This window comes from Polypterus senegalus, unplaced genomic scaffold, assembly GCF_016835505.1.
Source record: "Polypterus senegalus isolate Bchr_013 unplaced genomic scaffold, ASM1683550v1 scaffold_2789, whole genome shotgun sequence".
Classification (NCBI taxonomy): Eukaryota; Metazoa; Chordata; class Cladistia; order Polypteriformes; family Polypteridae; genus Polypterus; species Polypterus senegalus.
The window spans coordinates 101724-173812 of NW_024384274.1; the positions used below are offsets into that span (position 1 = coordinate 101724).

At 41.5% G+C, this 72089-nt stretch overlaps 1 protein-coding gene and 1 pseudogene across 1 annotated transcript; both read left to right on the top strand.

Annotated features, from left to right (window-relative positions):
• The first annotated feature begins 2195 nt into the window (after nucleotides 1–2195).
• On the top strand, nucleotides 2196–59161 carry LOC120521920. The gene is given in 6 exon segments (XM_039743191.1): nucleotides 2196–2394; nucleotides 2397–2433; nucleotides 2435–4160; nucleotides 5699–6082; nucleotides 34240–34536; nucleotides 58982–59161. Coding segments are annotated over 6 exon segments (2823 nt in total).
• Nucleotides 59162–61643: 2482 nt separating this feature from the next.
• LOC120521921 overlaps nucleotides 61644–72089 on the top strand; it is a 16985-nt pseudogene continuing 6539 nt past the window's right edge.

Sequence of the window (72089 nt, forward strand, 5' to 3'; positions counted from 1 at the left end):
ACAAGCTAAGTATATTCTGTCTTTTCTGTGACTTTGTGCGCCTATCGCCGAAAAGAAGGATATCGCCGTTATTATACATATTTAATTAAAGGGTTATTAAAACCGCCGCAATATAAAAGAACATATTTCCACGGAGCTAACACTCCCATCGGAAACATAAATGGCGCTGCGAGCAGGATTGTAGCGATATTTAATAACCAATATTAATATTCATAAATCATAATTTTATGATGCGAATCAATCTAAAACATATGCTTTGATTAATAGCGGAAGGCGGGCTTAGCCTTCCTGGGTGGTCACGCACAGTCTTGGACACCCGTGGCTGAGTTATTTAATAATTATACATCCCCAATTGCATGGCCTGAGTTAGAGGGAGCAGTGACTCCTTCGAATGTCCAACAGGCGGTAACAGCGCTCAGGCTGGAGCGACGGGGAAAAAAGGAACAGCAGGCAGCTGGTGAGATCGGCTGGATTTTATTAACTGCAGTACGTGAGTTGGATCATAAACTGCAGGAGGTGATCATCGAATGCGGAGAACTTAGACAAGAAATAGAAAACTTACAAGACAAACAACTGATAACTCGAGAATGCATGGAAAATGCAACGTCTCGGCGAGCAGTGGGAAGCTAAATGTACTACACTAGCTGTCCGTTTAGTGCAGGCTAAGCGCCGTAAAAAGGCAAAACACACCCGTTTCCTCTTTTAAAGTACGAGCCATAATGCAAGGCGATTGGAATCCAGAAAGCGTGGGATGGCAATATATATAACTCAGATAGTGATGGCGACATCTGGGAAGATGACGAAGGGGATGGAGAAGCGCTAACGGATAATAATGACACTCGTTCAATTATAGACGCGAGACCGGTCGTGCAAAATAAAGCAATAGGGCACCCTGGTGGACAGCACAGGGTAACACGAACCGTCGCGATTTTACACAATCAGAGTTTCTAGACCTCGGCAAACAATATAGACAGAAGCCAGGCGAGAACTTAATGCAGTGGATTTTACGTATGTGGGATGAAGGGGTGATAGTTGTCAATTGACAGATACAGAGATCAAACATAGAAAAGGTCCAGAGAAGAGTAGAAAAGGTCCAGAGAAGAGCGACTAGGCTGATTCCAGGTCTACAGGGGTTGAATTATGAGGAAAGATTAAAAGAGCTGGGCCTTTACAGTTTAAGCAAAAGAAGATTAAGAGGTGACATGATTGAAGTGTTTAAAATTATGAAGGAAATTAGTACAGTAGATCGATACTTGTATTTTAAAATGAGCTCATCAAGAACATGGAGACTCAGTTGGAAACTTGTTAAGGGTAAATTTCGCACAAACATTAGGAAGTTTTTCTTTACACAAAGAACGATAGACACTTGGAATAAGTTACCAAGTAGTGTGGTAGACAGTAAGACGTTAGGGACTTTCAAAACTCGACTTGATGTTTTCTTGGAGGAAGCAAGTGGATAGGACTGGCGAGCTTTGTTGTGCTGAATGGCCTGTTCTTGTCTAGATTGTTCTAATTCTAATTCTAACTAATTTAGGCTCTATCACCACGAATCGAAGTTAAGAAATGTTTTACGAGGGGGACAGCATCAAGCGGTTGTATCAATAGTGGAATGGGTTGTAAATGCCGTGAAACACGCATATCCAGATGCGAGAGACGCGGAAGATATTGATAGATCGTGGCGTACAGCTTCTGAAGCAATTCAGCAGCTGCGAGAAATGGGTGTGCAGGCAGCTATTTATAAAGTTGCACCAGGAGGTGCGTTTACTGGCCCAGATAATGAAGCCTTCACTGCTGGCATGCGAAACCGTTTAATAAAAAATGCACCGCATCATTTAAAAGGGGCTCTATTATCTATGCTCGCCGGAGTTAATCAACAGACAGTATGGGATGTGGCGCATTATTGGGCCAGTTAGATGAATTGGGAGCAACGGTATCGGCTGGGCAAAAACCAGTTAGAGCTATAGCAGGGCATACAATACAAAGAGTAAGCCGTTCAAAAATGGTGCGTGATCTGATAGAAGCAGGAATAAAGAAAATAGAAATCGATGGTAAACCAACAGGGGAAATTTTTCAGAAATGGCAAGCTATGCGAAAGTCTAAAAAAGACGAAGGCAGGATCCCTCCAACCGCACCGCCTAGTGAGGAGGAAACAAAATACTCCGAACATAAACCGAAACGCTTTTTTAACTTTCGGAATGAGTGGCGTACACCGCGTCCGACATATTGAGGAGACGGCAGGTCTCCTGCAGGCGGGGAGGTACGGCTCATTCATGCAGGAGACCGACGCCCGACGTCCGCTAACTATTTACTGGGGTAAAGGAAAAACCACATCAGGTTATGGCACTTATGGATACGGGGCAGAAGTTACTTTAATTCACGGGAATCCACATAACTATTCGGACCAATTGTTAATGTAAACGGATACGGAGGCAGATATCCAGGCGAAACTAATCACAGTACACTTAGCAATAGGAAAGTCACCCTCTTTTAAAGCTAAGGTGCTTGTCTCAGAATTGCCTGAATATATTCTGGGGATAGATATTCTTACAGGAAAGTCATTCCAAACAGAATGGGGAACATTTTCTTTTGGGATTCGTAATGTCATGTGTAGAATAGTAAAAGCAATAGTAAGAGGAAAGGCAAAATGGACCCCTTTAGAAATTCCAGTCCCTGACACACCTGTAAATTTAAAACAGTATCGTTTGCCAGGAGGTTTGCAAGAAATAGGAGAAACAGTGGAAGAGTTATTGCGGGTAGGAATTATTCGACCTGCAGTTAGCCCTTTCAATTCTCCAGTGTGGCCAGTCAGAAAACCGGATGGTTCATGGAGAATGACAATCGATTACAGAGGTCTAAATGCTAAAGCACCACAATTGACTGCTGCAGTTCCTGATATTGTGACCATCATAGAAGACATCATGGCTAATGCAGGAGAGTGGCATGCTGTCATAGACCTGGCTAATGCGTTTTTCTCTATTCCAATTGCAACCCAAAGTCAAGATCAGTTTGCATTTACATGGAAGGACAGACAGTACACCTTTCAAGTACTGCCACAGGGATACCTACACAGCCCTACTTTGTGCCATGGACTTGTAGCAAGAGATCTGGCTACCTGCTCAGATTTGGAAAAGGTACGATGTTTCCATTATGTGGATGATATAATGTTAACTGGGGATGAAGCATCAGTAACAAAGGCATTGCCAGTTTTAATATCCCACATGGAGAGCAGAGGATGGGCTATCAATAAAGACAAAATCCAAGGACCCGCCAGAGAAGTTAAATTCCTGGGCATGATGTGGTTTGGACCAGAAAAACGAGTGCCCCAAAAAGTAATAGACTCTTTGCAGAAATTAAAGGCACCAACTAACAAAAAAGAAGCTCAATCCTTTGTGGGTTTAATGGGCTTTTGGAGAGCATTTGTGCCACATTTGGGACTAATTTTAAGACCTATACATGATGTTGTCAAGAAAAAGGCACAGTTTGAATGGACAGAAAAACAACAAGCTGCTTTTGAGGCAGCTAAAGAAGCTTTAGTCCAACACCAAGGACTGGGACCTTTAAAAGCTAATTTGCCTTTTGAACTGGAAGCCACAGAACAGAATAATATTGCTACGTGGAGCCTTTGGCAAAAACATAATCAAAAACGTGTGCCCATCGGCTTCTGGAGTCGACAACTGACAGGCTCACAGACTAAATATACACCACTTGAAAAACAGCTTCTTACAGCATACTGGGCTCTTTTACACACTGAAAGACAGACAGGTCCTGCTCCGGTAAAGCTACGTACTAACTTGCCCATTGCTGGGTGGGTTAGAGATAATGGCCTGGGAGCGAGAGCAGGCGCTGCCCAAAATCAGACTTTATGCAAGTGGAAATGGTATTTACAAGCCAGAGCACACTTTGAAGGCAAAGACACGAGTGCCTTACAAGGGGCTATGGCCGGAGCTGTGATTTATGAGGATCCAGAGGACATACCACCTGTTGTGCCTGTAGTGGAGTCGCCCTTTAAAGAAGCACCAGCATACAGTCATTTGACACCAGCGCAACAGGAGAACAGCTGGTTCACAGACGGGTCAGCAACTATGGAAGGAGGAAAAAGGCTTTGGAGAGCAGTGGCTTATCAACCTCACACTGAGACCATCCTGAAGCAACAGGGGAAGGTAAATCAAGCCAATGGGCTGAACTTATTGCTGTCGCTATGGCATTAACAGAAAATCAAAGCTTCCCTGTTGTTGTTTATACTGATAGCTGGGCAGTTTTCAAGGACTAACAGTGTGGATCACAATGTGGAAAAGGGCTGCTTGGACTATTCATGGGAGAGAACTGGGGTGGCACAGAACTGTGGGAGCAGCTTTGGACAATGGGCACAAGAGGGAAACTCTCATTGGTCATGTAGATGCCCATGCCCTCTGATATCCCTGAAGGCTTTATAACCAACAAGCTGATCTAATAGCTGCTGTTCGAGAAATCAACCTGGAAAAAGCCTTGTAGCAAGTGAAGACCTGTGCACCTATGCTGAAGTAAATGTAATCGAGCCTTCCTTAATATCATTAGCAAGGTGGGCTCATGAAACATCAGGACACATGGGAACAGAAAACATATCAATGGTGTCATCAGCGATGTATTCCAGTCACTATTGATATTGTTAAACAAATAGTGAACAATTGCTCCACATGTACAGAAGTAAAACAATGGCCCCTACAGAAGAAGGCAACTGGTAAACTGAAGAGAGGAATGGGACCAGGACAAATTTGGCAGGTGGATTACATTGGGCCACTGCCACGAGAAAATAAACTATTATATGCTTTAACTGCAGTAGATACCTATTCTGGACTGTTACAAGCTTATCCATCAACAAGAGCTGACCAGAAAGCTACACTTAATGGACTGAGCCAGTTAATCCAAGCATATGGAGTGCCTGAAGAAATCCAAAGTGATCAGGAAGCCACTTTGCTGGAAGAGACGTACAAGAGTGGGCTCAAGGAGCTGGCATTCAATGGACTCTGCATATCCCTTATCACCCACAGGCTGCAGGACTTATTGAGAGAATGAATGGCCTGTTGAAAGAACAAGTTAAAAAACTAACTGGGCATAATCATCTTAAAGGCTGGACTAAAGTTTTAAAGCAAGCCTTATTTAATCTCAATAATCGTCCGTTGGCTGGGTCCACACCTTTATGAGACATCAAAATGTCGGAGGAGAGCCACCTGTGTGTGCCCTCCGCCTGACAACAATTAGTCCACTGGCAAACAATGAATTAACTCCCACAGGGTTATTGGTTAGGGCACCTAAATCACTTACAATCAAGTTAAACTCCTCAGAAAGACTCAGCTTGGGAATAACAGGTCAGTGGCCAAAGGAATGGGAGGTGAGAATAAATGTTGAAATGCTTGTAACAGATGCATGTTTAACAGGGACATTAGAGATCTGTGTAAATGAATGGTATTTAGCTTTAGAAAATCAAGGCAGTAAAGACATACACATAGCTGAAGGACAGGCCATATGTAAATTGCACATAGACAAAGTCACACCTGTTTCAGTCAGTATTGCGCAGTTTAAAGGAGAAATTGGAGGGAAGGTATGGGTTTTAACCCAGGGCAAAAGCCAGGGCAGGAGAAATAATAACTGCAGGACCAGGAGACACTAGAATGGTTCTTTTAACGGGCTCTCAGTCGCCCCTCTGCTTTCCCTTACACAGATTATCCTCACGTGTGGAATAATCGGGATAGATGGTTTCTGGACCGGATGGAGTCGATGCACCCCCTATAACAAAGTCTTTTGGGCTGCTGCTACGCCAGAAATGGAAAGGCATGTAACCTTGAACTTCACCCTTACCAAGAACTGTACCTGGCAGTTACGAGACAAGACATCTACGCCTCCATTTCACATGAAACTGGAATATCCTGACCTGTTACCTTTACCTGTGAGGACCTATGAAGACACTGAAATAACTGTGACTGTGCATAATAACGCATCTGTCTGGTTGGCTATGATGAACTGTAAACCTGATTCTAATGGACTATCATGTTGGACAATTGAAGGGGGGCAACAAATGACTGCAATATCAACACCCGAAAATGATGTAATATTATATGTGTTTAAACAGGAAGCAACAACAAATGTAAAGGTACCAGTAATGTTATGGGAAATTCATAAGACTAGAAGAGGGAATGGTTATCCTATTTGATGCAACATTACTGAGACAAATGAAAGGTTGTAAAAAGCTAGGATAGCTCATAAAATAATTACTGTAGCACTCAACATTAATGTTAGTGGGTTTGATATAAAACGTCACGAGTTTCCAAGAAAAGAACACATATTACCACGCAGTACAGGTGCAACATATAATTGTAGAAATATACAATCCCTATGGCCTCCTCATAAGGTAGAAATAAAACGAAGGCCAAAACGAGACATGTGGGGAGCTATAGGAACTGGATTAGGATAGGAGGTTTAGGTTTAGGATCTCTTAATACTACTGATATAGCAGCAATATATCACAAAATATCATCTATTGGTGTGAAACAAGCCAATAGTTTGCAAACTTTGGCTCATTGGGGGCCTGAGTTGGCAGACAGGCATATACAGGAGTTGCTATTATGGAAGGCTCACCATGGGTGGTTAAATGAGTCCTTATGGACTGGTTTACAAAGTCAATGGGCCATAGATGAAGAATCAGCTTGCTATTTAAAACAGATTATTGCTATACAGCAGTATTTAAATTTTAAGACAGATTGGGGATTAAAACCCCAACATTGGAAAAGAATTAAAATTACCAGCAGACTGGTGGTTGCAGCCTAAGTCCTTCATGTGCGAGGAATCAATATGCCAAGCTGTATTTCAGGTAGCAACCACTGCTGAAGAAGACAATGTTTGGTGTCCGTTTCATGTTTTACCTGTTTACTAGGAGGAACATGGTGGACACCCATAGTAGATAGACAATGGATAGATCTAAATAATAATACTGTTGAACCTGCCTTTTGTTATAACTGGCAAGAAGGGTTCGTATGTCAAAGGGTGGGTACATTGCCACACCCCTGTTTGCATCCTTTAGCTGGGACTGTTATTGGCGCCAAATAGCAGTAAACTCCACTGAAGTGTTTCAAACTGATACCACTTCTGCATGTGCAGTGACAGTAAATAACATCACTTGGAGTGATGGTACCTACTACGAGGGCCCAGGGTATCCTGTCGCACCAATGTGAGTAATATACGAGATGACTATTATGGAAGAACCTACATGTTAACTACATGGGAGGATATACATTGGGAAGCAGAAGCTAACCCATCTCCTGATTTACATTTGCCTATGAAATAGAACTACCTAAATATAAAGCGATTTTAGAGCATGCTAAACAATATGAACATCTTTTTAATGTAACGTTACAAAAAGCAAGGGACCTACTAGTAAGATTGAAAACAGATGAAACAAAAGTAATTACCTCTGCAGAAGAAATTGAAGAAATATCTACACATCACTGGTGGGACTTTTTCACTAAGTGGTCACCATCAAGTAATACTATGGTAAATGTACTTGTTCATCCAATTGTGCTGTTAATTATTATTATTATCATTTTACCATTACCAATATTTACTTACATTTGCGTATTAGACGGGTAAAGCAGGAGCTAGACCGACACTACACCCCACGACGTTACAAGCATTCTTGAGGAGCTGTTTACATTGTGAAGGGGGACTGAGTACCTTTTGCTTTGTGAATAAGATTCTCAGGGATTGTTTTGTCACAGATCCAGTGACAAAGGGTGGTCTGTTATACTAAGGTTGTTATAATATTAATAATTGTGTCACTGTACCTGTTATTCATTTCTTTCAATGTATTTTTCATTCATTTTTTCTGTGTAACATGCCATGCAGAGCTGAGCCAGCTTTAGCACAGGGTGTCACCTTTCAGAAGTGCTGCGCTGGCCAAAGCATGAGACAGACAGGAACAGCTGTGGTCACCCTAAAAGGCCTAGTGTTATATGATCTGATGGTCTGATTCTTAGCTCAGTTTGTCTACCTTGTTTGGCATGAGACCAGGAGGCTTTGGTCATGGGAATACAATATAAGGAACGCTGGAAACAGTCCAAGCTTTGAAGACCTGAGGGAGTGAAGCATCGACTCAATAACCGCCTCCGTTGTGACAGCAAAAAGCCATTTCTACATGACCAAGTCTCCGTGGGTCATAATGCAATGTGTCTGGTCTTTCCTGATCTATAGCAACGTAAGCCGCATTAAACAAGCTAAGTATATTCTGTCTTTTCTGTGACTTTGTGCCGCCTATCGCGAAAAGAGGGATATCGCCGTTATTATACATATTTAATTAAAGGGTTATTAAAACCGCCGCAATATAAAAGAACATATTTCCACGGAGCTAACACTCCCATCGGAAACAGCTAGTCAATGGAAATAAAGTAATCGCTTTATTTTATTCCAACAGTAACATTTCCATTGTTGCTTGCCATTTGATATTACGCGACAATGGTGTAAGAATATTACCTTTATTCACAGGGATGTCTGGTATTATCGATCCGCCAACTGCTTTATATGTCAGGACGGCATAGTTAAAAAGTTAATGGTGGCAGTGATGGATGATCCTCCTTCCCGTGATACTAGGAAGAAATTGGGTCGACATAAATAGCGGTGATACAGGCACTTTTTCTGCGATCACTAGGTCTAGTCACAGATGTGGATTCAGCACCCTCAACTTCCTCCACACCATGTACACAGCTGGCAGAGGAGCGGACTTCAGCCTCTGGTGATGACGAAGAAACTCCTGGGACGTTGCAACCCGAGATGTCATCAGCACATGCTCAAACAGCTCGGGACGAAAACCCCCTTGAGGTGGAATCTAATCCTCTCTCACGTCTACAGTTTCAATTCAGGCAGACGCCGGCATCATTTAAAAGGGAGCAATGGAATGACGACTCCCTTAAATTTGCAAAGAATGCAGTCATTCTAATAGACGCCAACGCACCTCACATCCAATACCACAGAGTCCTCACTTTGTGCTTAATAATGATCTGTTATACCAGGTGGCAGAGCATGAAGGACAGATGAGGTCGCTGTTGTAAGTACCACGGACTTACGCGACAGGTCTGTGAACTAGCACATACCCATCTGCTGGGAGCCCATTTGGGCCCGAAAATACACTTGAGAGAATTAAGCTCCGATTTTTGACCCAGAATTAACGAGGAGGTTCGCGCTTTTGTACATCCTGTCCGAATGTCAATTGAGGCAAATTCCTAGGGGACCGTGCTCCTCTAGTTCCCTTACCCTTAATAGATAACCCTTTTGAACGCATTGGGGTTGACCTGGTGGGACCCCTAGAGCCCTCAGCCAGAGGTCATAAATATATAATGGTCCTGGTAGATTATGCTACCCGGTTTCCAGAGACTGTTCCGCTGCGCTCAGCTACTTCAAAAGCTATCGCACGGAATAAGTTGGGGTATTTGCGTGTGTCGGAATCCTAAAGAAATCCTGACGGATCAAGAGACTTCTTTCACCTCGCAGACGTTCAGGAGACTGCCAAGCTACTTCAAATAAAACACTTAAAGACAGAGGTATATCATCTTCAAACCGGCGGTGTTGTGGAGAGGTTTAATCAAACTCTCAAACAGATGTTGCATAAAGTAGTCAATGAGGACGAAAGGAACTGGGATCAGCTCCTCCCCTTGTCCTTTTGCATATCGGAAGTCCCACAAGCCTCCACGGGTTCTCACCTTTTGAATTGCTATATGGACGACAAGCCCGGGGCATATTGGACATTTTAAAGGAAGAATGGGAGGAAGAGGCACTCCCCTCTACAAATATAGTAGAATATATCGCGAGTTACGCGATAGATTTGAAAAATTAGACCCATATTGAAAACGCATATGGAAAAGGCGCAAGCAGCTCAGGCCCGATGCTATAAACGGGTGCGTCTCTGCGGGAGTTCTGCCGGAGACTGTGTCATGGTTTTACTTCCTACCTCTCATTCCAAATTACTGGCTCATTGGCAAGGCCCTTATGAAATTAAGGAGAGGAAGGGGCTGGTCGACTATTTGGTGAAACAACCGAATCGTCGACCCAGTGAGCGGATTTATCATATTAATCTGCTGAAACCATGGAAGGACATGGATTCCGAGCCCTCCTCTGGACAGCTCCGCGCTCTCTTCGCTCATCAATTACACCTTAATTTCAGAGACAATTTGACACCCCAGTAACGCCAGGAGCTTGAAGCCGTTATCCTGTCTGTCCCTGAGGTAGTCAGTGAAAATCCAGGTCGGACCACCCTGTTTGCATATGACATTGTGACGAAACCTGGGGTTATAGTCCGAGAATGCCCATACAGAATTCCTGAGGCAAAAAAGGCTGAAGTGGAGTTGGAGATCAGACTAATGCTGGAACTAGGTATGATTGAGGAAAGTTATAGTCCCTGGTCCAGTCCTATCATTATGGTCAGTAAGCCTGATGGAAGTTAGAGGTTTTGCAATGACTTCCGTCGGCAACCAAGTCTCCCAATTTGACGCCTATCTGATGCCGTGAGTGGATGACCTCCTCGAGTGGCTAGGACATGCCAAATTTTTGACTACTTTAGATATGACTAAGGGGTACTGGCAGGTTCCTTTAACAGACTCGCTAAGGAAAAGACAACATTCAGCACCCCTAGCGGTCGATGGCAGTATCGTGTCCCTCCATTTGGATTACATGGGGCATCTGCGACCTTCCAATGTCTGGTGGATAAAGTGCTCCATCCTCATAATTCATATAGTGCTGCCTACTTGGATGACATTGTCATCTATTCCAACACCTGGGAGGAACACATACAGCAGGTTGGAGCTGTATTGCGGACACTGGCAAAAGCTTTTTCGTATCAACCCAAAAAGTGTTACTTTGGGTTGGTGAGGCCAAATATTTAGGCTATCAAGTGGGCCGAGGTATGCTGAGACCACAGTGTTCTAAAATAGATGCCATTGTGAATTGGCCCCGTCCGATAACCAAGAGGCAAGTTCAGGCCTTTCTCGGCTTAGGGGTTACTACCGCCGGTTTGTACCCCGGTTTTCCGAGAGCTACGCCCTTTACAAACCTCACAAAGAAGGGTCGACCTAATCACTTGGTATGGGATGAGATATCAGAGGCTGCATTCAGTGACTTGACACTGGCCCTTACGTCAGCTCCTATATTAAAGGCACCAGACTTTTCTTTACCTTTCATTCTCCAGACGGATTCTTCGGACACAGGTCTTGGAGCCGTGCTGAGCCAAAGCGTCGATGGAGTTGAACACCCCATTATGTACCTGAGCCGGAAACTATTGGATCAAGAAACTAGGCATGTGGCAGTGGAGCGGGAGGCTTTGGCTATTAAATGGTAGATTACTCAGCTGAGATATGACCTCTTGGGATGTGAATTAACTCTTGTGACGGACCATGCACCCTTACAGTGGATGGCCTTGCACAGGGAGTCCAATCCACGGGTCACGAGGTGGTTTTTGGATCTACAGCCATATAAGTATTCGGTCGTTTATCACCGGGTGTTCTGCAAGCCAATGCCGATGCCCTTTCTAGATGTCACAACTTCGAAGGTACGCCCGACCCAACGGGTCTGGGCTGAGGGCCATGTCACACACATGCGAATAGGGGGACGGTGTGTGGACCAAGTAAAGGCAATTCCACGCCAGATGAGGGGAGGGCGGGGTGCATTAAACCTTCTCCTGCTATCTCTACAGACCAGCCGGGAAAACCTATCTGAGTCAAGAACGTCACTTCTAGTTCCGGCACCCAGAAGAACATCATTCCGGTCTAGGGCCCAGGCTGATGTCAGAGAAACATCACTTCCGGTCACCCAACATAATTTATTGTCAACATACATCACTTCCTGTCTTACCACTTAAAACCGCCATCTTTTCCAACCTTCATCAGTTCTGTCTTGGACTCTGTACAATCAACTACACTGTTGAATGAAAAACAAACCTTTGCAGCCAGGAATATTTTACGGTGGCTGCACCAAACCTTTTACGTGTGTCAAGTCTCTTCCTTTTTACACTATATATACAGTATATATATATATATATATATATATATATATATATATATATATATATATATATATATGCTGTGGCTGGCGCCTGCCTAGGGTTTGTTTCCTGCCTTGCACCCTGTGTTGGCTGGGTTTGGTTCCAGCAGACCCCGTGACCCTGTGTTAGGATATAGCGGGTTGGATGATGGATGGATGGAGATATATATATATATATATATATATATATATATATATATATATATATATATATATATATATATATATATATATATATATATATATATATACTAACAATATACCAGCTTACGAGAGAGAGTAGTGTGTTAAAGAAGTAATGAAAAGAAAAGGATATATTTTGAAAATAACTTAACATGATTGTTAATGTAATTGTTTTGTGACTGTTGTGAGTGATGAGTGTTGCTGTCATATATATATATATATATATATATATATATATATATATATATATATATATATATATATATATATATATATATATATATATACATACACACACATATATAAACATATATATATTGTGAAACCTGGCCCGCACAGACAGACGGACAGCATATTTTGCTCCACACACTTTTATTTACACTAATATTATTTACAATACGTGCTCACGTGCACCCCAGTGTCTCCTCGACCGATTTCCCCAAAGTCCAGGCCCACAGTCTCTGTGCTTTTGTCCTGGCCGCCTCCTGTCCTCTCCAGCTCTGTCCACTTCCACCCGACATCCACCAATGACTGGAGGGAGGCGGCCCCTTAAATAATGCCCCGGATGAGCCCCAGGTGCTTCCTCCATCCTTGGCCACGCCCCAGCGTGGCGGAAGTGTCGGCTGCCTTCCTGGCCGCTCTCCGGGCGCCACACAATGTCTTCCCCCCGGCACTTCCTGGTGTGGCGGAAGTGTCGGGTTCCCGGATAATCAGGCACCGGGGCGCCGCCTGGCGGTGGCCACGGGTCCCTACAGGGCTGGGCTTCAAAGCCCTGTACCTGAGGCCCCGTGCCTAACCAGGACGGACGCCCCACTCTGTCTGGAGGAGGCACTGCGCCTCCTCCGGTCCTCCAAGCGCCCCGCCGGGCTCCTGCCCCGACCGGCAACGCGCGGGATAAACCGGCATCGGCGCCGCCTGGCGGTGACCACGGGCCCCTACAGGAAGGGCTTCCATGCCCTCAACCCGTGGCCCCAACAGAACCAGGACGGACGCCCCCTCGCGGTCTGGAGGAGGCACAAGCCCTCCTCACGCCCTCCTGGGCGCCCCGCCGGGCTCCACGCCCGGCCGGGGGCCACAGTGCCCCACCGCTAGCGAGGACACGCATGGGTCCGAACGGCACAACCCAACGGGCAGCACGTCCCCAGCGAGGGTCCTACTATGTCCCCAGGGTCCAACACGGCACCCTGGGACATCTCTTCGCACCCTCGCCGCGCAACGTCCCCTGTGGTCTGCGCCGCTCTCGCCCCCGCTGTTCCCCCCAGCGGGGTCACTGTAGGCCTCCCGGCGTGGAGCACCCGCGGAGCGGGCCGCTCCAGGCGGGCAGGTCCCCGCCGACGCCGGGCCTCAGCGCCGTCGGGCTTCGGGCCTGTAAAATAAAGAAAAAGAGGGCCAGAAGCACAGCCAGGACACTCATCCCGAGCGCTCCGTCGGTCTCCGTATCGACCGTGCTCTGCCCCCCTCCGACAACCCCCAACTTGCCTGCTGAAGTCCTCCGCCGCAGGTTCCATGCCCGCTCGCTCGTCCTGCACGCTCGCAGGCAGGCTCGCCCAGCCGCCCAGGGATCTCCTCTGCCCGCACAGCGGGCGCCCTTCTCCGGACGCCGCGCCCAGCGCGCGTCCTCTTCCTATCGGAGGAACCGGCATTCACCCTTCGGTTCCTCCTTCTTTCTTGGACGCTGACGGTCTGGGTCTGAGCACAGCAAAGCTCAAATCCAGCCCGTCTGCGCCCAGGCAGAGCGACGGAGACAGTTGCAGGCTTGGGCGCAGGGCGCTAGGACCCAGGGCACTCAGCAGCCCGATCCTACCGCCCCTGCATATTCGAGCTCCTCGCCTCGCTAGCTGTCTGCACCGCGCCTGCGGTCGGGAGGTTGCTTACTTGGAGCTGATCGGCCCGTAAACGGTCACAGCCATGTTCGCAAAGCTCCCCGCTTGCTTTACGGGGACGGTACTACTCACCCACCCCGCCGTGTTCTGCCGGCCTCGGTTCCAGCGCGCGCCGATCCTCCGTCTCACTCGGTGTCAGTCCCGACGCGACCGCCTTCTCCATCAGCTGCTCACACTGCGCGGCGAGAACACGTAGCAGCTCCTCTAAAGACGGCTTGGCGGGCCGAAGGGACTCCTCCGACGCACGCCGAGCCGCTGGTGGAAAGAGAGAGACAGACGTCGGTGGGCTTACCTGTCCATCAGCTCCACGCGACGCCTGCCTCCTCTGGGCCACTCCCTCTGGCCCAATCGGGTCTCGGTTTGGCACGAGACTGGCGCTCCTTGGGCCCGCTCTATCCAATCATCGGCGGCACGCAAGACACACCGCCAATCCCGTGCCTGTCAGCTGGCGGGACTTCCAGCCCGCGCCATCTTGTCTCCCCTGTTTTGGCTGCGGAGACGTGCCTCTTCGCCGCACCGCAGCTGCGGCTTCGACTTCGCTTCTCAGCGCCGTCGCCGCCGCTGCCGACAGCCCGCGGGCCCGGCGCGTTCCTGCCACAGACGCTGATCCGTTCGACCCTCCCTGCGGAGAACAAGGTACATCCAACCCGCAGGGCAGGGTACTCACCTCCCAATCCCGCCGTGCTGAGGCCCCTGCCTCGGTGTGGCCTTCATCGGGCCACGCCGGCCTGGCTGTCCGCTCCAACAACGCTGCTCGAGCCCGCTGCGCCCAGCGAGGTCCGCTCCTCCTCCGCACCGGGATGGCCTTTCTTCGTCCGGGCGGTTTCCGTAAACGCCCCGCTGCCGGCACGGCCGCTCCTGCGCCAGTGTGGGGTCCGTGCCGCGCCGGGCCGCTCACAGAAATATTTGATTTTGAAGCAGGTCCCCGCCTTGTACCAGACGGATCATCCGCACTACCACGCCACTGGGAAACCTGGCCCCGGCACAGACAGACGGACAGCATATTTTGCTCCACACACTTTTATTTACACTAATATTATTTACAATACGTGCTCACGTGCACCCCCAGTGTCTCCTCGCACCGATTTCCCCAAAGTCCAGGGCCCACAGTCTCTGTGCTTTTGTCCTGGCCGCCTCCTGTCCTCTCTCCAGCTCTGTCCACTTCCACCCGACATCCACCAATGACTGGAGGGAGGCGGCCTTAATAATGCCCGGATGAGCCCCAGGTGCTTCCTCCATCCTTGGCCACGCCCCAGCGTGGCGGAAGTGTCGGCTGCCTTCCTGGCCGCCTCCGGCGCCACACAATATCTTCCCCGCACTTCCTGGTGTGGCGGAAGTGTCGGGTTCCCGGATAATCAGGCACCGGGCGCCGCCTGGCGGTGGCCACGGGTCCCTACAGGGCTGGGCTTCAAAGCCCTGTACCTGAGGCCCCGTGCCTAACCAGGACGGACGCCCCCACTCTGTCTGGAGGAGGCACTCGCCTCCTCCGTCCTCCAAAGCGCCCCGGCCGGGCTCCTGCCCCGACCGGCAACCGCACGGGATAAACCGGCATCGGGCGCCGCCTGGCGGTGACCACGGGCTCCCTACAGGGAAGGGCTTCCATGCCCTCAACCCGTGGCCCCCAACAGAACCAGGACGGACGCCTCGCGGTCTGGAGGAGGCACAAGCCTCCTCACGCCCTCCTGGGCGCCCCGCCGGGTCCCGCCGCCGGGGCCACAATATACATATCCATACATATACACATATATATATATACACACATACATATATACATACATACATATATATATATATATATATATATATATATACATATATACACATACATCCACATATATATACAAATATATACACACACATCCACATATATATACATATATATACATACATATCTACATATACACACATACATACATACATACATACATACATACATACATACATACATACATATATATATATATAAAGTCATATATACGCTATATAAAGTCAGCGCCAGAATATATAAAGTGAAAACCTGAATATATAAAGTCAGCGTTGGAATTTATAAACTCATTCCTGAATATATAAAATTAAAGTCAAAATATATTGATTGAAACGACTCTGAACTGAAGTAAGTTAACAAAAACGTATTCAGAAGAATAAATTAAAAACACTGTTCAGTTAATGTTTTGAAAATGATGCATTTGCCCTGCCCAGGATTGGTTCCTGCCTTACGCCCAGTGTTGGCTGGGATTGGCTCCAGCAGACCCCGTGACCCTGTGGTCAGATTTAACGGTTGGGAAATGGATGGATATTCCAGCACTGACTTTGTATATTCCGCCGAAGACTTTATATATTGAAGTTATGACTTTATATATTCCAGCGCTTAATTTATATTGTGAGCTGGAGGGCTTCGCTATTACTTGTGGGGATGAAACTTCACTTTGGTAACTGATCATGCTCCACTTCAATGGTTATACCGACAGAAAGATACAAACTCTCGCTCATGAGGTGGTTTCTGGGCTTACAACCTTACCGCTTCACAGTAAAACATCAACCAGGTTCTGAACATGTCAACGCAGACGTATTATCACGACTAAATGAACCTGGTACAGAGAGTCGCTTGATTCACGGGAATGTGAATAAAGCTGAGGGGGAGGGTGTGAGCTGGAGGGCTGATCGCACCCCAAGAAGGTACAGACGCCCTGGGCAAACCAGAACCCTGAAACACAGACTACCCTCACATTGATCCTTAGGGCTCATTTATACTTCACGCTCAGAACGCATCGCGTCAGCATCATGGCTGCCACGCGCTCCCAGCGTTCATTTCACGCGTCCTCTGAGCAGGTCCTCAGAAATTAACGCTGCAGCGCGCGAGTTGCAGTACCAGCAAAAAGTCGGGGGGCGCAGTGTGCTAAAAGTCGGAACGTGACGTCAGAGTCTCTGTTTACTATCTACATGTGACAGAAAGCCTCTATGGAGATCCTTCGGGATCGATGTCGCGCTTTGCTGTTTGATGAGTGGTTCAAAGTGTTGAAGCAAAATGCTGACATACAGATGCATTCGTGGTGCTTTATATTCAAGCGCCGCATATTCCCGATCGTAATTACACGATGCATTTTAAAAGTCTCACATACCATCTTTTGTACCGTCTATTTTTTATTTTTACTTTACCTGCTGTCAGGTCAAGAAGCTCGTGCGATTAAAACTGGGATGACATTTACGATGGTCTGCTTTAATAATAAAGTAAACTACGAGGTTAAAGTGAACATTTCGAGATTAAAGCAGAAATTTCCACTTTAATCACAAATTACACGTTTTCACCGTGTCTTTTATTTTTTTCTCAGTGGCTCAAATACAGCTATACATTATGTTGCCGATGTGAAGTTGCAAAAAATAGACGGCACTGAGACTTTTAAAATGTATCCATCCCGTAGGATCGGCATAGAGGCTTTCTGTCACATGTAGACAGTTCCCGAATGTAATGACACGATACATTTTAAAAGTCTCACATACCATCTTTTGTGTCGTCTTTTTTTAATTTTTTTATTTTTGCAACTTAACAACAGCAACATAATGTATAGCGTTATATTTGAACCACTGAGAAAAAAATAAAGGACACGGTGAAAACGTGTATTTTGTGATTAAAGTGGAAATTTCTGGCCTTAATCTCGAATTGTCCACCTTAACCTCGTAGTTTACTTTATCATTAAAGCAGACCATCATAAACGCGTCATCCCAGTTTTTAATCGCTACGAGCTTCTTGGACCTGACAGCTGCGGCAAGCAGCAATAGATCACCACACAGAACAAATTAAATGTATGATATTCCAACTCTGCACATTTAGAATCTTTAGATTTATACTTGATATCACTTTCATGATGAAATGCATTAAAGTGTGTATGTTACATTTTACATATAATTTCATTTAAATAATGAATACTGTTAATAATTACACATATGGGGGTGTCACGGTGGCGGAGCAATAGCACTGCTGTCTCGCAGGGAGTTACGTTGCTGGTATTTCCTGCTTGTATTCCACACTGTGCTCCGTTTCCTTCCAAAGATAAGCAGATTTGGGGATTTGGTGCCGCTAAAATGACGCTAGTGTATGTGTGCTTGTATTCACCTTGCGATGAGCGGAGACCTCGTCCAGGGATTGTTTCTCAGTCGTGCCCAATGCTTGTTGGAATGGACACATCCCTGGATTGATGGATTTAATCAATAAACATCCTTTCACAGATATTGCGGTAAGGTGTTATCGGAATTTAATAGGTGTTTTAGGCAATTCACAACACAGAGAAACCGAACATGTTCTCACCGTGATAATATCTCACACTGCCACCTGGTGGACTCCTCCAGATTTACGTAAAGTACGCGTGCAAGTATAAACACTTCAACGCTTGCGTAGCAGGAGCGTCCGCTGCAGCATGCGCCGCGTGAAGTATAAATGAGCCCTTACTTTCTCACTTGCGCTATAATGCGTAATGCAAACCTCGCGCGATACTCCGCTAACTTAAAAGCCTTGTGCAGCGCCTGTCAGTTGAAAATTGATTGTTTGCTTGCTTTTATCGCTCTCTCTCTCTGCTCCTAGCAGAACTGTCATCTCTGACTTGTCATGGAGCACGTTTAAGCTCATGTGTTTGCAGTGTGTGAATAAAATCCTTCTTGTTTCTACGACCTCCTGTGTCTCTGTGCAAATCTGTGACCCAAGCGTGACAATATATTCTGACGCTGACTTTATTTAATATTCAAGATTTGACTTTATATATTCCAGTGCTGACTTTATATATTCCGATATATTCCAACAACGTCTTTATATACTCAGATTTTGGGAAGCGCTGATCAATGTAATCGGTGTACCAGGAAATCATGCATTGACACAAGTTCCCTTTACTTGGAATTGAAACTGTGATTAAATGCATTATTTTTTAATGCGTTATGGAGCACATGCATGAAGTTTCTCATCTGTGCGATTGTCAATGTAACCTTTTGTAAGTAGTGCCTGGAGGATTCAGTGTACAGAAACTCTAGAGACAGCGTGTATTAACTTGTGGATTTTTCTGTGAGTATTTGGTGGCAGTCTGACGAAGTTGCTTCGAAGACAGCGTTAAGCTCTGAGCTCAGCTCAGAGCGAAATGAGGTGAATGGGAGGGAGATGATGATGTGACTCCCCACCCGCCTTAACTGTCAATCCCCCACAAACACAGTCTCGGAATTTGCATAAGCACAGCCCTTCACCTACAATTTTAACTTAGTTACAAAGTGATCAAAACTCGTTTATATCCTGCGTCCTCTCATTAAACTTGTATCCGCATTACCTGTGGACATGTGAAACGCCAGCGTAGCGTGTCTATGAACTTAATTTAAACTTCAGGTTTACATCGTGGCTTTATTTCAAGTAGCAGCACTCATGAATATGGTTGTATATGTCACTCGCCGCTTCTTATTGTTTACTGCCTTCTCAATTATATACTGGATGTTTTCTTCAAGCGCTTTTGGAGCTCTTCCTGGTTTTCTACGCACTGCGTTGACAGTCAGATCATGTGATTACGTGGGGCGTGATGATGTCACACGAAACTCCGCCCCCACGGCTTCCAGCTGAACACCATTACAGCATTATGCAGAAAAATAGCTTCCAGTTATGACCATTACGTAGAATTTCGAAATGAAACCTGCTTAACTTTTTGTAAGTAAGCTGTAAGGAATGAGCCTGCCAAATTTCAGCCTTCTACCTACATGGGAAGTTGGAGAATTAGTGATGAGTGAGTGAGTGAGTGAGTCAGTGAGGGCTTTGCCTTTTATTAGTATACTAGCAAAATATCTGCACCAGAAGGAGAAGTAGTGTGTTAAAGAAGCAATGAAAAGAAAAGGAAACATTTTGAAAATAACGTAACATGATTGTCAATGTAATTGTTTTGTCACTGTTGTGAGTGGTGAGTGTTGCTGTCATATATATATATATATATATATATATATATATATATATATATTTACACACACACACATAAACATATATATATATATACACATCTATACATTTACATATATATATACACATATATACATACATATATACACACACATATATATAAACACATATATATACATATACATACATACACACACACATATATAAACATATATATACATATACATACATATCTACATATATACACACACAGCTATTTCAGTATCAGTGCAATACGCTGCTTGTTAAAACGGATAACTCCCGCTCTTACATGCAAGTCTGTGGATATTATGAACTATCGTATTTGTTCAAGTTCTATTTAAATTTTAAATAGAAGGAATTTTTATTTAGTCGACAGAAATATCTTTGGTAGGAATGGTAAAACAGACAGGAATATTATTCCTGAATAAATCAACTCAAACCTTAAACAACTTATAATATTTTGCTCTCCATAAAAATATATCCTGTCTAAATTATACAAGTTAGAAATAAAGTAAACGTTAAAAGAACAAACATTCAAATTTCTTTACTCTTATGTAATTTTATATAAAAATAAACTTAGATTTTAAATATCCCAAAAGATTTTGCTCTCCATAAAAATATATCCTGTCAAAATTATACAAATTCAAATATGAACATGCTGCATAACAAAACCTGGAAATATAAATAAAATGTGTTCCTTTCAGCAATAACAAATCAAATCATTCAGTTGTATTTGCTCATATGTCATTTTAGAGCTGGACGCCTGGCATCTTTTTTGGCACAGGTTCGTTTCTGTTTGGTGTGAGGTTCTGTGTTGTGGAGATTCTCAGGATGGATTGCAGGTGCTCATCAGTGAGGCGACTCCTGTGTGCTGTTTTGTTAGTCTTTATCACTGAGAAGAGCTTCTCACACAGATATGTGCTACCAAACATGCACAAGGTTCGAGCCGCATGTAGACGGACTTTTTGTTCTTCAAAGTCACCAAAGCGCGTGCAAACTCAGTGCGCTCAGTTTATCAGCAAAGTGCGATTTGGGAACACCGTAGTGACGACTTGGTTTAACATTACTTGGCAACAGGGCAAGTGCACTGGTGCATTTGTGTCTCCCATAAAAGCAGCTTCACTTGAAATCACTTTGTGATTGTGCACGGTAAAACGTCCGCTGAAGTGTCAGATTCTTATTTAATTCTTCTGCTTTCTGTATCTTCTGCATTGCATTCAGGTTACCCTGATGTTTTGTCTCATAGTGCCGTCTTAGATTAAATTCTGTAATTACAGCCACATTAGCTCCACAAATGAGACACACGGGTTCAGTAAACATATACTCAGCCTCCCATCGGTTTTAAAGGCTCTATTTTCAGAATCAACTTTTCTCTTCAGCATCGTGTGAGCTAGCTTCGCAATAACTTGCAGCATCATAAGGTAGACTTGATTAACGCGGTAAGTGTTGGCAAGGCAGCTGAAGCGCTGCATTATGGGATCTGTAGTTTATTGTGTTACCAGCGCTTCATATACCCGGCTTTAATAACAATAATACAGTATATAAAATGATCTCGGGGCGGATATAATTACACGGGCCGGATGTGGCCGTGGCCCTTGAGTTTGACACATATGGACTAAATAGAACTTGAAAAGATATATTTTTCAAATGTGATCGCAATTCAGATAGAGTTGACGCGACACTACAGCCTGCATGCCTCAATAAGTCATCCTCCCTCGCTCTTACTTTTTACCGCTCATCTAATGAATACACTGAGTATGGCTTTACCAAAACAATCATTGATGGCGAATAAAGTATCCATTATTCGAGTATGTAGATCGGGATATATATATATATATATATATATACCCGCGTATTGCAGCGAGAAGTAGTGTGTTAAAAAGCTAGAAAAGAAAAGGGAACATTTTAAAAATAACGTAACATGACTGTCAATATACAGTATTTGTTTTGTGAGTGTTACTGAGTGTTGCTGTCATCAAGGATTTGATTATCATTATTTCTTTCAATCAGGTTCGTATTTGTAGGATGTGTTGTGTTCAAGTTACATTCCGTGTTTGTCAATCGTTGTAAAGATGACAGGTTTCATTCATCGATTCGTTTCTTACTGCATCAATAAACAGCTCGTCTTCTTCTTTATCTGAGACCTGACACACTGCATGCACGGTTTTTTACACTGTCTTCCTTTAGCGGGACATTGACTTTTTCCACGTGTGCTTTGTTTCCGCAGTAGCTGGATTTATGAATATGCTGTATCAGGACGCTTCATATTTTTGCTGCCTTTTCAATTGTGTAATTCGGTTTTGTTCAGCCTCTTTGGAACTGTTGCTTTTATCTGTGCACGCGCCAGTTCACGTGAGCCGCTCGGTGTACATGCATCGAAGGTTCCCAGCTGTGCTGGTGCCATCTCGTGCTATGTCCATGGCTGTATTTAATGTTACCTTAGTCCTGGCACTTAAAACTTTCTCTCGCAGTTTAGCTGAGTTTGTGTCAAACACCACCCTGACCATCTCATCTTCCTCTCCATAAGCACAGTCCTTCACCCGTGAATATTTAGTGGCAGTTTGCTATTGGATTGCCGCTGACGGACGGCCTTATATGGGCAGGCACTAAATTACAAACGCCAGCGCAGCCTGTCTATGAACTTAATTTAAAGTGTAGGTTTACATCGTGCTTTGTTTCAAGTAGCAGAACTCATGAATATGGTTGTATATGTCACTCGCCGCTTCTTATTGTTTCGCTGCCTTCTCAATTATATAATGCATGTTTTCTTCAGCGCTTTTGAGGTCTTCCTGGTTTTCTATGTACTGCGTGATTACGTGGGGGTGATGATGTCACACGAAACTCTCCCCACGGCGTTCAAGCTCATCTCCATTACAGTAAATGGAGAAAACAGCTTCCAGTTATGACCATTACGCGTAGAATTTCGATATAAAACCTGCCCAACTTTTGTAAGGAAGCTGTAAGGAATGAACCTGCCAAATTTCAGCCTTCCACCCACACGGGAAGTTGGAGAATTAGTGATGAGTCAGTGAGTGAGTCAGTGAGTGAGGGCTTTGCCTTTTATTAGTATATATATATATATATATATATATATATTGTCACGCGACGCCACAGTAGGAGGCCATGGATTGATTCGAGATAGCACCTGGGAAACCATCCGCCGCCAGGGAATGGTGGGGTATTAACTTTCTCCCTCTGCTTCCTCGTAGAAAGAAAGACCTTCCTGCACCATAGCTCTGGATTGACCGCAGTGCGGTACTTCCGCCCTTCCTCCGCCATCTTGCCCTGACGTCATCCTTCCCATCCTCCCTTGCGGTCCTTCCCAGCATCCCTCCACTTCCGCTCCACCCCAATAAATGGCCGCGACGCCAGGAGACGGCGTCGCGTTATGAACTGCTTAGTTTATATTTTGACCTGTTTTCTTTTTCCTTGGAAAAGCTTCTGTACAATATATCACGGGCCGGAAACCCCAACCCTTATTGCTGTCTCCTCGGTCTTTCACAATATATATATATATATATGTATATATACAGTACACCCCAAAATTCGCGGAGGTTACATTCCTAGAGCACTATGAATTGTGAAAAACCGCAAATTTTGGATGTGGTTACAAAAATCCCTGTTTTCATAGTTTAAACCGTAAATATGCTCCCAAAACACTTTAATTTTATTTCAAACTCAGCATAATACATAACCTAAAAATAAAGAATGTAAAGGTAAACCTGTATACTGTACAGTACTGTAGGCTACTGATATGACTCCTGCAGTGCTAGAATGTAAAAACCGATGTTAGCGCTATATGTACTGTAATTCATGCAAGCACGTTTTCATTGCCAGAAGCCTTAGATGGTGCAGCTCATTTTGGCAGCATCATGGGGCTTTAACCCTTAAACTGCCACGTACTTGGGGTTAATGCATCCCAGGATGCCAAATGCTTTTGCTGCACTTTAAGTAAACGTCACAATTCATAAAGAAAAAGTGAAATTTTAATGGAACTCATTTTTAATGCAAAGAACATCACAATTACTGCAACACTAATCATTACAGTATACACACTGCTAATGACTGGAACAATATGTATAAAGTACAACTGACACCATGGATGTAAATTTACCGAGCCAACTGTGCTTAAACCGGCTGCACTCAAGCATGCAGAGGCCAACGCTGATGCTTACCAGGCTAGTCTAGTGCAGCAGCTTAATCCCAGGGGCAGTGCTGCAGGGTGTCACACTTGGGTCACAGAATTGCACAGAAACACAGGAGATTGTAGAGACAGGAACTTTATTGAAACACTTCAAACAAACATCTCTCTTTCAGAAGTAAAAAGAGGCTCAGTATGCAGTTAGTTATCGATTAAAGAATAGACAAACATCATAAACCCCCAACAGGAGCAGAGTTTGCTTGGGGAGGAGAGAGAAATAAAGCAATCAGCCAAAAAGGACAGGTATGGTTCAGACTTTTAAGTAAGCGTAGAGTCAGCGAGAAGTCAGCAATCAAGAAAACGGTGATTTATTCATTTTATGGTGGTGATTACGGGATGCACCCAGCCTTGACCCGACCAGCGCACTCACAAACAGAGACAAAACAAAGCAAACCGGTAATCAAACAGCAAATAAAGAATAGAATGAAAACAAATGAAATGAGAAAACAACGATACCACCCTGTTTCCCTTACAGTGATTACACATAAAATACAACAAAGCACTGTTCATATATGAGAGGCCACTTCACACTCAGGTTGAAAACTCACCACTTTAGTCTGACATACGTATCTGATTAGGGTTGACTGTTAGTTGTGCTTATTGTATCTCTGTTTGTTAGGCTTTTGTGTAAAAGTGTTAGGTTATATAATCATCATGAACTCTTACTAAACCTTCTCTATTCTGTTTCTCTTCTCATTTCAGTATTCTGCTGTTCCACTTCTCCAATGCTAAGCTGTTTAGTAACCCATGACTAAGACACCTGAGGTACCCGGAGCCTTGGAATTGAAGAATTAAAGGACTGATTAGCCTGCCCAGTACAGACATGTATGGTAGAAGGAACAGCAGGAGGTGGGTGGCCAGTAGGCTGAATTTCAGACATGTGAATGTGTCTTTTCTACTCTAAATTAGCATCGACCCCCAGGGTTGCTGATGATTTAAGTTCTTGTTTCTTTTCCTCTTTTGTCAATGTGGGTGTCCTGTTTGATCCTTTTGTGTTACTCAGTTGAAGGTGCTTTATTTAATTTGTGTTTAAGCTTATCTTTATTTTTATGTGTGTACATGTTGTAATTTGTAAAAGTCTGTAATGGTATTTCAGTCTCAAATTATCTCCAGTGCTGTGGGCCTGCTTTGACAAGTGCAATACAAAAATACTGCAAATTGAAAAAATCCCCAAGTTTTCAATAATTTAAAAAGCAAGTGTACCGGTGATTTGATATTAATGGTGGAGATTAATTATTCAAATTTTAACTTAGAAACCTTATAAAGAAATAGTTGATCTGAAAGAAATCCTAAAATGGTCAATTCTAGTGAATCAAATGTGGCAACATCTAGTAGAGAGCCGAAGGATGTGTGTGTGTGTCAGGGGTTTAAGGGTTTAAAATCAGGGCATACAAGGTGGGAAAAGTCTGCAAACATGGGAGCATTATGGAATTTTAAAAGAGCTGTAATGTGGTTGAACAATGTCGAGTATAGATCTGAGGTAGAGTGCACCAGGTCAGCATAAAGACATTATTTTTCAACACCTTTCCATATGATATAGTCATATGAAAAGTTTGTGAACCCCTCTTAGCCTGCATAATAATTGACTCTACTTTCAACAAAAAGATAACAGTGGTATGTCTTTTATTTCCTAGGAACATCTGAGTACTGTGATGTTTTCCGAACAAAGATTTTTAGTGAAGTAGTATTTAGTTTTATGAAATTAAATCAAATGAGAAAAACTGGCTGTGCACAAATGTGGGTCCCCTTGTCATTGTGCTGATTTGAATGCCTGTCACTGCTCAATGCTGATTACTTGGTTGGATGAACTCATTAAGCCTTAAACTTATTGTAAGGTGTGTCCAAACATGAGTGGTAAAAGGTATTTAAGGTGGTCGATTGCAAGTTGTGCTTCCTTCCCTTTGACTCTCCTCTGAAGAGTGACAACCAGCATGGAATCCTCAAAGCAACTCGCAAAAGATCTGAAAACAAAGATTGTTGAGTCTCCTGGTTTAGGGGAAGGCTACAAAAAGCCATCTCAGAGGTTTAAACTGTCAGTTTCAAGTGTAAGGAATGGAATCAGGAAATGGAAGGCCACAGGCACAGTTGCTGTTAAACCCAGCAGGTCTTGCAGGCCAAGAAGAATACAGGAGTGGCAGGATTGTGAGAATGGTTACTGACAATCCATGTTGTGGAGAAATCTTAGAAAAAACAAGCAGAGTCTCCAGAAAAGCAGTCAGAATTTAAGGCTTTATTGCAACATAGAATACAATTGCAGAGCACATAAAGCCTGTCTCAATGCATTTCTATTCTTGAGGCTTATGAGTGGCTCACACCTTGCAGTGCACCCTCTGTATTTACTTTCATGCAGTCTTCTTTATGGCAGACTTGGATATCGATACGCCAAACCCTGGGGCCTCGTGTATAAACGGTGCGACGCACAGAAATGTTGCGTAAGAACTTTTCCACGTTCAAATCGCGATGTATAAAACCTACACTTGGCGTAAAGCTTTTCCACGGTACCTCATGCCTTGTCGTGACGCAGTTCTCCGCCGGTTTTGCAGACTGGCGGCACCCAGCGTCAAAGCAATGCTACTGTTCTTGTGTGATTACTCATTATTTTCATGACGCGGCTTTATAAATACACAGAAACTAACCGCATATTGTTTATTAGTGTAATGCATCTGATTGTAATTAACTCGTAACAATATAATGGTCCAGGAATAGCCATAGTATTCCAAATACCATAACTGCTTTAGCGTTGTTACTCTCACTTCTTCTTCTTCTTCTTCTTCTTCTTCTTTCAGCTCCTCCCGTTAGGAGTTGCCACAGCGGATCATCTTTTTCCATATTTCTCTCACTGCACCACTCAGAGTATTTATATCACTGTATCTGAGTGTGAATCACAGCAGCAGCTGATCGGAAAGAGAATTATCGGTAGACAGCTTTAAGGACACGCTGTCTCAGCCACTGCAAAACGTTTTAAAGCCTTTCCTGTACGGACCTCGCGGTTCAGAAACAGTTTAATCCCAAGAACTTTAAATGCACTCAATCAGTTGCTCCTTGTAGAACTGTTAGGACTTATAAGTACAATCACCCCACTGTAAACTTGCAGTACAGCTATAATATCTCACAACCTGAGCCACTTTATAAAGCGCGTATTTACATATGATGACGATATCATTTTTAAGGTGAAATGCAGCAAAATATGTTTGTTAAATTATACACATAAAACTTTAACTTCATTTAAATAATCTATATTCTTCACTGGGAGTGTCGTGAAGGATAGAATAATTAAACATGTACTACGAAGATATTTCACGTTTTGAAGAATCGGCGCTAAGCTTACAGATGGCTTAACGCCTATTACAGAGCTGATTGTGTGGCGATCGGTTACTTGGGGAAAGAAAAGCAAGGACTGCAGTGGCGGCTACTAATATATATTGAATATAAAACAGAAAGAGAAAATAACAACATAGCTAAAAACGCATGCGACAAATTTCGACAAAAGATAATGCTTGTCATGAGCACGAGGCTCATGAAACACATGTTTAATAATGTGCTTTAGCTCCTATCATCATGAAAATGACATCACGTATACAACTCAGTATTTTAGTTATTCAGAGAGCTGTAATATCACGAATGTAATGGACTCTGTGTCCAGTTGGAGGAAGAGAGCCAGTTTAAGAAGCAAGTAGTGATTCACACACACAGATCACATACAAGTAGAAGATCAAATACAAAACAAAGCATTTAACGTGCTACTTTAATTACGATGTAATTTTGAGAAACTGGTTAATTAAACGATTTTAAGATGAAGTTTATAATGTTCTACTAAATGACAAAATAAACTACGTGATTAAAGTGGAAAATTCGAGATTAAAGTTGACATTTCGTGCTTTTTCCCCACTGTGTGCCTTTTTTCTCTGTACCCTAATAAGCTTTCATATGACACTCAGACAGTGGGCTTACAACTCTTCTTTTCACGGCGACTTTGATATGTGACTTCTTTTTATTTCCGCACTGTGCGATTTTGTGAACGTCAGCTTTCAAGTTTCTCCAACACGCTATGTCACTCGATCAACTTCCTGTTGTTGATTATACCACGGTTTATTTGAACAAATAGTATGTTTTTCCTTTGCCTCCACTTGGTATTCGCTGAAATTCTTATATTTTTCCCGTGCTTTTCCCATTGTCTTTTCAAAGAAGGCTGCGCTTAAGGGCGATTTATATTGATTTGCATATTCAAATAGGCGTAATTCTGGGAGGATTTGGGGCGTTACAAAATGCGCGTGCATGAGCGTTAGTTTTCACGCTGATCAGGATTTATGTAACGAAAGAACGTGGAAGTTGGAGTACGCACAGATTCCTGCATCTGGATTTTTCTGTGCGTAAGCACATTTCGCTTTTGTGCTTACGCCATGTTATAGTGCGAGTTCCACGCACGGCGTTATACATGAGGCCCTGGAGAGTGTTGTTCACTTGGTTGGCTGTTGTGAAGGGTTTCTCTTCACCATGGAAATGATTCTGCGATCACCGCCACTGTTGTCTTCCGTGGAAGTCCAGGGAGCCAAAGGAAAATGTACTATTTGTTTAATTAAACCGTGGTATAATCAACAAAATGAAGTTGATCGAGTGACATAGCGTGTTGGAGAAACTTGAAAGCTTAGACAGCAGTCGCCGTGAAAAGGTGCGTCATAACCCACGTCTGAGTGTCATATGAAAGCTTTTTAGGGTACAGAAAAAAAAGGCACACAGTGGGGAAAAAAGCACGAAATGTCAACTTCAATCTCGAAATTTCCACTTTAATCATGTAGTTTATTTTGTCATTAAAGTAGAACATCATAAACGTCATCTTAAAATCATTTAATTAACCAGTTTCTCAAAACACATCGTAATTAAAGTAGCACGTTAACTTTGTTTTGTATTTGATCTTCTACTCGTATGTGATCTATGTGTGTGAATCACTACTTGCTTTTTAAACCGGCTCTCTTCCTCCAACTGGACACAGAGTCCATTACATTTGTGATATTACAGCTCTCTGAATAACTAAAATAATGAGATGTATACGTGATATAATTTTCATGATGATAAGAGTTAAAGCACGTTATTAAACATGGGTTTTACAGCGCAGCGATTGTGCACGACCATCGATGAAATTATTTATTGCAGCAGTAATCAGGGGCGGCTCTAGGCTTGTGGTGGCACTGGGCACTTTGGCCGCCAATTTCAGTGAGGTAGCTTATGCACGGTGGATGGCCACGTCCGTTGCAGACACTGCATAGCCGCCTCGTGCTCATGACACAAGCATTTAACTTTTGTCGAAATTTGCCGCTGCATTTTTAGCTGTGTCGATATTTTCTCTTTCTGTTTTATATTCAATATATATTGGCGTGGCCGCCCATGAAGTTCTTGCTTTTCGTTCTCCAAGTAACCGATTGCCATCTGTAATAGATGTTAAGCCATCTGTAAACGCAGAGCTGATTCTTTAAAAGTTTAAGGAACATTGAAATATCTTCGTAGTACATGTTTAATTATTCTATCCTTCACGACACTCCCAGTGAAGAATATAGATTATTTAAATGAAGTTAAAGTTTTATCTGTATAATATAATAAACATATTTTGCTGCATTTCACCTTAAAAATGATATCGTCATCATATGTAAATACGCACTTTATAAAGTGGCTCAGGTTGTGCAATATTATAACTGTAGTGCAAGTTTACAGTGAGGTAATTGTACTTATAAGTACGAACATTTCTACAAGGAGCAGTGATTGAGAGCGTTTATAGTTCTTGGGATGAAACTGTTTCTTAACCGCGAGGTCCGTACAGGAAAGGCTTTAATACGTTTTGCCGTGGTTGAGGTAGCGTGCGCCTGAAGCTGTATACCGATAATTTCTTCCGATCAGCTGCTGCTGTGATTCACACTCAGATACAGTGATATAAATACTCTGAGTCGTGCAGTGAGAGTAAAATGGAAAATATGATCCGCTGTGGCAACTCCTAATGGGAGGAGCTGAAAGAAGAAGAAGAAGAAGGAGAAGTGAGAGTAACAATGCTAAAGCAGTTATGGTATTTGGAATACTATGGCTATTCCCTGGACCATTATATTGTTACAAGTTAATTACAATCAGATGCATTACACTAATAAACAATGTGGTTCTAAGAAATAAAGGGTAAATACACAGGAACAGTAGCACTGCTTTGACACTGGGTGCCGCCAGTCTGCAAATGAGCAGAGAACTTGCATACGACAAGGTATGAAGTACCGTGGAAAAGTGCATGGCTTTTAGTCAAGCGTAGGTTTTATACATCGCGATTTGAACATGGAAAAGTTCTTACGAACATCTCTGTGCGACGCACCGTTTATACATGAGGCCCCAGCTCTTTCTGCATTGCTGAGATCTCCAGTGCTCTCTTTCTTTCTCAGGATGTACCAAACTGTAGATTTTGTCACTCGTAATATTGCAGCAATTTCTCGGATGGTTTTTTCTGTTTTCGCAGCTTAAGGATGGCTTCTTTAACCTGCATGGAGAGCTCCTTTGACTTCATGTTGTCTGTTCACAGCAAAATCTTCCACATGCAAGCACTACACCTCAGATCAACTCCAGGCATTTTATCTGCTTAATTGATAAGACATAACAACGGACTTAAACACACCTGCCCATGAAATAGCCTTTGAGTCAATTGCCCAATTACTTTTGAGTCCCTGAAATGAAAGGATTGTGTTAAAAAATACTTTAGTTGCCTCACATTTGTATGTAATCTTTTGTTCAACCCACTGAATTAAAGCTGAAAGTCTGCACTTCAACTGCATCTGAGTTGTTTCATTTAAAATTCACTGTGGTGATGTACAGAACCAAAATGAGAAAAAGTTGTCTCTGTCCAAATAGTTATGGACCTAACTGTACATAAATTCTCAAATATTGAATATAAATTCCAGAGCTCTGAGGTATTTTGGCATAAATAAATTTAAATATGTGTAATATTTGATAAAATGAAAACGTCTCCACTTTTAATTATACAAATGTTTATATATATGTAAAGCATCTTTCCCTCAGACCCTGATCAAGTCTTAGGGAAAAACGTTATTTTGATAACTATAACATAAAAAGGAAGACAACTTCTTTCAATTTCTTCTGTCCTTTTCTTTTTCCTTGTGATGTGTGTATGTGAGGTTGTGCATTATGGGGAATATTACAGTAAAGTGTGTTGTGGCACAGTGGTTAGCACTCATACTAAGGTTCAAGCATATATGTGATTTGTGTTGAAGCTTACATGCTATTTGTTTTGAGTTAATATTCTATGTGACTGTGTAGCCTTTTTCTGGGAATGCTGTCTTGCTGTGGTATTGTACCGCGTGATTTCTCAATAGTTGTATTTGTCCTTGTTGTCGTAGAATTGGATCGCCACAGAAAATTTTTCCTTGTTGTTGCTGACTCGGTTCACCAACGGAGTCTCCTTGATCTGGAAACCAGCGGCGTTTAGAGCTGAGCAGGATTGTGTTGTGTTTCCTAAGTTTAACACCAGCTAGCGTCATGAGAGGCTGTTTTATGTTTGTTTGTCCTAAATAGTAAGGTTAAGTGAGAGTGGAACTTGCTCTTCTTCGGAGTTCATTTCTTTCTGTTTCCTTTGCTGCATTGTTTCTAAATATTGTGTGCGAGTAAATAGACGTCTCGATGAGTGGTGGCGTGAGAGAAGCTAAATGTAAGCCTGAAGGGTTATTGTATGTTATTGCTTTAACTAGTAATAAGTAATAATACTGGGGTGAGGTTGAGTGTGTTAAAATGGTCTGGGTGATTTTGTGTATGTTATATAGTGTTTAAAAGGGATCCCTATGAGTACATAACAAGTTTAATTGTGTTTGAGAGTGTTTGTGTTGAAACATGTGGTGTTGTTTGAAAGGATGAGATGATTGATTTTAATATTAATGTGCGTAAGAATATAAATGTTTGTTGAGATTAAAAGAGCTCTTAATTTTAACTAAAAAGATATGAACAGGTGGTGTGTAAAGGTCTCCAGATTAGGCATGATACTGTATTGGCACCCTTTCATCTGAGTACTGGCCAGACTCAAATGTAGGGAGGATTTTTAATAAGAGTAAATTTCAATGGAAGGAGGCATACTTTAAAACAGTAATGAAGCTGAAGAAAAACATTGGCTTCCAGTCCAGGTAGTGTTCCATGCTAAGATATGCTATAAAGAAGAGGGAATGGGTATAATTAACAGAAAGACAGATTGTGCTTTTCTACAGAGTCAACATTCTGGAAAATATCTAGAAAATCACAATGAAGAGCGTGCAAGATCAACTTTCTTTGACAGAAGGTTATGAGGAGAAGAAATCAGTGTATGTAACTGTAACAGATTTAAAGTATTTTCTTAGTTTGAGATTCTGGGCAGATTAACTAACACAGAAGCGGATTTTTCTGAATATGGGTGGGGATGTGCTAATTTCCTAGAGGGCATTAAAAATTTTGCATTAAAGGGCATTCTGATATATTGATTTCTTTCTTCGCTTTTTGTGTAATTAACTTGCATATTTTAAATGTGAAATAGAATGGAATGCTGGTGTTTGTATCACTACAATCTGATGAAAGGTTCAATTTTATAATTTGATGCTTTAATGAAACAGTGAATGAGACATTTTATTAAGATTTTAAAACCTAAGATTCAAATGTACTGTATGTGGTACTTTAATTATTAAAATAATTAGTAATGAAAGAAAAATGAATAATACTTGGGATACATGTAAAGAAACTTTAAGCTTTTAGTTGGCAGGTTATAAGGAGTTAGAGATGGAGTCCAAGATCATTTTTGCTGCTAAGTGACCTTTGAAATAATTTAAGGGACTTTGAATGGGAAGGGATAAAATATTTTACTTCACTGACTTTGTTAATCTTAGATATGGTCCAGATACAGTCAAATATGAACATCTTGTGTAAAACGGATAAATGTTTTGTGACTGCACATATTTGAACAATGTCTTAAAGTTAGTGAAATGCGGAAGGCGATGTGGAGCCTAATTGTTTTAGTTATTTTGACTTTGTTTCCAAAAGAAAATTATAAATATATCCATCCAGACTGTGGATTTTTTCTTGCCTTCTGATTCCTCTGCTGACTGAGAGATATTCTCTGGAGAACACTGGCACACATTGCCATCAACTTCAGGGAAGAGTACAGTAAACATGGACACAAATCTGTGTTTTAGAATAATTGGCTGAAATTTCTTGCTTGTTATGGGAACCTCCACAGAACATGGCTCTTTAACTAATAACCTTCATAACACTATGCCTTCTTTTTCCTTTTGTCTATTCTCCATTTCTGGACATATTTTAATTTTCTGTGAGGAATACTGACATTTGGCTTTTCTTAAATTGTTGTGTTAATGGGATCAGTGACATGATCTGTACTGTCAATACCTTCGTGCTCCAGATTTTCTCTTAAATTTAATTGATAATAGCATGATTGACAGTAACTTTTACTTTTTGAGGCCATTTTTCAGATATGTGCAAATAATTTGAATATTATTATGAGACCAATTTTACAATGATTCATTATTAAGTACATTTCCCTTGATATAGCTGAACATTGCGCTGATCACCTTTAGAATTAATTTTGATCATTAAAACAAATTGCCCCAGACATGAGCACAGACTGGACTAAACTGACCATCTGTTTTACTGCTAGTGATTTATTGATAGGGGTACCCCCAGTGAAATAGATCTGACACCTTATAAGACATTTTTAGAATCCATAGGTAGCTATCAAAGAAGAATTACAATGCTGACTAACATTAAGTGAACATTTTAAGTCTTTGCACCTGCAGGTAAAAGCTGTTTTTCCTAGATGACAGCAGTTGAATTAAACCTGGAGACTGGACTGTGATAAAGGTCTGTAGACAATCATCCAACTCTGAGGAGAAAGCAGCCATACCAAAGAGGGGATCAAGTTGTGGATCGGGCTATCGACCAACTGACTACTGGACAACATACTCAAATTCCAGCCCAAGGCACCATGGATCCTTGCTGCTAACAGGAAAAAGCAGGGATCCAGAGCTGGTCAAGAGCTTGAGAGCCCGATCAAACCTGGGGACCAAATTTACCTGAAGGTGTTCGAAGGAGGTGAAATGAGCCAAGGCAAGAGGGACCGTGATACCATGGTGCGAGCTACCCAGATGGCTGTGCAGGTGGAGGGAAGCACGACTTGGTACCACCTTAACCATTGCACCAGAGTTCCGGACCAGCCTAAAACCATCAAGATGACACTGTTTCAGACGTTAGAGGAGACGTGGCTGTGGAAGGTCTGGATGACATCCAGTAAAGTGCAAACCCTGAAGGCCAACCAGTTACAAAGTAAGATGCATCTGCAACATCTGGACACACTGCACAAGAACAACTATCATTTAACAAAACAGATATATAAGATGGAGAGGCTAATATTGGTGATGGTGTGTTTGGCAGGACTGGAAAAATTAACAATAATGCTGAGTCAACCATTTCATAGAGTCATTCAACATGAAGATCATACACATGTGATTGCTTCAATCACAACTGTTACCATTGTCACACACGTGCATGGGAAACAGCTGAAGGGCCTAAACACTAGTAATTCTACACCAGGTCAGGGGCAGTGGAGTGTACTGACTATCTCTCTCAGTCCCTTGCAAACCTTTCCGGAAATCCCGCCTGTTGCTGGCCCCAAGGATGACGTCATTTCGGGCATAAGGACGCCACTCCCAGTTCCTGCACCGACGACGCCATTTCCTTTATGGGCTGTTAAAACTGCCATCTTGTCTCCATATCAGGCAGTTCTGTTCTGACTCTGACCTAAGCACATCGTGCTACCAAACAAAGCAACTTTTGCAGCCAAGAAAATAATATACGGGTGACTGCCCCAACTCTTTATGATATCTCTGACTCATTTTATCACAGTGGCATAGCCGCAATGTAACACTTAAAAGTTTAAAGTTTAAAGAAAAGCAATTTATTTCCACACAATCTCTGTACAACAGCGCACAACTAGAGTCTTAGCCTCTTAGCTAGGTCCTTATATTATTATATTATTATATTATATTCAATGCTTATATAAGAGTCTTACAGTGTGAGATCTATTTCTTTTGTCCTGACACTTGGCATCTCTTGTTAGTAACCAGTTTGTCAATATCAGGCTTGAAGTCTGTGCAGCTGCAACTTTTATGAAGGATGACAGGTGCTCGACAGTAAGTTTTGAGCGATGTGGAGTTTTGGTAGCTTTCATTAACGAAAACAATGGCTCACAAAGGTAAGTGCTTCTGAACATAGACAGTACTCGATGCCAACTTATGGATCTGCACATACGAGGGTGACAGGTAAGCATACAAGCCTGGCACACCAACTTCGTTGTAATTTTGCCTTCAGAATAGAATCTGACTGCAGTTCAATCAACTCCATTTGGATATTCTCAGGTGCATTCTCAACGCTTTAAGAGTGTGGTGACATAAACAGCGCAAAGTCCTGTTTGTGTGAACTGAAATTACAAAACGCCGTTGAATTAATTGCTCAGTAATTCAAGTTGGAAAACAAATCCTCCAAAAATCTAATTTTACTTTACTTTAAGTTTACTTCAAAGTTTATATTGTAAAATAAGCCGATATGCAAAAAGCCCCTGACAAACACTAATTTTACAAACTCAAAATCACAAAAATATGTTAACAAACAACTCACCAACTTCTCGCTTCACTTCAGATCTTCAGCTGTAGTCTGCACTAACTGTTCGTTACAATACTATACTATACAATACTATACTATAGTTACAACACTAGCACAAAATTACATAAAACTTGTCAAGATAAGTAATTTTAAACACTCCCTTATATTACAGTTTATGTTAACTTCTTGTAAATTGGGGATACTCCCTAATAAAATGAAGGAAACATTGTTGTTAAATGGCTGACTTGTAAGTGAAGCACTTGATTATTTTCATTAGTAAAGTTTCTCTTTAAATAAATCTTTCTGTGTTACGTTCAACTGTATTAGAGTCAAATATCACAGAACCCAAAGAATATGATATGGTGTCAGAAGCGGTGCAGTTGATGTAGATATGTGTTGTGCAAAGAATTTTTTAGGAAAAAATGGAGAAGCTACCGCCACCTCCTAGCCTTCAGCTTTCAGGTAATCTTGCCGAGAACTGGAAACGGTTTAAACAACGCTTCAAGTATATTTAGCGGCAATTGGTGTGGATGAAAAAGCGACAAAATGAAAGCGCCCATGTCACTTACGAAAGACACAAGTTGTTTACTTGGATACAGAAGCAAAGTGAAACGATTGATCAGTTCGTCATCGAGTTAGCACACAGAGTAAAACGTGCGAATTTGGAGAGTTAACAGAATCTTTAATAAAAGACAGGATCGTCTGCGGAATACCAGATAACGCACTCAGAGAAAGGTTACTAAGAGAGCTTGATTTGGATTTGGAAAAAGCAGTAAGAATATGCAGGGCAGCCAAAACAATCAAAGTAAAAGTAAAAAAAAAATGTGTAATGAAGAAAACGCAGTACATGTACTGAACAAAAAGGAAACAACAAAATAAAAGTGGAAATAAACAAATATACAGCACAAAACAGGCATGTGGACGTTGTGGATCACACCATGCTCCCAGACAGTATCCAGCATACAATAAAGTTTGTAAAAAATGTGGGAAGAACAACCATTTTTCACACTGTTGTAAATCACAAGTAAAACCAAGCCAAGTGCACACTGTAGAAGAAACTGAAGTTGAGGAATGTTATATAGATGCATTGACTGAAGTAAATGGGAGAAGGAAAGAATGGATTCTGCCAGTACAAGTGAACAATGCCGTTATTTCATTTAAATTAGATACTGGAGCACAAGTGAACATCATGCCTGAAAATGAATATAGAAAACTGCAGCCCAGACCATGTTTGCAAGAAACAGAAATAAAAATTACTGGATATTCAGGAGTGCAAATACCTGTTAAAGGGCAATGTGTAGCTTGTGTTATGTACAAAACAAAAATACTGCTGTCATTTGTGGTTGTGCCAAAAGACGCTCAGGCAATTTTAGGATTGTCTGCTTGTGAGAAAATGAACTTGATTGAAAGAGTGCTTACTATTAACATGGAGGGCAATACTGAATATGAAGCTCTGCTCCAGGAATATAGTGATCTTTTTATAGGACTAGATTGTCTTGCTGGGGAACACAAGATAATCACAGACAAAAGCACATCTCCTGTCATACACCCCTGCAGAAAGGTCCCATTTGCCCTGAAGGAGAACTAGAAAAGGAACTAGAGAGAATGGAGAGCTTGCAAGTAATCAAGAAAATGAATGAACCTACTGAATGGGTGAGCTCTCTGGTTATTGTAGAAAAGAAAAATGGAAAATTAAGAATATGTTTAGATCCCAGAGACCTGAATCGAGCTATCAAGAGGGAACATTTCAAACTTCCAACAAGAGAAGAAATTATGGCACAGTTTGCAAATGCAAAATATTTCAGTAAACCAGATGCTTCTTCAGGATTTTGGCAACTAAAATTGGACGAGACTAGTTGTAAATTATACACATATAATACTCCATTTGGCAGACACCAATTTCTGAGATTGCCTTTTGGCATAGCATCCGCACCAGAGGTCTATCACAAAACAATTCATATGGTTTTTGAACATTTAGATGGAGTTGACACCTTTATGGATGATATAATTGTATGGGGTTCTTCAAAGGAAGAGCATGATGAAAGGCTGAAGAAAGTGTTGGATGTTACAAGAACAGCAAATTTAAAGTTAAACAAAGGAAAATGCATGGTAGGAGTTCAGGAACTAACATTTATAGGAGATATTCTTAGCAGTGAAGGAGTAAAACCTGATAAATCAAAAGTATCTGCTATTGAAAATATGCCAAGACCTCAATGCAGGAAAGACATACAGAGATTTATGGGTATGGTGAATTATCTTGCAAAATTTATTCCAAATCTGTCAAATATTTTAGCACCTCTTAGACAACTGACAGAAAAAAATGTGGAATGGACTTGGAACTACGAACAAGAGACGGCCTGGAATGAAGTCAAGAAGCTACTAAAAAAGAGCCGGTTTTAAAGTTCTATGATCCACATAAACCAATCAAAATCTCGTCTGATGTCTCACAATCTGGATTAGGAGCTGTACTACTACAAAAGCATGATGAAACATGGCAGCCAGTCGCATATGCATCTAGATCTCTTACTGAAGCCGAGACTAGATATGCACAAATAGAGAAGGAACTATTGAGTATCACTTTTGCATGTGAACGATTTCATCAGTTTGTGTCTGGACAAGCTGTAATGGTTGAAACAGACCATAAACCACTGATTGCTTTATTTAAAAAACCTCTTAATGACTGTCCACTTCGTATACAACGCATGATGATTAAGCTACAGAGATATACTCTGCAGGTAACATTCACTCCTGGCAGATGGATGTTTACAGCCGACACCCTGTGAAGAGCAGTAGATGAAAAGTATAGACATGAAGAAAAGATCTCAGAGGTAATAGAGGCATATGTGGATATGGTGCTAAAAGCAATGCCAGTGTCAGACAGCAAAACACAGCTTATTAGAACAGAGACAGCAAAAGATGAAGTAATGCAAACGCTGAAAGAAGTAATTATTCAAGGATGGCCAGAAAATAAGCATAACTGCAACCAATGTTCCCTCTAAGGAGTAGCAAATAGTGAGCAAAAAACATTGTTTATGAACGACATTTTGTTTAAGCCAAAAATTTATGAGCACCAATTTTCGCGATAAGTACGAAGCGACGCCGTCAGAATGAGCGATCATGCGGGAAGTATGAGCGACGCTCTGAATTCGTGTGAGCGATTGCTCACGCACTCAGCTTAGAGGGAACATTGACTGCAACCCACAAGTAAGTGATTACTGGAACTGTCGGGCAGAACTTACAGTAGTTGATGGGATTATCTATAAAGGTTGTAAAATTGTGATACCGTTATCATTAAGAAAGCAGATGCTACAAAAAATTCATGAAGGACATTTAGGCATTGAAAAATGCAAGAAAAGGGCACGAGAGGTAATGTATTGGCCCAAGATTAATCAAGATGTAAGTAATGAAGTGGAAAGATGTTCAGTATGTTTAAAATATAGACCTAGTAATCCTTCAGAGCCATTAACACCTCATCCTGTACCAGAAAGGCCATATGAAAAGGTTGGTGTTGATTTATTTATCTGTCATGGGAAAGAGTTTCTGATGGTCACTGATTACTTTTCTGCATATCCTGAAGTGTGTGCATTGAATACTACAAACAGTGAAGCAGTAATAAAATGTCTGAAAGCTGTTTTTTTCCAGATATGGAGTGCCAAATGAAGTTTTTAGCGACAATGGACCACAAGTCATCAATTCAAGAACTTTGCAAAGGAATGGGACTTTGTACATAAAACATCAAGTCCAAACTTTCCTCAATCTAATGGACTTGTAGAAAGGTCAATTGAAACTATTAAACATCCAATGAAGAAATCTAAAGAGAGTGGAAGTGATTTTTACAAAAGCCTTCTAATATATCGAAGTACACCCCTTGAACACGGAGCTTCCCCAGCACAGCTGCTCATGGGACGACGACTACGATCAAACCTTCCAATGAAGCAGAACCTGCTAAAATCTGGAATGGAAGATGAAGTGCGAAAAGTGAAAGAAAACCAAAAAAGAAAACAAAAAATATACTATGACAGAGGAACCAGAACTCTCCCAGAACTGGAAATAGGAAAGGAGGTCAGAATAAAGGAGAATTCAGAAAAAACATGGAATCTGCAAGGAACAGTTAGACACTAAATCATATATTATTGAAACAAGCAATGGTACGGTGCTTAGAAGAAATCGACGAGATATAGTCATGGATAAAACATCACAAGAACATTCAAAAGAAAGCACTGAAACCGAAGAAATGACCACATCAACCAGCAGAATGCCAGAATCAGACAGAGAATCAAGTGAGACTCTCAGAAGATCGTCAAGAGTGAAACAACCACCAATAAGGCTAATAGAGACATGCTAAATGTTAATAAGCTTTTGGGACACTTAGACCATTACACGTAAGAATATAATGTATATAGTTGTCAGTTGTTACTGAAAATAGCATTGATGTTTGTAACAAATGAAAGCCATGTCTAGGTGTTGTTAACTGAACAAGTAGAATATTGTATTCTTATTATTTTTTTTTAAAAAGTGAAGATGTCAAGATAAGTAATTTTTAAACACTCCCTTATATTACAGTTTATGTTAACTCTTGTAAATTGGGGATACTCCCTAATAAAATGAAGGAAACATTGTTGTTAAATAGCTGACCTGTAAGGAAGCACTTGATTATTTTCATTAGTAAAGTTTCTCTTTAAATAAATCTTTCTGTGTTACGCTCAGCCGTATTAGAGTCAAATATCACAGAACCCAAAGAATATGACAAAACTAGAGCAAAAACATGAAAATATGCGAGCTATTACTACTCGTGATGGTCAGTTCTGCCCAGTGGCCAGTCTCAGCAGCCCAGCCAGTAGTGTAGCCCAGTGGTCTGCAACCTTTTTGACACCAAGGACCGCTTTACTAGAAGCAAATTTTTCCAGGGACCGTGGATTGTTGAAGGTTGGAGTTTATGGGGTGATTATGGGCGGTTCGTAAGGCAGTTTTATACACAATTTACATTACATTTCTATTATTATTTAAGTTATAATTTAGTAATAGAAATTATACAGCTTACCATGAGGCAGAATCAGTGAGAGCCCTGAGCTTGTTTTCCTGCAACCAGACGATCCCATCTGGGGAGGATGGAAGACAGTGACATGCGAAGTGTGTTGCTTATGTTCAGTCTACTCCGTAATCTCATTTTGGTTGCTGTCACTGCAGAAAACGTGTATCACAAAGATAGACTCTTGGAAATGGAAGCAGCTTCAATAGCTTCTTTCGCGTTATTTTAATCTTCTCCTGTCTACAAGTTATGCTGACGAGAATTTTTCACAGCATTTCCTTGCGATAATACATTTTAGGGTGCAAATGATGCCCAAATCCAATGGCTGAAGCACTGCCGTGCAATTGGGTGGGAGGAATTCAACGTGAACATTATCTAAGTGCGGAAGCATGTTGTGGTCAGCACAGTTATCAAACAGAAGTCAAATCACCCTTTTCTTCTTCTTCATATTGTGAGGTTTCTGAACTCTTTTGGGAGCTGGGCTCCCTCCACTCAACGGAACGACACACGGTGCGCCCCAAACGCTATTGCCGCATGTGAGATTGTTTGTCCGGGTCCCAAGAGAGTTTGAAAACCTCATATATTCTTGAATAAGTGCCGCATTAATAGGAATGTTTCTTGAACAAGCATCATTGCAACCACATAAAATGGCTTTTTCTGCGTCTTCAAATGCAGAAGTTCGCATACGCTTGCAACCCGAGATTTTTCTTCTTTTTTGCATATAACAAGTATGCCGTTTCTATAGAAGGGTGATAATGAGTTAAAATTCTAATGGATGTTTTTCAAATGTTGACGAGCAATAAGGAAAAGGTATCACTTAAAACCACACAAAACAAAAACAGCAAAAAAACAGTACGAGGAAAGTTCGAAGAAAGAAAATTTTTTTACAGTGTTTCTGTTTGGGGATCGTTGTGCAAATGTCCACAACTGAGCTGTGACCACAGAACTAACTGCTCTGTGGATGATTCATTCAAGCATTTCAAGGTCACTTCATTGTAATGAAAGTATCTGCTGGTGAATGTACTTCATAGTAACGAGATTTCTATAGACTCGTGTCATATGGGGAAACTGTCAGAAACATAAAAATACTTTGTTGTAATACTCTCTCACCACGGTCTCTACTCTTTCTGCGCTGCTGCAAAGCCTCGCCCGCCTAGCGTTCTGAAAAGTGTCCTGCTGGAGCCCTTCACTGAGTGAGTCTCCGTTGCTGGCAGTTCTCTCGACGCGGACCGCGGACCGCAGCCTAGCACTTCAGTTGCAACTTCGCGGCTGCAACTATACTAGCAGATGATGTTTCCGGTACCGTAATGCCATGGGAAAACGTACTTTTGTCAGAAGGAAGAAGTAAGAAAAGTCAATAAGTAACACCGAAGATGCAGAATGATTCAATCACAAACAATAGTAATCATTTTGTACAAGTTTAGTGCTAACTAGGATCTGTCAAGCGGGCGACAGATGTCTGTTGCAGGCTGCATGTGGCCTGGGGCTGCGTGTTTGACATGCCTGCTTTATGATGTCTCTGACTCATTCTTATCACAACATGAATTTGGTACTGTTGCATATGAAAGTGATGACTGGCATATGAACTTGGAGACACGGGTGGCAGAAACATCACCTGGCAGGAATGTTTCCAAGTTTAGATTTAAGCGTAATAGTCAGATAGAGTGGGAAAATGCCAAGAATGACACTAAAATTGGGGATTATGGGAAGAGGCCCAGAGAAATGAGTGGTACAGATGGGCCATGTATACAGCTAAGGAGGTGGTAAATACCACAAGCAGGAAATGTTGCTTATGTGGAAAGGCTAGACCAGCAATGGTAGTGGTACTGTTCCCTTATTCAACAGAGACAGGCCGGCATTGGCTCCAAGAGAACAAGATGTACTATCCTTATTAGTGTATCATATTACAAGGGTCATCAAATTTTACTAGTGACACACTGAAGTGGTTGGACTACAAGGAGTCACGAGTATGGCCAACCATGAGGCAGAAACCCCCACTTACATTAAGATATCACTGTCAGCATATGAGTGTTATGTACAGAAAGGTAGTGCATTAGTAGGGGTATTTGAGGGTAATTGCACTAGAACTTGGGATCTGAATGAAGCTGCCTTAATAATGCCAGCAATAGCCCACCAGGATAGACCATTAGCTGATAGGTGGTGGTTGTGTGGGCCCGAGTTTGGTTTGTTAGATGTTTTACCTCATGAGTGGACAGGAAAATGTATTATGGTAAAAGTTGTCCAGGAAGTCACCATTGGATATTTACAGGAGGATCGAGTCAAGAGAGCTTATGAGAGTATATTTAGATGCCATAGGTCAACCCTGAGGTATTCCAACTGAATTTAAGAGCAGAGATAAGATTTTGTCAGGTCTTGAGTCTATACTGATTTGGATAACCCTAATAAGAATTGAGAATTGATTAATTATTTATATTAAAACCAGCAGAGGTTCATTAATTACACAGATTCAGCTCTAACAGCAATGGGGAACAGGTGGATGCTACCAGTGGTATGACATGGCAACACGGAAAGGTACCAGACTGGTTACTAGCTGAGAAAGGTGGAGTGTGTCATTTGTTTAGAGACAAGTGTTGCACATTTATTCCAAATAACACCTCACCTGAAGGCTCTTTCACACAGGCCATGAATACATTAAAAGCACTTAGAAAAAAGGGTTACACAAGTGCTGGAAAGAATGTACATGTCTGGGATTGGTTCCAAGTAAATTTGGGGTATGGGGAACTAATCATCATTGCGATCACATTGTTGTGCCTAGGATTGGTGTTCTGCTGCTTACTGCCCTTATTGATATCAACCAAATGACTGTGCAATTTGTCGAGCCACATACTCAGTCCACTGAAGACTCTGCTCATTTATTGGATGGAATTTTAGAACATGACATGGAAAAACCTCCTGGGTTATGTGCTAGTAACCGCTCTCCAGGAGGGTGACCCTCTACAGTGTGCAAAGTGCCTGGGTTGAAGTACCATTGCCTACATTGTGCCATTCATGGGCACAATGGAAAAAAAAGGAATTTTTGCATTTTACTATTTGCTTCGCTCTGTTGCTAATCATTTATAACATTATTGATAACATAGTTGATTTATTGGTGATTGTCTTGTGAGTAATGAGTGAGCCCTGCCGATGATTTTGATTTTTGTGATTCTTGTTTAAAGTATGGGTCTTTAATCAGACCCAAAAGGGGATTATATTGAGATTTTTGATTGACGTTTTCATAAAGCAATATGTGAATCAATGGGAATACTATATGAAGTTAAAGAATCTAGGGTTTATGGAAATAATTGGGATAAAATAATTAAACATGTTATTTTTAGGCTTATTGATACTTAGTATGGAAAATAAGTTGCCTTTTAAGGACCAATGATTTTACACTATCATCACAGTAGCATTACAACATTAGTAGGTATGGCAAGTCCAGTTTAAGTAATATAATGAATAACATGGAGCTTTAAAGAACATCCACATACATTAGTATAAAATGATACAGTTTAGGCTGATATGTTGATGGTGATGCAAGACAAATGATTAAGTATTATAGTATATAAACAAACTAAGTAACAATTTGGCTTAATTTGGCTCAAAGGAGATGAAGTGTCTTATGCATGGAAGGGTGAACGTGCAGTTGTGAATTGAAAAGCACAGGTGTAAACCAAACCTCCAGCTGGTGACAGAAGATTTTAACCTAAATAAGAAGCTTGGGTATAGCCCTTACAATTTACTAGTGCCATTGGAGAAGAGCCAGTGACTTGCATTTCAGATAGTAGCGCTGACATCCTCTGAAGGGAGGATTGACACCTACTGTCAGTATAAAAACTGGTTGCGTAAATACAATAGAAACCTAGGTTAAAATACCACAGCTGGATGTAACTTGGGCAACTGTGTGGATGAAAGCATCAAGGATGCAAGCACGGTGAAGTGTACAAGGGCTTCATCTCTGATCATTATTTTGAACATCAGTGGCAACATAAAATTGGAAATTTTTAAGATATATAGCTGCTGTCTGCATCAGCCACTAACAATATTATTAAATCGTCTGATTACAGATAAACATAAAATGCTACGTTCATTAATTTCTGAAAACATTTTTGATTGAGTACTTGATTGATTATAACATTATTTCAATACCTTTAGGATTTAGGGGTGTGTGGGACACTTGTAAAACACGGCTTATGCATTTAGTGGTCACCGATATCAGTAACAAAAGATCAGCATAGGTAAGATTAGCTCCATTTGAACCTAGATGTACTATTGATTCACATTTTTTATACTTTTTATTGATTTATATGTGAGCCATGATAATTGACTAATAAGTTGATAGGTCTTTAGCTAGACCCAGAGGCGGGTCTTTGTTGAGAATTTTGATTAGGGATCAATGTGTTTTATTGCTAGTTTTGTGCTCTTAGCTATGAAAAGCTTAGTTCTGAAACAACTTTAAAAGAACACCATTAGTTTTGTTAGAGAGGCCTCTTGTCTGCCTGTAATTCATACTTGCTTTGTTTTTGAGTCTCTGCAAGTCGAGCAGTGAGACGAGGTCATCATGTGCTCTCAGAGGAAACAAGCAGGCAAACCTTGTTTTGAAAATTGCAGGAACAGAGTTTTTTCTAAGACTAAACAAACTGCATGTAAGGCCTTTGCCTGTGTGAGTAAAGAATAAGCTCTTAAGCTAACGTATATAATATATAAGTAATTCAATGGCATTTAGAAGAGAAACATTAGAGTTCATTAATAGCTTAGGCAATAAAATTAAACACAATGTATTATGATATTAGTTAGTTTTGAACACTATAAGGACTTAAGAGTTGATTATTGAAAGCTTAGGGACTTTTCCTGAACACATGCCATGACATAAGCAGTAGCCTGGCCTCTTTCAGACCACCGGCAGCTGTGTGCCACGACTTAACAGTATTGCTGTCTGTGTTCATGGGCTTTCTATATTCATATGCATATATATATATATACTAGCAAAATACCGCAAGCCTAAGTACTGCATTACAATTTTATTAAGAAGAAAATTAAACCCTTTTAAACTGAGGGAGAATATCCCAATAATTATTTGTTAAGGATCTCTTTGTATATCACATTGTGAGTTCGGCCCTCCGGTTGTAATATGACCAAGCTGTGCGCTGAGCTTACTCTTGAGCATGTAACGCACAGTCGGCCATGTGAACAGTAATCTTGTCTCAAATCTCACAGCTTGGATTGCTGCTGTCATAATCGGTTTGAGTTTCATGGTTTGTTTCAATTACGACAGTATTTGCAGGATTTGTTGTATTGAAGTGACATTCGGCATCTGTCAAGTGTTGTAAGCACACAATCGGTTTCATCGATAAAATCACATCCAGCTTTTGAGAGTTTAAACATTCATAAACATCAAAGTGTCCACTACTCAAATCGTCACCTGTAAATCTAAGATTTTAAGAGGCATTGGCGGTTGTGGAAAGGTGTAAAATATTTGGCCATTTCAGTACACTTGAAAGCGACAACCAAACAATTCAACGGCAGCCATCAACTCACATGCAGAACCATAGGTGAAGGGCTTAAGCATTTCACTCTTATAGTCCTCCTGTGTAGTATAATTATCTCCTGTACCGTCATCAGTCCAAACCTTGAACCAGTCCCAGTCATTCAATACATAAGACACAATGTTCCTCCGGATATCAAGAGTGAGCCTGATATGGCCGTGCAATATGTAAATGGGAGAATGGAAAAGGCAGGTGCTATCTCCGGCATGGAAACCACTCGGTAAGTGACAGTTCTTTGATCGATAGTGATCATCTTGATAGACATGTTAATGGGGGTTGGAATGATAAAGGAAATGTGTACCTGAGCAATGTAAAGTAAGTGTAAAATACCTACACAATAACTATAATCATAATAAACTAACAATAAAACAGCAGAGAAGCTGTGGATTAAACAAAGAGGCTGTAGTTATCAGCAGGAGAGACGTGAACCCTGTGGCGAAACAAGGAAGGGAATGTAGAGACTGGAGCGACGGATGGCCTTATATAGGCAGGCAGCCAACAACATGGGAGGAGTTGGGATGGGGGACCCAACGCCACCTCACACGGTGACCGAGGTGCAGGCTATGGACGTATATATATGCGTAAGTAGGATTCAGTTAGCATTGTGAACCCGTGTATCAAATTTCTTGAAGATGGGCCCATAAGTAACAAAGACTGTTGAAAAATTCAATATGGCGGCCGACAGTGGCGTCATACCACCGAAATAAGTACGTACATTGGTTTCGGTTAGCTCAGGGAAGCCACCTACCAAATTTCGTGAAGATGGGGCCGTAAATAAGAAAGTTCAACATGCGGACGTTGTTGACCGTTATGACCGTTACACGTAGAATTTTGAAATGAAACCTGCTTAATTGTTGTAAGTAAGCTGTAAGGAATGAGCATGCCAAATTTCAGCCTTCTACCTACACAGGAAGTTGGAGAATTAGTGACGTTGGAAAGTTCAATATGGCGGCCGACAGTTGTGTCATACCAACGAAATAAGTACGGACATCGGTTTCCGTTAAAGTTCAATATGGCGGCAGACAGTGGCATCATACTACCGAAATAAGTACCAAATTTCAGCCTTCTACCTACACGGGAAGTTGGAGAATTAGTGACGTTGGAAAGTTCAATATGGCGGCTGACAGTGGCGTCATACCACCGAAATAAGTACGTACATTGGTTTCGGTTAGTACAGGAAGCCGCCTACCAAATTTCATGAAGATGGGGCCATGAATAAGAAAGTTCAATATGGCGGACGTTGTTGACCGTTATGACCGTTATGCGTAGAATTTCGAAATGAAACCTGCTTAACTTTTGTAAGTAAGCTGTAAGGAATAAGCCTGCCAAATTTCAGCCTTCTACCTACACAGGAAGTTGGAGAATTAGTGACGTTTGGAAAATTCAATATGGCGGCCGACAATGGCGTCATACCCGCAAATAAGTATCGCACATCGGTTTTGGTTAACGCAGGGAAGCCACCTTCCAAATTTCGTGAAGATGGGGTCAGCCTTCTACCTACACGGGAAGTTTGAAAATTGGTGAAATTGGAAAGTTCAATATGGTGGCCGACAGTGACGTCATACCATCAAAATAAGTAAGTACATCGGCTTCGGTTAGAGCAGGGAAGCCGCCTACCAAATTTCGTGAAGATGGGGCCATAAATAAGAAAGTTCAACATGGCGGACATTGTCGACCGTTATCGACCGTTATGACCGTTACGTGTAGAATTTCGAAATGAAACCTACTTAACTTTTGTAAGTAAGCTGTAAGGAATGAGCCTGCCAAATTTCAGCCATCCACCTGCACGGGAAGTTGGAGAATTAGTGATGAGTCAGTCAGTCAGTCAGTCAGTCAGTGAGGGCTTTGCCTTTTATTATTATAGATTACAGTAGCATTTGCAATATTTCTTTATATAGCTTGGTGATAATATTTAATAATAAGATATAGTAACACATATGAGTGAACTTAAAGAAGCAATTTTTAAAGGCTTGTCTTTTCTCTTTTCTGTCAAGCATGAAGCACTGTGTCATGTCAAGGTTGTTTTTGCAGCTTAGCTCTTATCAGTGAAGCTGTGCGCTACCGCTCACTGGCACAGCCGCTTACTACGTTAACCTTAGCCTTACAGGACACTAGTGCAACAAGTAATCAGTTATTGAATTATTAATTAGGCAGTCCAGTCCAGTTAGTTTTTATCTATGGGTCCCCCTCATCTCAATTTAATTGTTCCTCAACTTCATTGTTAAGTTGGGAGTTGATTAACAACTGAAAGGCCAGTGACCTTACCAGCCCAGGATTAGGCCTTAAAACTGAGGAAGGGTATTCAGGTGATGTTTATCGCTGGATGGCAAATATGTCCTGCCAGCAAAATATTGTTATGAAAAGAAGACTGTTATGGGATGTCTTCTGGGGCAAGAATATTATTATGAGAAGGTCTGGGACACAAGGTGATTGCTATGGGTAAAGGTGCTGAGTGGGGAAAACATCATGGGAACCTCCATATACAGTAGATCCTGGGAACCTAGTCTGGAAGGAGGGCATTTAGAGATAATAACTGTAATATATTCAGGCGCTCTGGACACTGGGCTCACTTCATGAATCGAGACAGGCTTTATGTGCTCGTAATTGTTTTCTATGCTGTGCAATAAAGTCTTAAATTCTGACTGCCTTTCTGGAGACTCTGCTTATTTTTTCCAAGATTTCTCCACGTCACCCACAGATCACCTCCAAAGACCTGCAAGATCATCTCGCTGCAGATGGTGTATCTGTACATCGTTCTACAATTCAGCGCAATTTGCACAAAGAACATCTGTATGGCAGTGTGATGAGAAAGAAGCCCTTTCTGCACTCACACCACAAACAGAGTCTCTTGTTGTATCAAATGCTCATTTAGACAAGCCAGATTAATTTGGGAACAAAGTGCTTTGGACTGATGAGACAGAAATGGAGTTATTTGGACAGAACAAAAGTGTTTTGCATGGTGGAAGAAGAACACTGCATTCCAAGAAAACACCTGCTACCTACTGTCAAATTTGGTGGAGGTCCCATCATGCTGTGGGGCTGTGTGGCTAATTCAGGGACTGGGGCACTTGTTAAAGTCGAGGGTCAGATGAATTCAACCCAAAATCAACAGATTCTTCAGGATAACGTTCAAGCATTAGTCACACAGTTGAAGTTACGCAGGGGTTGGATATTCTAACAAGACAATGACTCAAAATACAGTTCTAAATCTACAAAGGCATTTGTGCAGAGGGAGAAGTACAATGTTCTGGAATGGCCGTCACAATCCCCTGACTTGAATATCATCGAAAATCTATGGGATGATTTGAAGCAGGCTGTCCATGCTTGGCAGCCATCAAATTTAACTGAACTGGACAGATTTTGTATGGAAGAATGGTCAAAATACCTCCATCCAGAATCCAGACACTCATCAAAGGCTATAGGATGATAGCGTCTAGAGGCTGTTATATTGGCAAAGGAGGCTCAACTGAGTATTGATGTCATATCTCTGTTGGGGTGCCCAATTTTTGCACCTGTCTAATTTTGTTATGATGCATATTTTCTGTTAATCCAATAAACTTAATGTCACTGCTGAAATCCTACTGTTTCGATAAGGCATGTCATTTATTAAAAGGAAGTTGCTACTTTGAAAGCTCAGCCAATGAGAAATAAAAATCCAAAGAATTAAGAGGGGTTCACAAATTTTTTCATATGACTGTATGTTATATTTCTAACTACTTCTAGAAACGAACAGTTAAGGGTTCAATAGCAAAAAGGATTGGTGATAATGGACATCCCAGTCTGGTTCTACATTCTAAACTAAGAGAGTCAGAATGGATTTTATTTATACAAACCAATACTTCTGAACTACAGTACGGTAACTTACTCCATGTATAACCACAGAGACCAAACCCAAATATTCACAACTGAATTTATAGGAGTTTCATCTGACCTCACCATAGGATGATCATGTAGTGTGGATGGTGGATTTTAATCTTCACATAAATTTGGAAATAGACACATTTAGTAAATATTTTGCACAACTTCTGGACTTAGTGGGATTCTTTCCAAACTGTTAAAGGTCAGAGTCCATCTCACAAGCATACGTGTGATTATCACTTATGGAGTTGATAAAATGAAACTAAGTTTGATCACTAATTAGGTGCAGAATTACTGAATTACTTAATAAAGTGAGAACATCTATAACACAAAGCCACTTAAAATCTATGCAGAATTTAAGAGGTTTAGAGCTAATCCCAGACACCAGTGTTAACTGACATGTGAGTGTAACGTGTCTCTTAGAGAGGCCTGAGGTACTCCAGACACAAGTGATCAGAACACAAAGAACATCAACTCAGTTTAATGAGAGCACTCAGCTCACTCGACTGTCCATGGATCACACTGTGTATCTCATCTTGGACTGTTTCATGTCTTCCACCAAGTCTCACCAGGACAGGCTCCAGCTCCCCAAATTCAGACTCCCAAAATGAAGGAATAGATTTCTCTGCCAAGCCACATTTACATATCACTTAACTCTTTTTTTAGTGAGTTTCCATTAAATACTAAACTCCACTCACCTATTTTACTTCTTTTTCCGTCTCCAGCTCAACCTTTTATGACAATCATGTTCAGTCAGCGCACACATCACACAAATACACCTCTCATCAGTTTTGCAAAACACCTCCAGAATTTTCTGATGTTTCTCACAGAGTTTCTCCTTTAGATTTCTATCAGGATCAACCAGCTTATGTCCCTTCCAGGCTGCTATTTCATAGTGAGGCTGCAGGTGAGTCTGACAATAGGAGGTCGGGCAAGTTAAACAGGACTTCACCGCTCTGAACTTCTTCCCAGTACAGAAGTCACACTCCACGTCTCCAGGGGCGGCATAACTCTGAGACGGATGAGGACTGAGTCTTGGTCTCTTAAATTTCTTGATGACTTCATTCAGCAGAGTGTTTCTGTTCAGCTCAGGCCTTCTGGTGAAGGTGTGTCTGCACTGTGGACAGCTGCACACTTGGCTCAGATCCCAGCAGTCAGTGAGGCACTTCAGACAGAAACTGTGACCACAGGGGATAGCGACGGGTCAGTCAGGGTGTGCAGACACACTGAGCAGGTGAACTTGTCATGTAATCCACGCAGCTGGGCTTTAGCCATCGTCAGTCTGAGGAGAGGCAGGCAGAGAGAATCAGTCAGACAAACAAGGAAGTGACTTGTGAAGACATGCAAGTGAAAGTTTGCCTGTGCTCAGTGCGGAGGAGGAGGAGATTTAAAGAGAAAGCTGAGAGCTCACAGAGAGGACATCTGAGGAGACAATGAGGATGAACAGTTAATGTGAGACAGGAGCTCAGAGAATGAAGACCACAAAGTGAGAGAAGAGATGACCTGTCACAGGGGTCTGCTAAAGTGTAATTCACGTCAGTATTTCTGATTTATTGCATACTACAGTTCATATTAGACAGACTCAGAACTCAGTGCACATTTACAAATGAAATTAACTGAAAATAAAACATAACACATCAGTCACCATAAACAGATTTGTAATGTGACAGCCATGCAGAATTCAGCAGACCAAGACAGTGAGCTGTTACAGTACATTTTTCCAAGTCTTTATATTCCTACCGCATCTCTTTCAGCTCCAGCTGCAGCTTCTCATTTGTCTTGAGCAAAGCCATTTATTTCTTTCTTCATATTCTTCTGAATGTCTTTCCTGAGCTCACTTATGGCCGTGGCCAATGCTGCGATCATTTCCTTCAGTTCGGACAAATCGTTTTGGCTTTTGTACTCTGCGGGTGAAATGGCAACCCCGTTACAGCTGATGCTTCCAGCTCGCGAGGAGTAGATGAATGCACGGAAGGCAAGGCCATCTCTAGTTTCAAGTGACCTTCTGAAATCGGCGAGCTATCGTGACCTGCATCACTTGCATCTTCGCTCCGATTTTCGCTCCCGACTGATGCATTGGAGCCGGGTTCCTGGAATTCTGTGCCTGTTTTTTGATGATAAAAATATTACTGGTGCCCCAGTCTGATCCAGACTTGAGCACTTCTACCAATAGTGCATTCCCAAATTAAAATTTACTGTTGTTGGGTGGATCTCAATATAATCAAAAATCTGAAAATGTGCTTAAAAATTTTAGGGGCACCAAAACTGAAATGAAAAATGGGGCACACATTGAAAATGGTTGAGCAACACTGTATTAGACACATGAGAAATTAAAGTTGGCACAGCTTCTCTACTAACAACATGAAAGGGCAGTGAAAAGGGGATGAGAAGAAAAAGCTTCATTGTGTCCTTCATGCCAATTCACCATCCAGAGTTTTTATTGTGTTATTCCTTACAGATTCAGACAGCATGACCTTAATGTCCAGTGGATTGTCACCCCAGAGCCTAAACATGTACCACCACCCCACCCTCACCCCATCCCCACATTACTTTGTACTACAGGTTGGCACTGATGTTCTGAATTGGACCAGTTGGGTTGGGGTGACATTCCTTAATGGTCTCTTCACAGCTTTATTTAACTCCACAGTTAAGTGTGTTAAATTTAGCGGTCACTTCTACTGCCTCACAGATCCACTGTCCTCCATTCATTGTCCATGTGGACTTTTATCCCTTCTTCCAATACGTTTTTGTTTTCCTCCAGCTACTCCAGTTTTTTTCCGCATCCCTATACATTGATTTTGTGGATTGGCAGCAACTCTAACTTGGCCCTATATGACTGGCAGTGTGGGTTTCTCTATGTTCTGAGCTTCAATGGACTGCCACACTGTCCACTGCTAATCTCTGCCTCATGTCCACCTCCTAAACTCCATTTATCAGAAAAGTTGTACCCAGTGTAGAAAGAGCTTGTCATGTATATTTCTATTTCTGGACAAACTAACTTTCCCAGTCTAATTTATTCAGCTCATTCTTTATTCTTGATGTCCTCTTTCTGTGTTTTATGACTTACAGACTCAACACTAACCAGTTTAGCGCCACCTAATCTACTAAAGTACTAAACACATCAAGTCCAGACCACTGGGCTGCATCTTCAGTTCAGAGAAATTGAGAGGAACACAACATGTCACTCAACACTGAGTGGACCAATCAAGACATTGGTCAAGTGACAGACGTGACAGTCGAGTAAGGACAAGTGACTAAGGGAAAGCCGTCCTGACCTAATGGTCTGCTTTTGTTGCTCCCTTATTGAATTGCTGTATATTATTGAAATCTAAAATCCCCATCTAAACCCCTGCTGACTGCTCACTAGTAAGGAGTGAAAAGGCAGAGTTTTGTTTCACAAAACTGATTTTCATAAAATCTCAAATTTCATAAAATTTGTTTTGCAAGCAATTTCACATTTGTAAAATACAAAATCTGTTTAATATGCTCTTTATTTTCTGTGTTAGGGGTGGTCAATGTTGTGTGAGGCTGAAAGCAATGAATAATGGTCTCTTAAGGTTACTCTAACATCTGCTTCCTTGATCACTCACTAACATTAACGTCGTTGCCCCAGTTCTTCATGTCTCCTTCCATGTGTCTCCACACACTTTCATGTTCCTCACACACTGCCTGCACACACACCCATGACAACAGTTTTGCTTCACACCATTCATATGGTGATCAGAGGTAACACCATCAGCACTCACTCTCCACAACTCCATCTAAGCCAGTATATCCTTTCCAAAGCTCCACAGGAGTCAAACTACCAGGCTTTACCTGAGAAGAAGAGCCAACACAATGTGCCTGTAAGTGCTGCCTGTCAGCACCATCCCACTGTCCGTACTCTTCACCAGAAGACATTTTCACAATGTTTTAGTACATGGAGAAGAAGGCTGCCATTGAGAATATATTGACTCATCACTACTGTCCACTAATACTCCTGTTCTTGATATGTGCTGCTCAGTCTTTACTAAACTGCTGTTGTTAAAAATGCTAAATAAATCAGATTTATAATCAGGTAATGAAGCCACTCAAATGTTATCTACAACAAATTAAATCAAGATGCACCTAACTGTGCCTTTCTACCTGGAGCCAACTCAGAAACTGCTGTAACTCACGTTATAAATGACATTCTGCCTGAACACAATGCAGTAAACTCCACCATTATTAAGATTTTAATCTTAAGGACAACATTTGAGAATCAGCCGGCTGGTCAGACGCTGTCCTTATGTGGTTTATTTCTTATTTATCAACTCATTTTATTATTTGCTTAACTCCCAATTCCTGCCGTCCTCAGGGTCTGATGTTGTGGCCGTTAGTGTTTTGGTTCTGTTTGCCATTTAAGATGTCACTCTGTAATGTAATATCATCTTTACTGTGTAGACTGAGGACACTCAATTTAATTTATACATTTTTAAAGCCTTAATTTTAATTACATTCACAGGTTTAGTGAGTTAAAATAATAAATGAATGAAAAATATGTTTTAATTTCACAAAGAAGGCAGGTCTTTATCTATTGTCATTTTGTGATTATGTTGTGTTTTTATCTGCAGGTCGTATTGTTTTTATTTTACTGCACTTTATTGTAAAATGTGTTTCAGAATTGTACTACCATTACACAATGTCATCTTCACAATTTCCATTCTTCTCTTTTCTTTTATTTTCTGGTCGTGAAGCTCCAATTTTCACCCTACAGCCTCCTGAACCTCAGAGGAGAGGAGTTTTACAATGTGAGTCTATACTTTGATTAAATGGATCATCACATTAGAAATCATTTCTCTTTAATATCTCAGTCCAGGCTTATGGTATGAAAGTGTAACCAGCAGAACATGAGGTGTGGATGTTGTGTGAATAAAGAGCTGAAAGTGATGGGGGTCCTGTGACAGGTGCATTATGAGAATGAGAGATTCAGGAAAGTGATGTACCAAAGCAGTCTGTTGGACTTGAATCAATCAATCTGAAGAGTCAATTGAATTTACAGGAAGTAAAAACACAAAAACAGCAAATGAAATCCTGTCGACTATGCTAAGTCCTACAGCCATTGTTCTTCTTAACAAGATCTACAATTTTCCAAGAATTTTGTCCCTACAAGGATATTTTTTCTCATCTTCTTGGGGAAAAACAAGGCCAGTTAAAGTTCACTGAGACATTCCTTGTGTGATTTTCAGCTCTACTAGAAATGCAGTGTTGTTTATCTTCTTTTTTTTTTTTTTTTGGACGCTTTTCCTTTGTACTTTTGCTGCACTTTTATTTTCTAGTTTCTCCATACTGCATGTTTTTCTATTTTGCTTGTTCGCCTTTAATAATATTAATGATAATACTGTAATAATTAGTTATGCAGTGGATTTTATCTAATAATGCAGCCCAATGTGCTAGAAACAAAATTACAAAATTAATTTCCATTAACATACAATATACATATTCATAAAGATAATCAGTGTTAAATTAAGGATTAAAGTGAATTGTGATTATTATTGAAAATAATAGAATATCCAGTAAGTGTTGTGATTATTTACGGAACACATTGAGTAAGTGTAACAATTTAAAAATGTCAGACATCTTCCTAACTGACTTGTCAGACAGCCAAATGTCAGTGTGAATCGTCCATTAAAACTCTGTGCTCAATGGTAATCTTATGGCATATCATATTTCCTGACTACTGAGACTTCTTTCCATATGTATGGCTTGCCTGTCTTTGCCTTTGTTGCCTGTCGTCATCTTTTTTGTTATTTCTTTTTAAATTTCTCACAGGATTCTGTCCAATCAGATGAGCTCTTCATTATTGACGGCACTTAAATGTCACACATTTGAATCTCATCAGCCCAGCTCCTGATTGGTTCTTCTTAATTGTCTGTGTTGTGCTCCGCCCCAGTCCCATTACACACTCCCAGATTTCCTCACTCATTTTCTTTTCTTTCCTTCAGACTTCTGTCCACTCACACTGGACATCAACATGGCAAACAGAGACCTCTGTCTGCCTGATTGGAACAAGGAGGTGACACCTGACAGGACAAAAGCTGAACATCCTGATCATTCTGACAGATTTGACTACTGGGAACAAGTTCTCTGCAGAGAAGCTCTGACTGGGACTCGCTGTTACTGGGAGGTGGAGTGTACTGGTGAAAGTCTGAGGATTGGAGTCGCATATAAAGGAATGAGAAAAAAAGGATGGGACTTGGACTGCTGCCTTGGACACAACAACAAGTCCTGGAGTTTGTTCTGTTCGAATTCTGAGTACTCTGTGAGTCACAATAACAAAGACACTGTAATCAGCGTGTGGTGGAATAGGTGTGTATCTGGACTGGCCTGCTGGCTCTCTGTCATTTTATAGCATCTCACACACAATGACCCTCCTGCACAGGTTCAACACCTCCTTCACTGAGCCCCTCTATCCAGGGTTTTTGCTTGGTTGTGACTCCAGTGTAACAATCTGCCAGCCGACAGCAGGTGACCACTGACCAGTACCCTCCAATCGTCATCTGATGTCTCCACAAGCACAGGTCCTCTTTGTGTTTGTAGTTTAGTGTCAAAATTAATTTAAAAGGATGGTGGGGAGAAGATCTTATGTTCCTGAATTTGGGGATGAGAATGCAGGACGAGTGCTGCTGTCAGGGTCTCTATTATTATTGGGTTTGATTTAATCTTTGAGTAGCCAGTGAGGTGTGTGTGTCATTGTGAGGTGCAGTGACCTCTTAGATCTACAAATAGCAGTCTGACCAGCAGGAGTCACTGTTGATTTACAACTACATTTATAAGGAAAGGTAAGAAAACCCTTTGGAATTCCTTGGATTTCTGCATTAATTCCTATTAAGATGTCATCTAATCTTCACCTAAGTCCAAATTCTAGACAAATACAATTTGCCTAAATTAATAAAACACCAACTATTGGACTTTCCATGCCTTTGTTAGGCACATTGATTGATTGTTCACAATGAAGACTGGCAAAACTACCTAACAAGTTTTATTTATTTATTTATTTATTTTATTTAATAATTTGTTGATCCTCCTTTATTGGCGACAAGCTCCACCAAACATTTCCTTTTCTTGCTTATAAGACCTGCACAATGTTTGGGGTGACTTATGGACCATACCTCTCTACAAATCTGTCTCAGTTTCTCAATATTTCTGGTTATACAGCTCTCTTCAGGACACACTGCAGCATCTCAAAGAGTTAAGGTCAGGACTCTGACTTGGTCAAACTTCATCAGCCATTTTTAGTTGATGTTCTTGAGTGCTTTGAGTCTTTGTCTTGCTGCATCACCCAGCCTCACTTAAACTTGACGTCGTGGACTTCTGCCTTTACATGTTTTGATATACATTTGAATTTCTTGATTCCTCAATATGTACATTGTGTCCAGGCCATGAATTAGCAAAGCAGGCCCAATCCATGATTCTCCTTCTACTTTGTGTTTCATTTGGGATGAGGCTTTGGTGTTAGTGTGCAGTGCCCTCTTTCACCAAACCTAGCATTGTGCATTTGTGCCAAAAAGATCAAATGTTGTCACATATGTCCATTTAACATTGTCCAAAGAGCAGTGGGGACATCCAGGTGGTCCTGAGCAAACATAAGATTTGCTGCAATTCTTTTCTTTTAGTCAGTCAGTCATTTTTAACCTGCTATATTCTAACACAGGGTCACGGGGTCTGCTGGAGCCAATCCCAGCCAGGTTTGCCTTTTGTGCTTTTGGAGTGATTGTTACCTCGTGTCCAATCCTAGGAGTAACTACAGTCCTGAATTTCCTCCATTTGTAGACACTTTATCTTACTGTGGTTTGATGAACACCCAGGTCTTTAGCAATGCTTGTGTAGCCTTTCACAGCTTCACACATTTCTACGATGAGTCTAAGGTCCTGTGACATTTGTTTGGATTGAGGTGAGGTTCACACTAATCACTTTATCTTAAAGAGAGCAGAAGTTTCAGTTACCACACTTAGAATTTCATCCTCTTTACTGAAACACCTTCCTCCATTTAGCTTTAGGAGAATTCATTAACACTGAGGGTCACTTACCTTATCCAGCCTGCACTGTCTAATAACGACTCAATATGCTCTACAAGAACCTGGAAAGTAGAACAGTTTGTGTGTTATTAGTTTAGTTAGATTGTGTTTTACTATGAATTGTGACAATAACTGCTGTGTCCCTGGATGTCACCTGTTAGGTAGGACAAACATGTGGACCTGCTGGAGCAGCACAAATGAAAGGCTTTATAAAGGCCTCAGTATAAAGAGCTATTGACAGACATGTGTACGAGTGACAATGGTCCCTAGACTGCTGTCCCTTCACCAGATATCTTTTGCCCCTCAGTTGGACACTCAAGGGGTCCATCACCTCTGAATAAATTATCTGTGAATATCTGAAGATGAGGACTCACTTGTCACTCAGGTATCAGGCACACTGATGGTGTTTGGTGTTTTATTGAGGCACTTGATGTCACATCAGACATTAAACTGCACCTCCTCCTTCCTGCTCTCAGGTTTGTCACCCAAACTTAAGGAGTTGAGTCAGCTGATCACTGTCAACATTTAAAGTACCAACCACATTTGAAACCTGTGAACACTTTTATCTGACCCTAATTCACAATTCCCTCAGGACCCTGAACAAGCTGCATATCACCTGATGTCAGTCTGTATAAACAGGCAGATTAAGGTCCTGGTTGTCCACCTGTATTACAGACCTAAGCAGCAGGTGGAAATTGTGAGTTCTAAATCTGACATCATCTTGGAGCCTGATGGGGGTCAAAAGGAAGTGGAGAAAGTAGAGAAGGAGTGAGGGGTGATAGTGAGAAAGGAGGGTGTCGGGGAGAAAGGGCAAGATGAACAAACTCAAGGAGTTGAGAGAATCACGTGAGTGTGCTGCTTGTGTGTCTGTGCCACTGTAACATAACTTGATAAATAAAGAATTGAGATTAATTCTTCCTGTCTGACGTTTTCTTCTTTGACTTGGACAGCCTGATAGCCATCCTGTGATCACAGATTGTATTCCTTGTTGATCAAATCTGTGTCCTGATGTGTGACTGACATCTAAATCTTTAATCACTCGGTCATCAGACAGGCCATCACATGATGAGCTCTTCACTACTGACCTAAACCCTGTTGTCCTCATTTCTCTCTCTCATCATTTCACTTTAGCAATTGTGCCCTCATTGTCTGACCTCTTAAAGCTATTGGTCTCTATGGTCACTCACATGCACGTCACATTTGGACATCAGCAATGATTCAGGTCAGAATCTTGTTTTAAAGTCGATGAGCACATTCTACACGTTCTCAGTCACTCTGGGTCTGTTGCCCTCACAGCTCTGCTGTGGTTCTTGTTCTCATTTCAAAGGCACTCCAGTCCCTCCCTGATGTCTGGAGTACTGCAGTTCCCTTTAATTATAAATTATATAATTATTAAAGTCTATGACATCTCACATAGTAATTTCAAGTTCAAGTTTCTTTATTGGCATCCCATCCAAATTCACATCTTGCAGGTTGAGATGAAATTGGATGTTTTAGGACCACTGCACAAATATACAACATACAGTGCAACAGGACAATGTACACCACCACTATGACTAATGTACATCAAACATTTAGTAACTGTTTACCACTCATAAACTGCAATGTGTGCATTTGATTTAGACAGTTTTCAATTGTACAAATAATGTAAATATTTCAACATTGAGTAGTGGGGAGATGTTCAGACATTAAGGGGTCGGACAGCATGGGGGTCAGAAACTGTCACACAGTCTGGATGATCTGACTCAGATACTGCAATACCATCTCCTAGACATCAGGATCTCAAAGAGCCCATGTGCTCGGTGTGAGGGTCGGCCACAATGCTGGATGTCTTGTGAAGGTTGTGTGTGCTGTTGGTGTCTTGTATGGAGGGAGAGGCACACCGATGAAGTCTGTCCTCAGCTGTCTTAGCAGTCCTCTGTAGTAACTTGAGATCTGCAGCACTAAAGTCCACATACCATACCGATGGAGCTGATCAGCACATTAACACATTCATGTGTGTGCTTAGCAAAGTGGCTTTTGTTTGCTCAATGAAAGGATGGCGCTGTATAATAAGGATTGATTTACAAGGCTATGGATAGGATGAGAAATAAGCCATTAGTGGAGTTCAGGGTCATGAGAATCCCTGGAAGCCCACAGGAAAGACAGCAAACAACTCAGAAAAAGAGGCCTGTACTTGGTAGGGTACTCAAGCACACACTCACTCACACACACACACACACGCATAGAAACATACATGGATGCCATCTGGGCCAATTACAGTATGTCAATATATAAACAGGGTCATACTTCTATTATCTTTGTCTTAATAATAAATTGTAAATTGGCCCGAGTGTGTGTGTGTGCGTGTTTATGTGTGTGTGAGCGTGAGTGTGAATGTGTTCACCTTGTGATGAACTGGCACCCAGTCCAGAGGTTTTCCTGCCTGCCTCCAATGGTTACTGAGGTAGGCTCCAGTTACCTCAGAGACCTGCACCGTGTAAGAAGGTTGGAAATTGGATGGATGGATGGATGGATGGATGGATGCATGGCTTATTCTGTTTCTTAAAATGAGGGGCTTTGCTTATATTGATGAAAGTCTAACAGCGGAGAACTTCATCTACAGAGAAAGGTAAGGAAAATAAAGTGTGAGCTTTACTGATAATAAAATAAAAATAAACTGGCATTAACAAAAGGCACAACTGGTTATGAGTGATTTGACAGATTAACATCAGTCAATTGGTTCTTTTCCTCCTAGCATTCCTATAACTTTGATATGTTAGAGAACAGAACTTACTATAGGATGGACATTTTGATTAATAAAGAGAACCAGCATGAGTAGAATGAATCCTCAGTTTAACAGCTTGTTGTCTCAGATATGCTGTGGGCTGCCAGGCTCATCACATTACAAACCTGTTTATGATGATTCATGTATTGTGTTTTATTTTCATTTTATTTCATTTGTAAATGTGCACTGAGCTCGAGTCTGTCTAAAGTGGACAGCAGTGTTTAATAAATAAATAAGAAATACTGACATGAATTAATATTTAGCAGGCCCTCTGCGACAGGTCATCTCTTCTGTCACTTTGTGGTCTTCACTCTCTGAGCTCCAGTCTCACTTTAACTGTTCATCCTCAGTGTCTCCTCAGATGTTCTCTCTGTCATCTCTCAGCTTTCTCTTTAAATCTCCTCCTCCTCCTCACTGAGCACAGGCAAACTTTCACTTGCATGTCTTCACAAGTCACTTTCTTGTTTGTCTGAGTGATTCTCTCTGCCTTCCTCTCCTCAGACTGACAATGGCTGAAGCCCAGCTGTTTGTTTCACAGGACGAGTTCACCTGCTCGGTGTGTTTGGACACCCTGACTGACCCCGTGTCACTGCATTGTGGTCACAGTTTCTGTCTGCAGTGCCTCACAAACTACTGGGATCAGAGCCAAGTGTGTAGCTGTCCTCAGTGCAGACACACCTTCATGCTGAGGCCTGAACTGAACAGAAACACTCTGCTGAATGAAGTCGTCAAGAAATTAAAGAAGACAGCACTCATTCCTCCTACTCTTCCATCTAAGAATTATGTCAGCCCAGGAAATGTGGAGTGTGACTTCTGTGCTGGGAAGAAGTTCAGAGCGTTGAAGTCCTGTCTAACCTGCATGGCCTTCTACTGTCAGACTCACCTACAGCCTCACTATGAAGTAGCGGCCCTGAAGCACCACAAGTCTGGTTGATCCTGATAGAAATCTGAAGGAGAAACTCTGTGAGAAACATCAGAAAAGTCTGGAGATGTTTTGTAAAACTGATGATTCCTGTATCTGCATGATGTGTGGAATGACTGAACACAACAGTCATGAAAAGGTTGAGCTGAAGACGGAAAGAGAAGGAAAACAGGTAAGTGGAGTTTAGTGTTTAATGGAAGCTCAATAAAAAAAGGAGTTAAGTGATACGTAAATGTAGTTTGGCAGAGAAATCTGTTCTTCATGTTGAGGAGTCACAGTTTGCATGTATAGGACAGCAGAGAGCTGGTGTCTGTCCTGGTGAGACTGGGTGGAAGACATGAAACAGTCCAGGATGAGATACACAGTGTGATCCATGGACAGTCGAGTGAGCTGAGTGCTCTCATTAAACTGAGCGGAGGTTCTTTGTGTTCTGATCACTTGTGTCTCGAGTACCTCAGGCCTCTCTAAGTTCAGAGATTTTATCCTTCTTGTGAACTGGAATGATAATGGCTACCTTAAAGCAATCCGGACCTTTGCCCAATGTCAGAGAATATTAAATATGTTAGTAAAGACAGGGGCTTACTGGTCTAAGAGTACCAGGTGGGACTCCTCAGGGTCTGCTGCTTTCCTGATATTCCGTTTCCTAAAAAGGTTTTTGTACCTTCAGGGTGGGGCGGAGAGGAATGATTGGGGAAGGGAAGTTGAAGAAGGTGAATCAGACTTCAGTGAAGGGGGTCTGAAGGGGGGTGACACTGAAATGGTTGTGAGAGGGAGAGGGGGTACTGTTGATATAGAAGGCAGAAGGTCAGAGATCAAGCAGGGCCTCATGTCCTTGTCAACCCAGCAATAAAACTCATTCAGCTGATTAGCTACAATGGAGGATGATGGAGCCTATGAGCTCTTCTGCCTGGGATTTGTAAGTTTTGTTCAGAGAACTCCACACTGCCTGCCTTTTACTGCTAAAGCCTTTCTCCAGCTGATCTTTATAAGTGGCTTTTGTAGCTCTCAGAACTTTATTAAACTGCCGCTTTGCAGATTTATATTCCTTCCTCTTTCCAGACCTGTGTGTCTGGGCCTTAGCAGCTCTGAAAACCCTCAGCTCCTTGGTGAACCACAGCTTGTCGTTGTTGTATCTCCAATGGTCTTCTTAGGAGACACACATCTTCACAGCAGGAGATGTAAGATGTTACAATATCAGCATAGTCATCTCACCTGCTCCACCAGCCATCCATGGCTTTCCAATCCGTGGAGCCTAAACAGTCCATCAGCCTTCAAACAGTCTCAGGAGTCCATCTGTGGCTAACAGTCCTGGTGGGCTTTGATGGTTTCACTTTCTGTTTACAGCTGGTGTGATGCCGGGTGTGTACCCCGACACAGATAGGCAGGACACGGGTTCAGCATACAACACACACTTTTATTTACACTTTTCTCTGCTCTCCACAGTACAACACAGTACAGCAAAGCACCACCACAGAACCTTTGCCACCCCTTCAGTTCTCCATACAGGCAGTTCTCCTCTTCTTCCCGACTCTGGCTGTTGGATGGTGGCCACTGGCCCTTTTATATGCCACCAGGAAGGACTCCAGGTGCCCAACGAGCTTCTTCTGGCAGCACTTCCAGGTGTAGCAGAAGTGCTGCCAAATAGGGACCCTCAAATGTCCATGTGCCCCACCTGGGCTGAACTTCTATGCTCATGGCACAAGGCCCCACTGAACACCAAGGGGCTGCCTTCTATCGGTCCAGGGAAGAAACTGTCCTGGAAGTACTCTCTCACCCGGGTCTTTCATAAGGGTAAGGCCCGACAGCCTGCCACACTGGGAACAAATCATGGAATGCTCAGAGTGGGCAATAGGTGCACGGAAGAAATGGTAAAATGCCCCTTAATGTTGGTCTAAAGTGGTCCAATGTTCTGCCCTCACATGTGGGCCAGTTGATCAGTTGGTGGTATCTGGGCAGATCGTCTTTCATGTTGCTGAGGTTAAAATCCCCCATAATGAAAATGAAAGAACTGGGGAATTGATTTTCTAAATTATGAATGTTATCAGCTAGCAACTGTTCTGCCAATTGAGCAATCGCTTCAAGAGGAATGTAAATACCAACCAGTATGACAGAATGAAATTCAAAGGGTAGACAGAATGGCTTGCAATGAATGACAAAAGCTTCAATATCAGCAGAGGAAAAAGAAAGAATTTCAGACACATCCCTGCATCAGCCGTTGTTTATAAACAGGCACACGGCGCCACCTTGAGATCTGTCACAAAATCCACTGCTATGGTCCACTCTGAAAAACTGATATCCTGATAGCCATTTGAACACCGCTGTCGACCATCTGAAAGGCAGATTGTCGAGAGTGAAACACATAAACCTCCGCATCTCCAGCACTCCTGAGCACCAGCCTGCGTACCGCAGTATCACCTGGTGATGTGGGATTGACGGACGGCATTTCTGTAGGCATACAAGGACAAGTTCTGTCATAAATCTCCTCATCGCAAACAAACAAAGGAGAAAAATTCAGATGGAACTAAAGCCTGTATATTCAAAAGCTCTTCACAAGTAAAAGTAATTCTTGGAACCAACAAACAACACAAACCAACCACTCAATATACACAGAGAATGAGCGCACCGGAAAAAACGAGGCAGCCCGGTCAGCGCCCGATATGTCAGGAGTTTGATTCTGTTGTCAGGTGTTCCTCCTGTGCTGCTTTAGTGGCCGTACAAATTACGAGGTGAGCCCCCCATCAAAGTTCATTTCTCACCATTCATTACGTTATTCTCTGGTGTTTGGTTTTCTGTCTCTTTATTTTTATTTTATTGTTCCAGTCTCCACGTCACACTTTGTTATTTTGGTTGTGATGTTTGCCTCTTATGAACAGGTTTTAGTTCTCATCACCTCTTATTTTATTCTTTATTCAATTTCATTTACTTAGTAAATTAAGGACTCATTGCCCAAGAAAAGTTTCTGTGCCCTTGAAGTGCGTTGGCATTTTTAAAGCATTTGATGTTTGAAGTCAGTTGTCTTAATAAAATGATAATGCCGTAAAGTGAGTGAACCCCAATCTGACTCACCCGATACGTTCAGGTCACCATCTGTCACATCTTCATCAGTGTCCTTCAGTCCAGAGTGCGACTGCGTTTCTTATTACTTTAAGACTTGTTCTTGCCTTTTGCAGTCTTATTTCAGCTTCTTGTCTGACTGAATAAACACCCAGACACTTACTGCTTTACATAATTTAAGATTTGTGATGTCTCTTAGTTGATTGGCTCATTAATCACTGCATTGATGTTATTTTGCAATTTCATAGATATACAGTATATATATATGTACAATTCAGATTTTTATGTTATTTTTGTTCATATTATATTTATGTATTTTTATATGATTTCTTCTTTATATTAACTTAATTAATCACTGTATTGATTTGCTGAGGTGATATATTGTTATTATTATTATATTTATATACTTCTCTTTAAAGTATGTATATATACTGACACGGCAGGGAGACACAGGGATTTCTATTTTCTCTATAGCCCGGAAGTACTCCTAGTCACGGGACAGAAGAACTGAAGTACTTCCAAGCTGAAGAAAAATAAGAGTTTTCATTTGACCCGGAAGTGCTATGGAATCACATGGACTGAATGACAGAAGCACTTCCGGGTCACGGACTATATAAAGAACTGTGGGAAACAAAGCGAGTTGAGCCAGAGTTGGAAGGAAGTGTGACGGAGCTGCTGGGTGGATAGGAGGATTTTTATTATTGTTGATTATTATTAGATTTATTACTGAGTATTGTGTATTGTGAAGGTGGAGATGCTTTGTGCACCTTATAAAAGAAATTAAAAATTATTTCTGGGACTTTTACCTGGTGTCTGGACGTGATGTCTGCGGGTCTGGAGGTGCAACAGCGCACTCTAGTGTCATATATATAGTGTATATATGTATCAGCATATATATATATATATTTTATTTTGTTGACTTTTATACTAATATTCACCACAGCTTCACTGTTAACCTTATTATCTTATTATCTCTTCATGAGTGTGTAAACTCATTATGATATGTCCATGACTGACCTCCCAAAACATCAGTGCCTGTGTTCCAATATAAACCATGGCGGGGATGCAACTGCCATGTGATCTAAAATCACCTTGAGTTCCCTTAGCCCTGTGCCCTCCATCTTAAACCAAATATGATCCTCATGTTAAACTCTCTGATCCCTCCAGTCTTCCCAGAAGTGTCTTGAGTCACAGGCAGCACTTCTGATAAGACCATCTTGTCTCCTCTGCTCCTAATCTTAGCTCCTCTGTCTTTACTCTTTTCTTACACAATTGCCAGGCTGCTCTTACTTTTGTTACTTACTGTGACATTGACAATAACAACTGGATCTGCCCCTCTGTAAAATACCCAATGCCACTTGACAAACAACCCATAAAGCAGCCCACCATGAACCTGTTTTCTCATTTTCATTACTGAAACCTGAGTTTGTTTACTTTCTTTTGCCTTCTTATTTATAGAATTAAATCATAAATGTTGTCCAGTTTCTCTAAGGAGAGATCAGTTCTGCACTCACCAGCATCAGTTATAATCTTACTTGTCTTTCAGCTGCTCCCATTGCGGTCGCCACAGTGGAACATCCGTCTCCATCTCTCCCTGTCTTTCACATCATTTTCTGCCGTAATGACTAACTTAATGTCTTCCTCACCAAATCCATAAACCTCCAGTTTGGCCTTCCTCATTTCCTCTTGCCTGGCAGTTCCATCCCCAATATTCTTTTCCTGATGTACTCCTCATCTCTCCTCTGCTCAAACCATCTCAATTGCACCTCTCTCACTTGGTCATCAATCTGTCATATTTGTGTTGTCCCCCTGATATACTCGTTCCTAATCCCGGATACCCTCATTACTCCAAGTGACAATTGTAGCATCCTCAACTCTGCTACTTCCAGCTCTGCCTACTGTCTTTTAGTCAGAGCCACCATCTCCAAACCATACAGCATAGCTGGTCTCACCACCATCTTGTAGACCTTCCCTTTCACTCTTACAGATACTCTTCTATCACAAATCACTCCTGACACTCTTCTTCACCCAGACCGCACTGCCTGCACTCTCTTTTCACATTTCTGCCACTCTCTCCATTGGTTTGGACTACTCCTTGCTGTCACACACTTCAGTTATAATGTGTATTTAAATAATACCTTCAGTTACTCATCCGTTTTGTTGTCAGATTTATCTGACCTCATTAAACTCCTCTTCAGATTTATCTCACTTGTCTCCAGAAAATGGCCAAACACTTGATAAAGTTGTCACAAGTCTGAACTCCACAATGGCCTTGTAGATCCAACACTTGCAGCCGTTATGTGTCCAAGTTCTCCTGGGCCTGCTAGCATTTCTTCATCCTCCACAATCCAGTGTTTTTATGAGTGAACGTCTGATATCCTGGTCATAATTTAGATGTCATCTAAACATCAAGGACTGACTCGTACACCAGTGAGCCTTCAGACTGTCTTCTTTATTTGATGTACTCTTCAAGCCCAAAGTTCATCTTGAATTGAACAGTTAAACTAAATCTTTCTTTCAAATCTTTTGTATTATTATACTTATTTTATCAAATATTTGTGTGTCACCTACTGTGACATTATGAAGACAAGAGTGACAGAAACAGTAAGTTATGACATGGAATGTAAAACAAATGTTTTGTACAAATGTATGCACTAAGAATGACACCAAAAGTGGAAGTGAATTCTGATGAGACCCCCATGTGTCCTTTTGTGTTTCAAACAGAAACAGCTGGGGGCAACACTGAGTGAAGTTAGGAGGAGACTTGAGAAGAAAGAGAAGAAAATGAAGGAGACGAGGAGGACAGCAGAACAGATGAAGGTGAGTGAAACTAAGATAACACTTCATATGAAAGTAAGGAAAAAAGTAAAAAGGTGTCACAGTTACTGATAATGACATGTGAAGACAGGGAGATGGAGAAGGAGATTGTGTCCTTCATGGTATTTCACTGCTGACAGCATTTAATGTTTTAGTCATTAGGAATCAGGACACAGACATCTTAACATCCTCAGGTTTCTCATTCCACCACTTAAAAATTACTTATCTCCCTAACAATAACTCATAAAGAAGACTGGTGCTGATGTTCTGATATTCAGATGTGCATTAAGCCTTTTAATCTATTTAACCCCATATGTACCGGTGTGTGGGGAGCACAGGTGGAAATCCTGAGGTGACCTCTTTGTCAGTTCTGCTTCTTAGCTTTGTCACCCAACTCTTTGCCCTGTAGAACTGGTAGTCTGATCTCCATAATTCACTTGTACAATGACTACTAGACAACTTTGATGATGACATTTAGATCCTTCACTGCTCTGGCCAGGAGCCTCTCCAGCTATCCACAAAGGTTTTCTATCTGTGTATCCAGAAGGTAACACAGCACGTGAGACTCTCTGTATCTGGAGCAAAACTTCATCTCAATTTCCATAATACTGAATCCCAAACTATGACTACTTTTAGGGTTCCTCATCCCTGCCTACTGTCTCAGAGATATCTGTCACTGTGCAGCTCTGCAAGGCCCTGAAAACAGCTGAACACATCCAGCTTTGGGGTTGGTGATCATGGACAGTGTGTACCTCACACCCTACAGTTACACCTGACTGTGACCAACCTGCACACTAATTTACAACCCAATGACACTTGGGTGAGACATACAAATATAAGTCACAGTGGCAGTTATTAGTAATAATGAAAAGCTAAATTAAGGAAATAGAAATGCAACAACCTGAAATATAAAGACACAACTCTGAGGATTACAATTGAATACAGATGGGTGAAGATAAATAAGCAAAGAGACAATTAATGTAACTAGATTACAACAGATCAGCTTTTCTCCACAACACCAATTCTTCTTCTTCTTTTCCTTACTTCTCAACTCTCAATCCCAGGATGACCAGAAGAGGCTCTTTTAAAGATGCACTTCTGTAACACTACCAGGGTCCTCACAGGACAATAGAGCTATCCTGACAATAACTCTCATAGATCATACAGAACCCCTTATAAAGATTGCACATTCCATACAGTCTTTCAGGTGCCTTTAGAATATCCTGCAACCCAAAGTACCAAGGGTCTGCTACTGCCCGTATGCTAATTCAGATTATCAATCACTACATCAGAATAATTTAATTTGGTGACTCAATTTTATTTTTTCTCCTATCCAATTAGCTCTCTGTAGAAAGAGTGATGGAGGAACATGATAAGAGCTTCAGAGATCTGATACAGTGCATTGAGGAAACCCACAGGATACTGACTGAGAAGATCAGAGAACAAGAAAAGAGAGAAGTGGAGAAGGCTGAAGGAGTCATGGAGCAACTGGAGAAGGAGATTGAGGAGCTGAAGAGGAGAGAAGCTGAGCTGAAGGAGCTTTCAGAGACCAAGGACCATCTCTACTTCATACAGGTGAGAGCGACACTTCACAGGGAGTCTAATCAGACTTGGGTGTGTGGGACCTGAGAAACATTAAAGTCAAATTCAAAGGATCTGAGGAGTTTATACAAATGACAAGAATGACATATCCAGCAGCAGTTGACTTCTCTTGTAAACTCGGTACATGGAACATTTTATGACCCCCTTCTTCTTCTTTTCTTACTATTTTAAACTCCTAACTATGGTTGAAATATCTGATATTATTAGAAATTCCAAGCCCTCTACCTGTCAGCTGGCTTCAGTTCCTAGTGATTTCTCTTTCCTCTCTAATAACTAACATCATACATTCTTCTCTTATTTCTGGTCTTGTCCCTTTATCTCTTAAATATCTGTGATAATTCCAGTTCTCAAGAAATCTGGTGTGAATCCTGCAATCTAAATAATTATCATACAATCTCAAAATTACCTTTCCTTTAAAAATATCTGAAAACTATTGCCGTACAGGTTCACTCTCACACTTCTGACAATCATTTGTGGCTTTCGTCCATTTCACAGTACAGAAACAGCCCTGGTTAAATTCACCAATGACCTGCTGATGGCAGCTGACTCGGGACTGTGGCCACACTTGTGCTCCTTGATCTGAGCCCTGCCTTCGATACAATATCTCATGGTATTCTCCTTGAGAGATTAAAATCGATTGGAATTATTGGCACTCCACATGCCCGGTTCAAATCTTATCTCTCAGATCTTACACAGTTAGAACAACTAAACAATTTCAGATCCCAAGTTTGCCCAGTTGTTAGTGGTGTTCCCAGGGCTCTGTCTTGGGCCCCTTTATTTATTATTTATCTTCTGCCCCTTGGTTGTACCTTAAGGAAATCTGATATTCACTTTCACTGTTATGCTGACGACCCCCAGCTCTATCTGTCCACATAGCATGATTCCACTCTTCTACCTTCTTACCTCTCTGACTGTCTTCAGGAAGTTAAATCATACCTGTCTACTATCCATCCATCTATCCATTATCCAACCCGCTATATCCTAACTACAGGGTAACGGGGTCTGCTGGAACCAATCCCAGCCAACACAGTTTGCAAGGCAGGAAACCAACCCGGACAGGCGCCAGCACACCGCAGGGCACACACACCAAGCACACACAAGGAACAATTTAGAATCGCCAATGCACCTAACCTACATGTCTTTGGACTGTGGGAGGAAGCCAGAGTGCCTGAAGGAAACCCATGCAGACACGGGGATTACATGAAAACTCCTCGTAGTCTCCTAACTGTGAGGCAGCAGCACTACCCACTGTGCCACTCCTAGCTGTCTACTAATTTATTTAAATTAAATAGTGATAAAACAGAAGTTCTTCTGGTAGGAACTAAATCTGTTTGGACAAATGTGATAATATTTTGTTGACTATTGATAATTCTCTAATCTCTTCTTTCTCCCAGGTTAAGAGCTTCGTTGTCATTCTTGATAGCACCTTAAACTTTGAGGTGCATATTAATATTATAACTTGGTCGCCATATTTCCATCTATGTAATATCAGTTGTTTATGCTCATCTCTCTCAGCTACCAGCACTGCTATTCTTGTTCATGCTCTGGTCATATCTCATATTGATTATCGTAAGTCTGTCCTCTCTGGTCTCCCTCACAAACTTCTTTACAACTTCTGCTAGTTCAGAATGCTGCAGCTCATATTATTACCAAAACACCTTCCATTGAACACACCACTCTAGTTCTTCAGCAGCTTCACTGGCTTCCTATTAAATATCACATTGATTTTAAGATTCTGCTAATTACTTACAAGACCCTCCATAATCCGGCACCTCCTTAGCATTCTGATCTTGCTCACATCTCCATTCCTTCCCATATCCTTAGATCTACTTTCTCTATTTATCTTATTATACCTCCTGCTCACCTGACTACCATGAGGTTTAGAGATTTCAGCCAAATGGCCCCTCACTTCTGGAACTCTTTGTACAAGATATTTGTGATATTGACTCTCTTCCTATCTTTAAATCTCACCTTTAAACACATCTTTTAAGCTGGCTGTTGTTATTAATGTATTCTGTAAGGTGTCCTTGTGTGCCTTGAAAGGTGCCTATAAATAAATAAATTAGTTTTATTATTATTATTATTATTATTATTATTATTATTATTATTATTATTATTATTATTACCTGAGAGGCAGGTAAATCAACATTTGTTTGTTTGAGGAAACAAATTTATATGAAATGTGTTCTTAATAAGTTTAATTTTAAATGACACCATCTGACAAAAGACATCATCACCTCCTTCATATCTTTAAACACTCCTGTCATGTCACCTCCTCATGTCTCTGCCCTTAACTGATGACATTCAAACCCTTCAGCATTTCCTTACAGCTCAAACCCAACAGTCCAGTCTGCTCCTCTTCTTCTTCTCGACTTTCTTTTGTGCTGTTTTGTCATTTCTCTAACACATAATATTCCTGATGTCGTCCCCAAGTGTGTCTACCTATCTATCTAATTACCTTCACCTCTTATGGACTCCTGAATGAAAATCTTTTGAAAGTCAAGGCACCTGACATCTTATGATCCACTATGATGAAAC